This window comes from Centropristis striata, chromosome 12 (genome assembly GCF_030273125.1).
Source record: "Centropristis striata isolate RG_2023a ecotype Rhode Island chromosome 12, C.striata_1.0, whole genome shotgun sequence".
Lineage (NCBI taxonomy): Eukaryota > Metazoa > Chordata > Actinopteri > Perciformes > Serranidae > Centropristis > Centropristis striata.
The window spans coordinates 16,548,625-16,620,713 of NC_081528.1; the positions used below are offsets into that span (position 1 = coordinate 16,548,625).

At 40.7% G+C, this 72,089-nt stretch overlaps 2 protein-coding genes across 2 annotated transcripts; both read right to left on the reverse strand.

Moving 5' to 3' along the window:
* Window positions 1–22,092: 22,092 nt before the first annotated feature.
* On the reverse strand, window positions 22,093–23,986 carry LOC131981364 (coiled-coil domain-containing protein 106-like). Its single transcript, XM_059345641.1, has 5 exons — window positions 23,923–23,986; window positions 23,196–23,405; window positions 22,940–23,047; window positions 22,367–22,465; window positions 22,093–22,280 (listed from the first exon to the last, which is right to left on the reverse strand). Exons 1-5 carry the CDS (start codon window positions 23,984–23,986, stop codon window positions 22,093–22,095), a joined length of 669 nt encoding a protein of 222 aa, XP_059201624.1.
* A 2,776-nt stretch (window positions 23,987–26,762) lies between these two features.
* On the reverse strand, window positions 26,763–27,722 carry LOC131981824 (putative nuclease HARBI1). Its single transcript, XM_059346314.1, has 2 exons — window positions 27,173–27,722; window positions 26,763–27,106 (listed from the first exon to the last, which is right to left on the reverse strand). Exons 1-2 carry the CDS (start codon window positions 27,684–27,686, stop codon window positions 27,021–27,023), a joined length of 600 nt encoding a protein of 199 aa, XP_059202297.1. The 5' UTR covers window positions 27,687–27,722; the 3' UTR covers window positions 26,763–27,020.
* Window positions 27,723–72,089: the final 44,367 nt, after the last annotated feature.

Genomic DNA, 72,089 nt, shown 5'->3' on the forward strand with positions numbered 1-72,089 from the left:
CCAACAACCATGCCACGATCAAAGTCACTTAAATCACCTTTCTTCCCCATTCTGATGCTCAGTTTGAACTTAAGCAGCCCGTCTTCACCACGTCTACATACCTAAATGCATTGAGTTGCTGCCATGTAATGGGCTAATGGGCTAAGATATTTGCGTTAACAAGCAGTTGAACAGGTGTACATAATCAGTGACCAGTGAGTGTTATGCCAACCCTGATGAAATCACCAGGGTTAATGATTTGACTCTTTAGAAAGCTCCCCTTACAGCCATGTAGGACATTTTACTGTTTTCACAGGCTGAGTTGCACTCCTCGTGACATATAGATGGACTTGTACATGTGCAAAACAAGTGTCTCTTTAATTATGACTACTTTTGAGTGTCCTCACATGTTTTGCCCAAATATGAAAAGAACAATATAAACTTTGCTAATTATTTCAATTATTTTCAACCTTGCAATATTCTTGCATCACGTTAAGATTTGAATCAAAACTATAATGTAAACCATTATTTATACCCTTTATAAACCTTTGTTAATCTTTTTTTTATATAAATAGTGACAAACCAAAGCATGTTTATACCATTTATCATTAAAACATCATTAAATATAATTTAACCCTGCAACCATGACATTCTTAAGGCTACTAGCCTATGCTATTGAATGTTAAATTAAATGTCCTGCTCAGACACCTTTGGTCCTCTACCATCGTTTATAAAAGGAAGCATTTCCATATACGTTTTTATATTAATGTTCTAATATTAACATCTCTCCATTTCAAAAATAGCATATAGGTTATTAGCAGGCCCGCACGGAATCTGCGGCCGCGGTGCTCCGACGAAAACTCCGCGGAATTTTGAACACCTTGAACGCCTCTCGACCCTCCCCCTTTGTCTGTGTATTTACATTTTCCCGCCCCGCCCCCCGCCGCTGTCAATATTGTGTCAGGTGGAACAACAAAACAACGTAGTTTTAATCTACCGGTAGGCTAAATGATGTCGAAAATGCGATTTACAGCAGAAGAGCTGAGGCGTCGGCATTTATTGACACGGATCACCGCGGCAGACAGGGCATATGAATTTGCCAATGATTTTTATGCGGACGGGGGCGTATTTTTTTGTAAAGTGTGTCAGCACTCGGTGGATTACCTGAGGAAGCAGACCATCCTGGAGCATCTGAAGTCCCAAAGGCACAACAACAGAAAGAGGAGTGGATTGGGTAAGTACTTACTAGCTGGTTAACATGTTAAATTCATTTAAATGTGTTGTCACCGTGTTTAGACGACCGCCGGTTGTCACCACAGAGGGCTGTACTTGGAAGCGAGTTTAGTGGGTTAGCGAGCTATGTTGAGCCTAAAGCCGGGCTTAACTGTAATACGAAGGTGGCTCTCTTTTATCCGACTAGATCACCATCGTCCCGACCAGGTTCTATTCAGAGTTTCATCCTAAAATCGGCTATGAATGCGCCGCTGTTTCACTATTTAACTCATCTAGAGCTGCGTCACCTTTATTTTGAAAGTCCGGCGGAGCTGGATCAGAGCCAGCATTTGTACGGAGAGAGAGATCGAGTGGATCCGCTGCTGTTTACTTTCTCTCTGAGTGTCTCCGCTGACAGGTGTTCAGCTGAGGGAAAACGCTGCTCACCTGTTGAGCCGATCGTCAGGAGCTCATAAATTTATATTTTACTTTTATAAAGGCTAGTCTATGGAGACACTGAAAGAAGTTGTGCGCTCGCAGCAGGACAGATAATCAGATGGATAATCGGTAGAGTTAATAGTTTCACTTTGATGTGGCCATGAATAAACTATTTTAGTGTTAGTGTTTCGCCTGTTATCTGCCATATTACACGTTATATGCTGCCCAAATGCAAATATTAAATGTCTACTTTGTTTTCACAGTTAAAAAGGTCTTTGTTGTCTTTGTACAGAGAGAATAGCCTGAGATTTGTACTAATAAACCCCACTGTAGCATATTTTTACACGCACATCGAGCCTTGTTTTCTAGGAAAACACACTCGCATAATTGCGCTCAATAAAATATACGAAAACAATATAAAACATGATTTTAAAATATCAGTTGCTGTTGCTCTATTTTATTTTGTTTAAATGAATAAACCTTCATATTTAAAAGTAACACAATGCTGAGCTGTCAGAAATTAAAAGCAGCCTCCTCTCTTATTTGCAGCAACAGTGTTGCTTCAGGCTGTGATCTCTTCTTTTTTTTTGTATGGCTCATACTCTCTCCATTAAAACCAGCTGCTTTTATTTTACTTGTTGTTGTTTTTTTGTTTTTTTACTATGGACTAAAATTGGCATCTTTGCTTAATTCAGTATATTTACATTCAATCAGATATGTATTGCTCCTTAATATGCACAGTCCCGTCGAAATCAACAAAGTAAAAGTACAAGCCTATGTTTACTTTATTCTGTGTAATCATAATTCTTCTGCAACCTGTTGGCAGGCCACCTCTGGCAGCAGATATAGCGTTCATCGACAGAGTGAACTTCAACACGGTGTCCCAGGCAGTCATTTCTTGCCTCAACAGCTTCAGCATTAATTTTAGTGATGTGTGGGCTTTTGTCACCAACTCGGCAAGCTACATGAAGAAAGCCTTCAACACCATGCTTCATGGCCTGTTCCCCAACTCCATACATGTCACATGTCTGGCACATCTCCTCAACTTGGTGCTGCAGGTCTTCCCAGATACCTTTGAGGACCTCAACAGGGTGTGTGCACTTGTGAAAAGAGTGTTCTGCAAGGCACCTCAACGTCGCCAAGAGCTGCGGGCTTATATGCAGGCATTGGACTTGGCTCCTGTTATGCCAGTCTTTGCTGTGATGACCAGATGGGGTTCCTGGATTGAAGCTGTCCAGTACCTTGCAGATAACCTGGACATTTTATGCGACTTCATACCCACTTTGCCACTGTCCTCCAAGGCTGTTCGGGACCTGAGAGTGCTGCTGGAAGAGAAAGAAGCTACTCTAAAGGCCCATGCGATCTTCATCGTTGAGCACAGCACTGAGATCAAGACCACTATGACAAAACTGCAGGAGACTTCCAACCCCTCTGCTGCCACTATTCATGGTCAGCTCGAGAACCTCCTCATGCTTTTTGAATATGGCCGCACTGTAGGGGCTGAGGATTGGCATCCCAGGACCATAGAAAGGCTGAGGGAGCTGGATGAGGATGATCGTGCTGCCTGCACTGAGCTCTTCCAGAAGACCATGGCTGACTGCTCTACAAAGTTGCAGAATGTGATGGCGTCACACCCCAGCATGGAGCTCTTCAAAGCCCTCCCAGTGTTTGACCCAGCAAAGGTAGTTGGTGTGAGAAAAAACATCCAGGACTACGTCCAGGTGGCCCCTGCCCTTACGTGTGTGTCAGCTGAGGAATGGCACCGCTACATCCATATGGACAAGAGTGACGCTGACGAGGTTAGTCCTGTGGAATGGTGGGCCACCAGAGAGGACAGAATGCCCACTCTTGCCCCACTTGCAGCATTGTACCTCCATCTCCCCACTACCTCAGTGGATGTTGAGAGACTGTTCTCCCACTATACTATGCTGCTCACACAGTACAGACGGAGCCTTACCCAAAACAACATTAAAATGATGCTCATTGCAAAATTCAACAGTCGGCAGCAGGATTAAGCATTTAAAGGGATATATGGATATTCTGGTGTAAATTTAATCCATGGCCTAACACACCTTGACACCGAGTAAGACTCCCCCTTGAGAGGTCAAGTTAGCTGACCGCTAGCTTAGCTAGTTTTAGCAACCTCAGAAAAGACTGCACGATAACAATACACTGCAGCTTATGTCTCCAACTAGAAACCTCCATCAAAAAGCCACTCATAGCCACAATTAATGGCGAGAACAGCACCAAACTTCAGTAACAGTACATGTACAGTCCCAGCACACAGTACGAAGCATCAAACATCTGCTCGCTTTGCTGGATTTGTATTAAAAACACAGCACAACTCACCCTCTCCTCCAGCAGCCTGCCTGTGTGGGGAAGCCCTGACGAGTCGATTACGAGAACTGAGCATTCAATGGAGTAATAATCATACATTTTCATCCTTGAGCTGCAGAAATCTACTGCACTCGGTAATCGACTTGTCAGGGCTTCCCCACACAGGCAGGCTGCTGGAGGAGAGGGTGAGTTGTGTGGCTTTTTGATGGCGGTTTCTAGTTGGAGACATAAACTGCAGTGTGTTGTTATCGTGCAGTCTTTTCTGAGGTTGCTAAAACTAGCTAAGCTAGCGGTCAGCAAACTTGACCTCTCGAGGGGGAGTCTTACTCGGTGTCAAGGTGTTTGATTAAATTTACACCGGAATATCCTTTTAACTGACTGACTGTCTCTGTCTGACAGACTGACTACCTGACTTGCTCGTTAACTCTGTTTCTTTCTTTTTTATTGATTGTTAAAGTAAGTCTTTTTTAAATTAGTAGAATTGCAGGGGGGTTCATTGACTATTTAAAGTTATGTATGGTTCTCTATGGTTCAATTTAATTATATATTTAGGTTATTTAAAACCTTTTAAAGTTGTTTTTGTTTCAGATATCTATTGAATATGAATAAGAATTTGCACTACCTATTTATTTATTTATTTATGTCTTTAGAACATTATTTATGGAAATATCCTAATTTGTACAAATGCTCAGAGTGAATGCAATTATTCTTTTTTGTAGATTAATACTATCCATTCCCTGTACATCTCTGTACTTTTTTTTTTTTTACAAATTTATGTTGCCTAATTTGAATGAGTTCTATGAAATGTTCTTAAGAGAGTAAATTGTTTTCTATTGAATAAAAATGTCAAAATCTAATTTTTGACTTTATGGTGTCAATATGGTGACTATATTTTTGACTTTGTGGTACTTTTAGGTTTACTAGAGTCTCACATCCAGAGTTCAGGCTGCTACGTGGCACTCACGCCTATGTTGCCCTGCCAATCCGACCCCTATAGGCATATCAGAGGTACCCAGGGGACACATGCACATTTCTTCAGTGACACTTGCTAGGTCTCTCCTGTTCTCAGTGGCCCTTAAAGCTTTCTTTCTATCTGCAGGCGATTTGAGCAGTGATTGAATCTGAGGTCTCTGAGACTGCAGTTATTTTTATATTGTCAGCTAAAATGCTGTTGTCATTCCAGTGAGGTCACAGTGAGTCAGATACACTACATCCATATGGAATCTCACATATGGGTTCCATGACGTCAGCGTGGCAGCTCCTTATATGGATTTTATTTAAAGTAGCACTATGCACATCCGTTTAAGTGCTGGTGCAGGACAAAAAACTTTTCCAATGATTAAAAAGAGGGAAGTCTGCACAAACAGTTTTTATGCTCCACCGATTTATTTGTGCAAAAAAGGTCACAACGTTGGTAGAAACGTTGTGACCTTTTTTGCACAAATAAATCGGTGGATCTATTGCTTCCCTTTTGGCACTCAGCATCTAAGGGTTGGACTTGGGGGTTAGATTGATACCAGAGGGCAGCACCGCTGCTGCTTACCGCTCCCCCCCCGGGGATGAGTTAATTGCCGAGGACAAATTTCACACACTCAGGTGTGTGACAGTCAGTGGGACTTTAACTTTAACCTTTTTAATCATCGGAAGAGATCAACTTTTATTTATAAGGCACCAAATCAAAGCAAAAGTCATCTCAAGGCACTTTACAAGTAGAGCCGGTTTAAGACCAGACTCTCTATATTTAACAGAGACCCAACAATCCCACATGAGCAAGCTCTTGGCGAGGGTGGTAAGGAAAAACTCCCCTTTGACATTAGGCAATTTTAATACAGAATGGATTTTGTTTAAGTTGCTATTTTTGCTCTAAACACGGATTATTGTACTAGATAATTGTTTAAAACCTCAAAAGGAGAAGAAACTACTCCACAGAATCCCGCAGATTTTCCTCCTGAATCACCACAGAAAACCAGAAAAAAGTCAGCAGATTCCGTTTGGGTTTTGTTATTAGGCTATACATATAACGGATCTGTAAATTAAATAGTTTGACTGCAGCAGTGATTTCCTTTAACACTGCATTTTGTTTTCACCCCCTTTGATGAAACTTTTCAGATTGCAAAACAAAATGAGTAACAACAGTTATTCCATAATTCTCCAGAATTCATAGAACCCTTGTTACATACATAACTCTCATTCTATTTCATTCTTAGTGACTGCCAGAGGTAGTGCTCAAGCACTAGATGACTTAAACCAGAAAGGTCACAAGGACACTGACTAAGCGTTTTAAGCTTTCGACAGGATAGCTGTCGCCACAGGATGAGGAACAGCAACACTGACTCTGTAGAACCGAGCAAATGTGCATAATGAAGACCGGGTAGCAGCAGCACAGATGTCTTGAAGAGGAACCGCCTTCAATGCTCCTGGTAGAGTAAGAGCATGTAAGACCACATCCACAACGCAGTGGGAGAGTCTCTGTTTGGACAGTGCAGCCCCCTTCCTACAGCCTCCGTGACATATAAAGAGGTTTTTCTGTCCTGCGTAGGTTGGTGGTCTTTTCCACATATGTCCCAAGTGCCCGTATCGGGCACAACAGGTCTGAAGTTGTGTCTGCTTCACCTGGTGAGCCTAGGGGACTGGAAGCAGCCAGCGCTACTGATTGATTTACATGCTGGGGGTTAACCGCTTAGATAGGAAGGATGGTTTCAGCCAGAGAACGACTCCTGACCCACCAGTGCATAGACTTCTGGATCACTGACAAGGGATGGAGCTCCCCCATGCGCTTTGCTGACACGATGGTAAGGAGAAATGCCATCTTCTTAGACAGCCACTTCAAGTCCAACTCATTCAGTGGCTCGAATGGTGCTAAGCACAAGGACCTCAGAACTATTTGCAAGTCCCATGATGGTACCCTGTGGACTCATGGTGGTTGAAGCCTCTGGGCACCCTTCAGGAACATCTTGATCAAGTAGTGGAACCCTACAGTCTGTTTGTCCACCCTCACATGTGCAGCCGAGATAGCATCCACATAATCCCTCAGGGTATAAGCACTTCTTTTGCTGTCCAATATAGACTGCAAAAAGTGCAATATCACTGCCACCGAAGAAGTCTCAGGGACTTCGCAGCATGCCTCGTACCACTTTGAAAACAACTTCCAACTGTTTGCTTAGAGCAACCTAGTGGAGGGTGCCCTTGAACTTAAGATCTTGTGGACCTCTGACTGGTCACAGGATGTAAGGAGGAGGTCTTGGCTTTCAAGGGCCATACACACAGCCGCAGACGACCCGGGATCGGGTGCCATATGCGTCCTGCCACCTGCGACAGGAGGTCCGGCCTCTCCGGAAGGCACCATGGTACTCCATTGAGGAACCTGAGCAACGCTGGAAACCATGGCCTTCCCGGCCAATGTAGAGCCACTGGGATAAGGCTGTGGCCAGGTCGGACTCTCTCTAGCGTCGCCAGTAAAAGGGGAATCGGAGGAAAAGCATAAATCAGGCTTCTTGGCCAAGCATGAGCCAGAGTTTCCTGACCTAGGGGACCTAGCTTGTCCTCTCCATCAAGGAGAACCAAAGGCAACCGTGGGTTGTCACTTTGGAGGCAAAGAGATCCACCACTGCCCTGCCATACCTGTCTCAAATCATGCCTACCACCTCCGGATGTTGTCTCCACTCTCCTGGGGGCTGTCTCTGGGGAGACATGAGGTCTGCTGCATTGTTTGCACACCAGGAACATGCACTGCCCTAAGACTCAGAAAGTGTGGGAGTGCCCATGTGAGGAGCCTTTGTGTCAACCGCAGGCCTTGCCTCGATCTGGTGCCCCCCTCTGGGTTTATGCGGTAAACTCTAGAGGTGTTGTCCATCCGAATGAAAACGTGCTAGTCTCTCAACACTGGGAGAAAGTGCCTCAGTGCTAGGAACACTGAAAGGAGTTCCAGAAAATGTATATGCTCGAGTCTCTGCTAGGCATCCCACTGGCCCCTGACAGTTTTGTGCTGCCAAAGGGATGTGTCTGTTTCTGATGGGAGGCTTTCATGCCTTATGGCATCCCCGTGATCAGGTATGTCCTCTTTCTCCAGGGTCTGAGGGCAAGAAAACCCTGCCCAGACACCCTGACCACCTTCTGCATATGTCACTTGGGGTCCAAATGGAGACCATTTGCCCAGATTTGAAGGGGACGCAAGGAAAGCAACCCTAGTGGAACCACCATGGATGCTGAAGCCAGCATACCTATCAGTCGAAGGCTGTATTTCAGGAACGTGCCCTGTCGGAAATGCCCAAGAACATGCCGAATGGTAGCCACACGCATCAGGGAGAGGCAGGCTTGCATTGCCAAAGAGTTGAGTACCAGCCCCAGGTAAAACACAGCCTGGTCTGAAGTAAGGTTGCTCTTGGTGTAGTTGAACATGAGGCCAAGCCAGTTCCCTGGGCTGAGGAGAACAGCTGTGTCCCTGACTGCCTGCTCCTGAGTTGTGGAAACAATCAACTAGTCTTCTAAGTATTGCAGGATCTTAATTCTACTGGCCTGAAATGGTGACAGGGCTGCTGCCATACATGGTGTTAATATACGTGGGTCCAGGGACAGCCTGAATGGAAGAACCCTCAACTGGTACACCTTGCCCAGAAAAGCAAAGTGGAGGAATCGCCTGTGATGCTGGGCAATGGGGACATGAAAATATGCGCCTTTCAATCTATTGACACAAACCAGTGTGATGGGAGAGAGCCCTGGGGTCTGACCGGCAGGCTAGCCTCAGTGCATGAGGCATAAACCTGCAATTCATGCAGGGGTTATCTGACACCCCTTCCCTCAGGTGCTCAACCCCAAGACATGCCAGGCATTGGTCATGGCCATCCTCTGCTTGGTGGGGGGCAATACAGGAGACACAGTGATGGGGACTCAACATACTGTTAAACAAACGCAACAAGTCAAAACAACAGCAAGTACACTGTGTTTACAGGAGTTTTAACAATATTGTGCTCACCGCTGCCATACAACCAGCACTGCACAGCAAAAATATGACACCAAGCTATCTGCGAAAACACAAGACAGGGTTCAGAAATTAATAAATGCTCACGCAACCAGGCTAAAGCGAGGGCATTGAAGCCACGGTGTGAGAGAGAGCAACACACAGCGGGGAGAGTAGCGTTGGCATCCGCGATACCCGAAGGCTAGTTAGGGGCTACAATCGCACGTATTTACTGCACATGCACACACACAACTAGCGAAAACACCCATTGGCAGAGCAATGAACAAAACATGCAGTACTCACCACACCAAGCCAGTAACTGGACGCGAGCCAGCGGAATCACTGCTGGCTATGGTGTACAGATGTTGCTTCAAAACAGCAAGTCGCAGCCTCTGATGAAAGAATAACATCTGAAGCACCAACCCTTGGGTTACGAAGCTACCATCGACAAGCCGATTATAGAATTTTGACTATTGGTTTGCCCTGCAATTATTCAATCCGCAATCACAAGAAGATAGAAGGAACAGATCCTCTGGTGACACTGCAACTTATAGATGTCACAGATGACTTTGTTGGTATAACTACTCGACCCTTCGCATGCATGAGATGGAAATATCCAGTGCTTAAGCACTGCCTCTGGTTGTCAGTAAGAATGAATTAGAACCAGTTGATTCTGTTACTCCTCCAAAGAATCGCCACCTTATCGTGGTGGAGGGGTTTGTGTGCTCCAGTGATCCTGGGAGCTGTGTTGTCGGGAGCAATAGCTCCTGGTAGGGTTTCCCATGGCAAAGTGGTCCCAGGGGAGGGGCCAGACTAAGAGCGATTCAAAAGACCTCTATGAAGCGGATCCTCCTCCAAAGAATCGCCACCTTATCGTGGTGGAGGGGTTTGTGTGCTCCAGTGATCCTGGGAGCTGTGTTGTCGGGAGCAATAGCTCCTGGTAGGGTTTCCCATGGCAAAGTGGTCCCAGGAGAGGGGCCAGACTAAGAGCGATTCAAAAGACCTCTATGAAGCGGATCACGAAAAATCTGTGTACCTCGCCCGGCACGGGTAAACCGGGGCCCCCTCCTGGAGCCAGACCCGGGAGGGGAGCACGCAGGCGAGCGTCTGGTGGCCGGGCTTTTGTCCACGGGGCCCGGCCGGGCTCAGCCCGAAGAAGCGACGTGGATCCGCCGACCTGTGGGCCCACCCCCCGCAGAGTAGGGCATAGGGGTCGGGTGCAGTGTGAGTCGGGCGGCAGGCTAAGGCGGGTACCTGGGCGTGCTGACCCCCGGCTCCAGCGGCTAGCTCTGGGGATGTGGAACGTCACCTCGCTGGCGGGGAAGGAGCCCGAGCTTGTGCGGGAGGTGGAGCGTTACCAGCTAGAAATAGTTGGGCTCGCCTCCACACATAGCTTGGGCTCTGGAACCAAACTCCTGGAGAGAGGCTGGACTCTCTCCTTTTCCGGAGTTGCCCAGGGTGAGAGGCGCCGGGCGGGTGTGGGGATACTCACAAGCCCCCGGCTGAGCGCCGCTGTGTTGGAGTTCTCCCCGAGGAATGAGAGGGTCGTCTCCTTGCGGCTGCAAGTCGCGAGGAGAAGGTCTCTGACTGTTGTCTGTGCCTACGCACCGAACAGCAGTTCGGAGTACCTGGCCTTCTTGGAGTCTCTGGGTGGTGTCCTGGAAGGGGTACCGCCTGGAGACTCTGTAGTTCTTCTGGGAGACTTCAACGCTCACGTGGGCAACGATGACGGTACCTGGAGGGGGGTGATTGGGAGGAACGGCCTGCCCGATCTGAACCCGAGCGGTGTTTTGTTATTGGACTTCTGTGCTAGTCATGGATTGTCCATAACGAACACCATGTTCGAACATAGAGTGGCTCATAAGTGTACCTGGTACCAGAGCACTCTAGGCCAAAGATCGATGATCGATTTCATTATCGTATCGTCAGATCTGCGGCCGCATGTTCTGGACACTCGGGTGAAGAGAGGAGCAGAGCTGTCAACTGATCACCACCTGGTGGTGAGTTGGATCAGGTGGCGGGGGAGGATGCTGGACAGACCTGGCAAACCCAAACGGGTAGTGAGGGTGAACTGGGAACGTCTAGCGGAGGCCCCTGTCCGCAGGGTCTTCAACTCACACCTCTGGAAGAATTTCTCCAACATCCCGGGTGAGGTTGGGAACATGGAGTCCGAATGGGCCATGTTCAAAGCCTCAATTGTTGATGCGGCTGGTAGGAGCTGTGGCCTGAAGGCCGTCGGTGCCTGTCGTGGCGGCAACCCAAGAACCCGCTGGTGGACACCAGCGGTGAGGGAGGCCGTCAAGCTGAAGAAGGAGGCCTTTCGGTCTTGGCTGGCCGAGGGGTCTCTGGAATCAGCAGATAGGTACCGTTCGGCCAGAAGGGCTGCAGCTGCGGCAGTCGCGGAAGCAAAAACTCGGGTATGGGAGGAATTCGGGGAGGCCATGGAGGAGGACTTTCGGTCGGCCTCAAAGAGGTTCTGGAAAACCGTCGGGCGTCTCAGGAAGGGAAAGCAGGGCTTGGCCCAAGCTGTGTTCAGCGGGGGCGGAGACCTGCTGACCCGACCTGTGGATGTCGTCGGACGGTGGAAAGAACACTTTGAGGAACTCCTTAATCCAGCCAACACGTCCTCTGTAGAGGAGGCAGAGTCTGAAGACTCAGGGGAAGACTCACCAGTAACCCTGGCAGAGGTCGCCGAGGTAGTCAAAAAGCTACCCGGCGGCAAGGCGCCAGGGTTGGATGAGATTCGCCCTGAGATGCTGAAGGCTCTGGACACTGTTGGGCTGTCATGGTTGACACGCCTCTTCAGTGTCGCGTGGAGGTCTGGGACAGTGCCAGTGGAGTGGCAGACTGGGGTGGTGGTTCCCATTTTCAAAAAGGGGGACCGGAGGGTGTGTTCCAATTACCGTGGAATCACACTCCTCAGCCTCCCCGGAAAAGTCTACTCCAGGGTGCTGGAAAGGAGGCTCCGGCCGATTGTCGAACCTCGGATTCAGGAGGAACAATGCGGCTTCCGTCCTGGCCGTGGAACAACGGATCAGCTCTTTACCCTTGCGAGACTTCTGGAGGGGGCATGGGAGTTTGCCCATCCAGTCTACATGTGTTTTGTGGACTTGGAGAAGGCCTACGACCGTGTCCCTCGGGGAGTCTTGTGGGGGGTACTGCGGGAATATGGGGCACCGGGCTCGTTGCTACGAGCTATCCGGTCCCTATATAACCAAAGTGAGAGCTGTGTCCGCATACTCGGCACAACGTCAAACACGTTCCCAGTGGGTGTTGGCCTCCGCCAGGGTTGCCCCTTGTCTCCGATTCTGTTTGTGGTTTTCATGGACAGGATCTCAAGGCGCAGCCGGGGGGAGGAAGGGATTCGGTTTGGTGACCTAAGAATTGCATCTCTGCTTTTTGCAGATGATGTGGTTCTTTTGGCTTCATCAAGCCGGGACCTCCAGCACTCATTGGGGCGGTTTGCAGCCGAGTGCGAAGCGGTTGGGATGAGAGTTAGCACCTCCAAGTCTGAGGCCATGGTTCTCTGCCGGAAAACGGTGGACTGCCCCCTCTGGGTGGGGAGAGAGGTACTGCCTCAAGCGAAGGAGTTCAAGTATCTCGGGGTCTTGTTCACGAGTGAGGGTAGAACGGAGCGTTAGATGGACAGGCGGTTTGGTGCAGCGTCAGCAGTGATGCGGGCGTTGTACCGGACCGTCGTGGTGAAGAAGGAGCTGAGCTGGAAGGCAAAGCTCTCGATTTACCGGTCCATCTACGTTCCAACCCTCACCTATGGTCACGAACTTTGGGTAGTGACCGAAAGAGCAAGATCGCGGATACAAGCGGCTGAAATGAGCTTCCTCCGTAGGGTGGCTGGGCTCAGCCTTAGAGATAGGGTGAGGAGCTCAGACATCCGGAGGGAGCTCGGAGTAGAGTCGCTGCTCCTTCGCGTCGAAAGGAGTCAGCTGAGGTGGTTTGGGCATCTGGTAAGGATGCCTCCCGGGCGCCTCCCGTTAGAGGTGTTCCGGGCACGTCCAACTGGTAGGAGGCCCCGGGGAAGACCCAGAACACGGTGGAGGGATTATATCTCTCTCCTGGCCTGGGAACGCCTCGGGGTCCCCCAGGAAGAGCTGGACGTTGTGGCTGGGGAGAGGGACGTCTGGAATGCCCTGCTTAGCCTGCTGCCCCCGCGACCCGGCCCCGGATAAGCGGAAGAAAATGGATGGATGGATGGATGATTCTGTTGCACCTGGGATGTCAGCACTTAAGTTTCTCTTCATTTGTGCATTTAAAAAGGAAATAGAACTTTACTTTAAAACATTGTTTACCTCATGCAAACATAAAGCTGTGAAAACTTTAAACCTGATCTTTAAATATTCACTGAACATTCTGTGCCAATTTTGCTGAACCACCAATCTAAGTGTTATTTTTTTTATACAGCCAAGAATCACAAATCACAGATTTGCCTCAAAAGTTATTTTGTTTGTTCAAGCTACAACACCCTCTGTCCTTTGACTAGCAGTGGACAACATTTGTTAATGTGCACTTTTGAACATGTTGCATCTTTCAATGTTGTGAACTCTAGGAACAAGGCCTCATATTGGGGTTGGTATTTAAATGATGCTTGTTTTAGCCGCCACATTAATCAACGGCTGATCATTCTTATGATGTGATTGGAGAGATAAGAACATTTCATGAATAACACGTGAACCCTATCTTAAGATGATTTCTGCACTCTGATCTGTGCTGGTTTCTATGTTTGATTAAATGAGGGCCATTAACTTTTGCCTTTAAGAGCATGATATCTTCTCTTTTAAGAAGCATAGGGAAAATCCATCAACATGAAATCAGAACACGGGAGACTTCAGAATAATTACACACGGAACATTATGCATAAATTAGGGTAGCAGCATCCAGAGAGCTGGCTATATATGGAAAAGTACAGTATGTCTTTCTACCACAAACAGAATAATTGATATTGTCTTGGGAAGGAATGGTAGCTTCAATAAAAGTTAATCCCCATGCATATGGTGGTACATTATAACATGTGACTACAGAGAATTGACTCATTATCTGCTATTCAACTGCCAAGAACTGAAGGCTTACACTTAATTCTATAAATATTTCCACCTTCAGTACTGGGAATATGATCAAGGACATTTGTTTCAACAGTTTAACTCCAAATTAACTCTATACATATGGATGTCTTGGAAATACTTAAGAAACCGTATAATGAATAATTCCAAACCTACACTTTTTAAAAGTTTGCTGAGAATGTATGTAATGAGACTGTAATGATAATGTAATTAAGGCTTTAGGACATGGAGATACATTCCTTTAAACTATACATCTCTCTATAGAATTCCCAGATTACTGTGATCCACTGTAATTGGGGAATAGTATGTTAGAAAATACTATGGGGCCAAGTCATTAACATACTGGGGATGTAACACAGGATTTCTATGAACGTACAGCATTCCCAGACCCATTATTTTGGTTTTCAATTGGGCATTCACAGGGTTGAAAGTCTTCCATTCCTCTTATTCTCCAAAACGCATTGGAGTGACAGTGCAATCGTCTTCCCAAGATGGTGTGTGCCCTCCAATATAAAGGAATCTGATTTATTTTCCCTACACAATAGGAAATGTCACACAGAGAATTCCCAAGCTTGAAGACCTTTTGCTTCCTGCCAAATATACTCTCTGCCCATATTGGATAATTTCAGCAGGATGTCATGCCACTGAATTCCCAGACCCCCTCGCTGTTATAGGGTGTTTGAATGCTGGACGGATCGGAAGGAAACGCTCCGTCGAGTGTGACCCACTTAGCTGCTGGAGAGGCACCAAAGGACCACCATTGCAATTATTTAAGCCTCCGCTTTATTATTCATAATTAGCCGACGCTGTACAGACTGTGCGTGTATGTATGTGTGTGTCTGATAAAGCTCTTGCAATAATATGCCACCGCTATGCAGAAAAAATAATAGAGCAGAACAATGTGTGTGCAAATCTCTGTGTGCAAATGAGATGCGTGTGTGTTAGCCTGTGTGTATTTGTCTGTAAGGGTGCCAATTGTGACACTGTGTACGTGTGTGTGTGTGTGTGACACCGTGTAAAGGGAGTGTGAATGCACTTATGTGTGCGAGCATATATAGGTGTTTACATTTAGGTACATTTGTGTGCCTGTGTGTGCATTATGTGCACGGTTGTTCCTGTATTAAAATGTGTACATTACTGTGTATAAAGCATACGTCTGTGCATTTTGCTGCATGTTTGTGTGTGTGTGTGTGTGTGTGCGCATGCGTGTGTGTGTGTGTCTGTGTGTGTGTGTGTGTGTGTGTGTGTGATATGAATGTGTCTTTTGTGTGTTATCGTGCTTCCAGGTGTCTGTATGCATGCATGTCTGTGCCTCTGCAGGTAATGAGTTTTCATGTTTCATACATGTACACACATACAGGTGTGTAAGCTCACATACCACTGAGCATATTTGTGTGCAAGTATGCATGTTTGTGTGTGTGTGTAATGAGACTCTCTACACTAGCTGCCACTCTAATGCAGAGAGCAGCAGCAGAGTCTCAGTGGAGTTCACATCCAAGCTTCCTCTTATTATTGTTTCCTCTTTTGTCTCTCAGGCCTCAGTAATTAGTGGCTGCTTTAATGAGACTAATATCACAACTCCAACCCAAAGAACACCACTCTAAATGATAAGAGGCTGATAAGTGTGTGTGTGTGTGTGTGGTGTGTGTGTGTGTTTGTGGGGGGGGGGCATGATGATTAAGTAGTGCCGGGTGTACGTGTGAGAAGAACGAGTGTCAAGGCAATGAGAGGGTGTTATAGGCAAAGCCTGGATGATCAAGTGCTGCGTAATTGAGTACTGTGTGTGAGTGAGTGTGAAAAGGGAGAATGAATAAAGTGGGAATGTGTGAGAGTGTGGCACAGTATGTCGTGTGGTTTTAAGGGAAATAGCCTTATAATCTTCTTGCAATGCCATACACTGTATCACCATGATGGTGTAATGTACCTTACTGGATGATTTAGTCTCTAATCATAAAACCTTTTGAGAATGCCTGTCAGATGAGAGTTTTATGCTTGAGTTGTAAAAGCCATACAAATAACAATATGTTGAAGGGCAGTATGTAGAGAAAAAGCAAAAGGTTGTACAGCTAAGAAAGGGCCAGAGTTGTCCCCCATGCAAACCACAGCCTCTGCTCTGCATGTTTTATTTCCCATACAACAAAGTGCACTGCCACAAAAAAATTAGACATGTGGACTTCAAAGCTTAGTTTCTGGTTAAGTAAGTCATTCAATCCTCTGTCATCCCAATAATTTTTAAGTTTGGGATGCTGTGAAAGGGATGTCTGTGCAGTAAAAAAAACTCTCTGTATGTCATGTCATGAGTGGGAATGACAGACGAACTGTTTATATAACACGTCTTGGATCTCTGCTGAGAGGAAATCTGGGAAGAGAGATTCAACACCTAGATGCCCATAGGGACAAAGGAACTGGAGTGAACAGCCCAGTATCAGAGTCCTGTCAGTCTTTTCTGGTACCACTACCTTGTCCCATAAACTGCATTAGGGGACGAGCACAATGCAGCTAAAAATCTGTGATATATTATTTTGGCTGCTCTGTGCTGCCAGACCCTCAATAAACGGAAGGCTGGCCCAAAGGGGGGCTGACATGGAATGTGCCAAGCAGGTGATGAGGTCTGTGAACACAACAAAAACAAGCAGCAGCTGACATGTCATTGTATTTTGCCTTTCTCGTCTCACAAGTGGAGGCGGATGAGGGGGATAAAGATATACATGTGCAACATCATGCCAATTAATGTGCCTTTTTGTGTCCATATATTCGGTTTCTATGTTCGGTCCCTGCAGTGAGGGAAACATAGGCCTGTGGACCCTCCTCTCCAGAGTTTGATAAGCCTGTGTGTGTATTATTTCCTGATGAGGAATTAATATCTGGTTTCTTGGCAACCTGGGGAGCAGGTGGTGAATGTTGATCCACAGAAACATTGAAAGGGCAACCACAACGGTCAAAGTCCTGCTCTAACGACGTCATGCCCATTACATTGTGCTTAACTGGACACATTAATGGGATTGATGCTGTACACTCCTCACTCATTAAAGTGGCTGATAACAATTTCAAGTATGAATGGAAACAGCACTGTGATTTCACTACTTCCACCAGTGTGAGCACTGCCTCCTGTACTGGTGGTAGGGTGGGAGCAGAAGGTGTGTGTGTGTGTGTGTGTGTGTGTGTGTGTGTGCTTTGACACTGGGGAACAATAAAATGTCATATGGAACAGTTTGAGTTGAGTCCAGTAGAGGATTGATATGATAATCAATGACTTATTGATTGACTGATTTCAGCCCAATTGAATCTATGTACTTTAGGAAAAAGTCTCTTAGGCCACTGAAGTCTGTCATGATAGATACATTTTTGGGATTTTGACTCAGTCAACACCACCTTCTTGAAGTTGGCACTTTTCCAGCTGATTTGAAAGTCGAATCTATCAACACCAAATAATTTATACAGCATTGCGGGACTGAGATACACATAATATTATATATGAGCAAGATTAGTATGAATACAAAACTTGCATCTATCAATGCAATCTAAACTTTGCTCATCTTTGTGAACCCTGAAACCCTCTCAGTGCTGCTTGCAGGTTTCATTTTGTGAACTGAACTGCTTACATCAGCCAAGAAAGAGTCCAGTAAACATAAAAGGCAACACAAGTGAATGGCTGGTAAGCTTCCCAGTGAAACAGTAGTAGTGGTCAGGGCTGTGGAAGGTCATCACATGCACAGAAACACATGAGGGCAGGAAGGCAAGTGACCTAAAATGAGATACAAAATTAAAAAAGAAACATAAATTACTGATGCTACACACTAAGTATCGTGACCTTACTAAGATGTAACAAGCACAACATCGAAAGAAATTGGCCACAACTCATTAACGATTTGTCCAATCAGCATAAATCTTAGTAGATTCAGTCCACCTTGGGATTTGGAGCATAAGCTCTGGGAGCATGTATCAACCAATATCTGACGTGTTGTATTGATTTTTTACATGTGGGGCGTGGCCTATTCCTCATTATGTGTTATATTATGTTAAATTTGCTGTGAGTTAGAGACATGACACATGGTAATGTAACTGGAAATTATGTGCCAATTTCCCCCTGAAATATGATCAAATAGGCCTGATGATGGCATTGTAGTTATAATGCCACAATTCTTTTGAAAGACAAGGGCTTTGCAAGTCTTTTTTTCATGATAAATATTTACAGTGTTAATTTGAGCCGTAGAGTGCAAAACTGTGGACAGACCATCTGAATTTCCTTCTAAAGTAGTGATATTAGGTTATGATGGCCTCTTAGAGAGGCGTACATTGTTCACGTTATAATGTGATAACTCAATGTCACTGTCATGTTTGAATGGAGAACCGATACATTGAGGCATATGGCTAATTTCTTCCATAATGTGATTAAATTCTACTTCATGCCCTGTGAGAAAAAAACAAGTATTTTTTTTTATTTAATCCACTTAAACGATGTTCTGACGATGAAAAACAGATCAGTCAGGTAACAGGCAGAGGCTACCTGACGCAACAAACACTGGAAGACAATTTCCCAGAGACAGCGACAACATCAAAAAAAGGTTTGCATTTTTTAATAGGTTTCTACTTTGTTTGTTTGTTGTTGTTGTTTTTGACAAAATAACAAACAAATATTAAGGAACAGCTTGGATGCAAGCATTATTAGGGACCGAGCACTGAAGGTGCGAGGACCCTATTGTAATTGGTCCGTCTATTATTATTATTATTTCGACAAATGAATCGCCTTTTTTATGCCTTTATCATATTCAAAAACTCACCAAACTCACACCAAAATTCAATCGTGTCGAAAATTTAAGTATTTTATAGGTTTCAGAAATGGGCGTGGCAAAATGACCTACTAGCACCCCCTAGAATGCAGCCCCTCACACAAGTTTGTCGTAGTGACACGAAATTTGGTACACACATGTATCATGGGAAGACGCACCAAAAAGTCTCAAGAAGCCATACCCAAAAATGTACAGGAAGTAGGCCATCTTGGATTGAATATGGAGTTTTCGCCATTTCCACGCCGCATACTTTAACGAACTCCTCCTACAGATTTCACCCAATTGCCTTCAAACTTGGTCAGTAGCATTACAAGGCCTTTGGGATCAAAAGTTGTATAAATCTTTACTGACGGTCACACTATGTGGGCGTGGCATGGCGCCAAAATATGGCGTCTCACCATAAAACACGAGCGCGTTATAACTTTTCCATACTTTGTCCCATCTGCTCCAAAATTCTCATGCTTCATCAGAGTCCAGCCCTTAACACTTCCATGTTATAATATTTCATAAAGCCCTACTTTACATAACTCTTCCACCAGATTCAATCCCATTGACTTTAAACTTGGTCAGTACCATCACAAGGCCTTGGGGAACACAACTTATCAACACCTTTACTGACCTTCACAATATGTGGGCGTGGCATGGTGGCAAAAGATGGCGTCTCGCCATCTAACACCAGACTGGATAATTGACCATACATTGTCCAAGCGGTCCCAAATTTCACACACGTGATTAGGGTCCAGCCCGGAACACACCCACGTGTCAATGTTGACACACAGTCATAGCGCCCCCCGCTGACAACAGGAAGTAGCATCTTGTACACCTAGCCCCAGCAGTAGGTTTCACGTAGAGACGCGAAATTTGGTACACACATGATTCATGTGGAGACGCACCAAAAAGCCTCTTGGACCCATAGCCTAAAACGTACAGGAAGTCGGCCATCTAGGATCTAAAATGGCATTTCCTGTCCTTTTTACCCATTTCCAAGTGGCATACATTAACAAACTCCGCCTACAGATTTCACCCAATTTACTTCAAACTTGGTCAGTACCATCACAAGGCCTTTGGGATCAAAAGTTGTATAAATCTTTACCGACAATCATACTATGTGGGCGTGGCATGATGGCAAATTATGGCGTCTCGCCATAAAACACGAGATCGTTATAACTTCTCCATTCTTTGTCCCATCTGCTCCAAACTTCTCATGCTTCATCATAGTCCAGCCCTTAACACTTCTAAATCATAATATTTTATGAAGCCCCGCCCCTTATGCTATATCCACGCCCCCTTTCATTAAATGACCACATTTCATATTTTATTGAACTCCTCCTACAGATTTAACCTGATTGTTTTCAAAGTTGGTCAGTACCATCACAAGGCCTTTGGGATCAAAAGTTATTCAAATCTTTACGGACAGTCACACTATGTGGGCGTGGCATGGCGCCAAATTATGACATCTCGCCATAAAACACGAGATCGTTATAACTTCTCTATTCTTTGTCCAATCTGCTCCAAACTTCTCATGCTTCATCAGAGTCCAGCCCTTAACACTTCTAAATCATAATAATTCATAAAGCAAAATTATGTCGTCTCGCCACAACACACGAGACCGTGTAACTTGACCATACATTGTCCAATCTGTCCCAAATTTCTCATATGTGATGAGGGTCCAGCCCTGAACACACCCACATATCAATATTGACACTCAGTCAGAGCGCCCCCCGCTGGCAACAGGTAGTCACATGTTTTATACTTAGCCCTAGCAGTAGGCTTCACGTAGAGACACGAAATTTGGTACACACATGAATCATGTGGAGACGCACCAAAAAGCCTCTTGGACCCATACCTCAAACCCAACTGGAAGTCTGCCATCTTGGTTTGAATATCGCACATTTCATAGTTTTTTCCCATTTCCACCTCGCATACTTTAACGAACTCCTCCGACAGATTTCACCCCATGGACTTCAAACTTGGTCAGTATCACAAGCGCTTTGTACTTTGGGATCAAAAGTTATTGAAAGCTTTACCGACTGTCACACTATGTGGGCGTGGCATGGCGGAAAAATATGGCGTCTTGCCACAAAACTACACATCCTTATAACTTTTACATACTTTGTCCCATCTGGTCCAAACTTCTCATGCTTCATCAGAGTCCAGCCCTTAACACTTCGAAATAACAATATTTGGTAACACTTTCTATGAAGACTACATCTATAGTGCATTATGAGCGCATTCATAGTGAATTATAATTCTCATTATAATCAATCATAATGCATTATGACTGCATTCATAAACACATATAAAGCTTCATGGTGCACTATATCAACAGTTATAAATATAGCTTATAATGACTTATAAATCCAAGTGTCTTATGAGTGCTCTTGACTGGTTATAAACTACAGGCTGACTGATGAGGCTTATAATACATTACAACTCCTCATACCCCTCTATACACACACCTCAACAATCAATTGTTATAAGGACTCATAGGATGCCATAAGTATAAATAAATGATCAATGTATGCTTTAAGTAAATTGAGGTTCATATAGACGCATCTAAAATGCAGTATAGCTAATCATGATGTTTCATTGTTGGCGTTAAGTAAAGTGTAACACATTTTCATGCATTTAAAAGAAGCTATGCTGCATCATAAGTCATTTCGTCAGATACCAAATATAGAGAATTACACTAAGATTAGGAATGTAACGGTAAAGCTCAGTTTCAACCTGTAGGGGGCAATCCACTTGCATATTTTGTCCACAAAATGTATATTTTTAAGATTCACAGATTTGGAGCTCAATCAATCACCAACACTACTTAATACGTAGATATAAGGGTTTACATATGAAAACTTTGGTTTTGGGATTTAATTACAGTTTAAGGAATAAAACCAAAAAAAGAGAAAAAGACAGTACATTTTTCAAGCTTTATTTCAGCAATTAAAACAGTCTCAATCAACCATCTGGTGGTGAGGAAATATTTGAAGTTTGAATTTATTTCTCATCTTATTCTTTCTTTCTTTCTTAATTAACTACTGTAGCAAACATAGGCAAAGGGCATGCAAAGCCACCACTGATACAAATATAAAAAAAAATTCTACAAATATAAAAACATACTTTACTGTATACTGTAGCTTTCAACTTTGAACTAAGTGTCAACCTTTAGTACAACGATTCATATTTACACTTGGGTAGCAATAGGGAGGAGAGTGCCCTCTTCCTTCATCTGCAGAATTATCTCCTTGACCTCTGGGGTCATGGCACTGCGGCACCTGGAAATGAAGGTGGACAGTTTTTCTTTCCGTTAATCCCAGGCCCCCACATTTTTAAAAATGTCTGGAGCGGCAATGCTGAGCTCTGCTATCGGTGCCATCCTCGACACTGTGTTTCTGTCTGCACCGATGGTGTCGAACACTGCTTTCATCGAGCCCCCTTTGTTAAAGGCATAGAGGGCCATCTTGTACCTCGCCACAATGCTCCTCGTGTTCCTGGCTGTAAATGGTACATCAAACCAGATTGTGTTTAAAAACCTTACTGTCAAAATGTGCAAACTTGTTAAAACTGTAATGAGTAATTACCTCTTCCTCTTCTTCTCATCGGGTCATCGTTGCTTTTAACTTTGCGGGAAGTGGTGGAAGATGATGGAGATCTAATTTGGTAGCTGTTCATGGACGAATCTAGAACAGAAATCAGAGGAGGATCAAAACATGATGATAGGGTCAACTTTCAAAATATAAACAAATGCCATGGAATAAGCTGCTAGAGATTGTTTTTGGCAGTAGAGGCTCAGGTAATTTTAAAAAATATCATCATGATGACATGCATCTGAATGTGTCAATTAAAGGACATGGGTTTGAGGTGAGAGAGTGATAAACATGGTCTATTCCAACCAATCAAAACTTGTCGATAAAGCAGATACATTATGGGAAATATGACGTTATTGCCTGCAGAACTGCCAGTGAAGGCAGAGCCCTTCTGTAACCTCATGATTTCAGTGGACAGCCGATCACTACATAACAAGTAAAAGCTAAAACTAAGAGTGTGACCTACTACTAATTATTAATTAATATATCAGTGTAACCCTCGATACATCGCCCAGCCCTAAGAGGAAAAAATTTAGGATTTGATTCATCTGCATGTGCCTTTGTTACCTTCAGATGAATCCGAAAGAGCGGAACTGGAGTCTTCATCTTCCTTGTCAGAAGCAATGCTCATTAATTGCTTGGCTTTCTTCCCCTTCCCATGCTTGCGTTTGACGCCTGCAAATAACAAGACAAATTCTGTGGTTAGTGATCTAGTTGTGAGAAAGGAATAAATATGAAAACACATTTTGTCTGTGTACTGGAGAAAACCTGAGTGAAAAAATATATTCTTGTTCTATATGAATGTGAATGGATAATTACTCACCTGACTTGCCGGACATGATTGTGGAATTATCTTCATCCTTCTTGGAGAGTAGCTGCTGGATGAGCTCATCCTTTTTCTGAAGTTCTCCTTGCAGGTAAGTCTTATCATTCTTGAGGAGGGAGATGGTTTCATCACGAAATTGCCCCTTCTCTTTCTCTGCCTCCAGAAGTTCTTTAAGTTTTTGAACCTCCAGAACTGCATTTGGTGAGCCTGCTGAAATAATTAAAAATTAAGTAACCCTTACATAAGAATTTAGCTTACAATAATAACAGGAATAAATAATAATAACAGAGTAGGTATGTATAATTTCAACACATGAATTAAGAATCTCTGATTGTGTATCTACCGTGTGCCAACACAAAGGTCTCAAAGATTCTAAGATGTACTGTAACTATTGTAAAATTGTCACTGTACACTTTTTGTAATTGCTGTGCATGTAGAGTCTGTGTATCTGTATCACCTGCCTGCCCTATCAGTTTTTTTGTTTTGTTTGTCTCATATCACGTGTAATACAATTAAACTATTGCAGAGGTGAAATTCTCTTCACACAGCAGTAAGACACGGTGTACAGTATAAAACACTAGCTATACAGTATTGTAAAATAAAAAAATAAAAATAAAAAAAAATAGTGCCACACATCATTAAAAACAATGCTGTAGTTAATAGTCAATGACCTTCATCTGACAATTTGTTATAATACCAGGAAAGAAAAAGAATATTACCAGACCTTTTAGGCTGTTCAAGGGAGATGATTCAGCCTGGGGATTGGCTTTCACTTTGCGACGACTCATGGTTGAAGCGGGCTAGATAATAATAATTTTTAAAAAAAGCAAGGCACATGTTATAGTATTTGCATTATACTGAAGGGATGCATTTCAATGAAAATTCTTAATACGTGTATGCCAATCCTAATATAGGCCTACGGTAGAAACAATTTTTTAAAATGCCAATAAAAACAGTTGGCTATTTATGCCAGTTTTCTTTTGCTAGAAAATGTCCACTTTTTACAAACATGAGGCAGTGGGCGGGGGTCGACATATAGCTAGTCCTATATTTTTAACTTTTTTATTTTTTTTTTAATCCAATTATGGTCAACCTAGTTAACACCTACCCAATGCAATTTTGAGCTTTTCAGCTTTTTGAAAAACAACAACAGCTATAAAACGAAATATCCTACAACAAGCTCACGGAAAAATATGTGCAGTGTCAGTTAGCAATTTTCGTTGCTAGCAAGCAAACTCAACAACTTTAGCTCGGTCTGTAACGTTGTGTTCGCGTTTGTATTTGCATTTTATTTTTCGTTTATCTTGAGTCACACATTTAATTAGTTTTGCTACTGTTTTTTCCCCCATCTCTTAACAATACAACCAGTCAATGCACCCTTTTCAAGTTAAACACGTGGCAGGAGTTCAGGTTAGCTTAGCCATGAGGGGGAAAAAACGGTAGGTTAACTGTATTGCCTCCTTCCTAAAAGCCACGTCTTTTTAAAAAAAATAAATAATAGTAGAAAGTAATGTTTGTGGCGAACAAAAAGGTTTGACACTTACCGGTACACGTTTTCCAGCTCACAGGTTGTCAGTCACGGGTCTGCAGCCACACGACGCCAGAAGTGAAGAGAGAGATGGAGCGAGAGAAGGGGAGAGAAAAGTTCCGGATTGTGCGCAGTGCGCATGCGCGAGGACAATCTCCCGCAATTTTCTAACTGAGTGCGATTTGGGGGAAACGGAAAACGAGGGGGTGGTCTCAATACCTCCGTGGTCACATCATGGATTAATTAAAGCAATAATTAACTCAGTTATTGCGTGCAAGTGACACTTTGGGCAATCGAAGAAAGATTGTGTTGTGGATGCAGAGGAAGGGACTCTTGAAGCGCCAAATGATGTGTAAATCATGTGGAACTCCGATGACTGCTGTGCAGGTTTCAAGACAGGACGGCTTCCACTGGTAAGAAAAGCTAGCTAGCCACTTTCAACAAGACTAACGTTAATGTCAGTGTAAATGTTTTGCTCGTGTTCGTCTTGATTTTGGAAAAAAAAAGGCAATATCATATTAGTCTGACCTGTTTTACGTCAACCTCCACTGAGACTGCTAATGTTAAACTTGCTTTTTCCAAGCCCTCACCTGACTGCCATAAATATTAAAATGCCTCACAGATATCACTGCAGAATATTTCAAAGCATAACATTAGTATAAAACAAACTGAGGTCAGAATTTTTTTTACAGGATTTGCAGGCGACACAGAGGAAGAAGTGTTTCGGTTCGCCAAGGATCCATGTTTTACAAGTCCCGCAGATCCCTCCAGAACCACCTGGAATTCATTTACAGTTGGGTTTGTTTTGTCTGTTGCTGGTGGAACTCAGTTGAAATTGGACCAACGAGTAGGTTAAATAAAGCTATCTTGTCTTGTCTGCACAGTGTTAAGATATCACTTGAAGGTAAAGAGTACTGTACATGCAGCTTTATTCTGAAAGTAACAGGACATAAAAGTGGTAATTTGAAGACCGAGTAAACTAATTTCCAACCAGGATACCACCATATGTACTTTGCTATGGACTGATTCTGAATCAAAAAACTGTAGGCTATGTCAGCGCGTTAAGAAGAAGGAGACAGACAATTTGTACCATGGTAACTTACCCAGAGTTTACAACAATGCATTTATGTTACTGTGCAGCACTTTGGTCAACCTTGTTGTTTCAAAATGCGCTCTATTGATAGTTGGTGGTATATTGAAAAAGAGTTTCTCTCCTCTCATTTCTAAAAAGAAAAAAAAATGTGTTTTTATATTCAGTTTTTATCCATTGGGCTAGTGATCTATTCTTGTTTCCATGTCTTTGTGTAGGTTTTCCCAGGGACTACGCATGAGACAAGTTGACCTTATAGAGGACGGTGTTGCAGCAAGTAGCAGAACCTTAACAAAGATGGCTTCATCTTTGAGAAAAGTATATAACACCACATTTTTCCTTTAGTAAAATTATAAATATCATGGATAAACTGGCTTATAAATCACATCAAGATAATTAGAGATCCTTCATTGCTCAAAATACATTTTTCTCTTCTGTCAGAAACCTACCATGACCTTACAGTCAGTATTTAGCAATGTTGTGCTTTGTGTTTTCCTATGCAGGTCTGCATACATGCTATTCAGAAGTTGCGCAGTCAGGGTAAAATGAAAGTTGGCGGCCGACATTGCTTTGTTTTGCTGGATGAAAGTAAATTTTCACACAAAAGGAAGGTAAGATACTTGCTCAATATGTGGAACTTTACTTGATAGAACCAGTTTTCAAATGACAAAGTAAATTATCCATTTGAAATTGATAATTGATTATACTTGTGCTGTTTTTTTGTTGGTTATTGCTGTTACATTGAAATGAGAAAACAAATAATAGACCTTATGATTTATTCCTTGGCCAGCAAAATTAATATTCCATCTATGTACTATGAAGTTAGACTCAATGGGCCTCATTCATGAAACGTTAGTAGATTTGTGCGTAGATTTGCACATAAAAGCCTACGCTACTAAAAACCTACTCCAGATTCATGAACGCCGCGGGAAACTCAGATCTGATCGTAAACACGTGTGTATGATCATGAATGCCAATCCATCGTAAGGTGGCAGCGTGCTCCCGGTAATCAGCAATTAGCATGAACCCCGCCCATGAATTGCTAATGACCACCATATAAGGAGGTGTGTAGAGGCATCCTGTCGACCTGTCAGTCATGGCACAAAGAAAAAAAGAACGAGAAAGAAAAAAGAATTTTTCCGAAGCGGAGATTGAAATTATTTTGGGAGAAGTGGAGTCCAAAAAAAAATTTTATTTTCATCTGTTAGTAGTGGTGTGACAGCTCCTGTGGTGTCTGCGGGCTGGCCAGTGGGGTCATAAGCCACGGCGTCAGTGGGTAACCCCTATCCCCTATGGATATAGAAGGGTAAGTCCATATATAACACACACATGTGATTATGCAGGCTATATTCTTACCAATGAGCCAGCCGTCTCTCACAGCTCCATCCTCCAAACGCGTGCCAACTGCGCAATTACGCAGGATGAATGCGTCATGCGTCCCACCGGGCCACCGTGCCACAACGTTTATCAACACACACTTTGCGTCACAGATCAGTTGCACATTCACGGAATGAAAGTTTTTCCGGTTAATGTAAGCAAATGCATCACCGGATGGAGCCTTGATGCGTACGTGTGTGCAGTCTATGGCACCGATAACACCTGGCATGTTTGCAACTGCACTGAACCCCTGCATTACTTCTGTCTGCCGTTGTGCGCCATATGGAAATTGGATATACTCTGGCATTAATTTAATGATACCTCTGAGAACTGCAGGCAGGATGCGGCTCATGGATGGTTGCGAAATGCCGGACCTGTCACCTATCTCCCGCTGGAACGTCCCTGTGGCTAGGAAGCCAAGCACAGATAGCACTTGTAGGTGTGCAGGGATGGCATGGCTGCGTTTTGTTGGCCTCGTCAGATTAGGCTCCATAATGTTGCATAAATGCAACAGAATTGGTCTCGGTAGTCTGAAACGACTAAACAACCATTCATCATTCTCAGCCAACAGATCTGCCCGATCCCTGAAGTACCGCTCTCTCCAAATAGCGCCTTGCGCCAAATCATGTAGAAGTGCAAGTTCAGCCATGGTTACCATTAACTAGGACTGAGGGCCTTTTATACTGTGGGAGGTTTAATTAGAATTGATCCAGATATGGTAATGGTTTACATCCTTTTTGTGATTTTATTATTAGCCTATATTTTTATTATCATCATTTAACATGTAGAAAATAATGCGTAATCTATTGAGTCAATTTACATAGATAATTCACAATTATGAGTTTAATCTGAATCTTAATCCCGCCAATCGCCAACTAATTTAACTAAATATGTTATATTTTTAATCGTTTGTCATGTTTATATCACATGTTTCAAAGGCATCTGCGTATTGTGTACATAACAGAACGCATTATGAATTAAAATAGTAATTTCCAACAGTGACGAGCATTATTTATATGCGTTCTTAAATTTACACAAGCACTACGTGTGGTCAGCAGCATGTGTAGATTTTGTTAGTAGCTACGAAAAGATCGGAGCTACTAAAATATTGATGAATGCGGAGATGCACGTAAATTTCCGTCTGCGAACGGTTTACACACAAATTCGTTCTGCTCACGTTTCATGAATGAGGCCCAATGTCTTTTGAACACCCATGTAAATTGAATCTCTAAGTGCTTGTATTAATTTGATGTACATATCCCTGACAATGTTTGACAGTACAACCGTGGGAGGATGGGACCAGCATGGAGACGGAATAAAAAATGGGTTTTTGGCATCTTGGAAGTATCACATACCACCAGAAGACCCATTCTCAAGATTGTCAGGAAGCGTTCCACGGACCAGCTTCTGCCTATCATAAAGCGCCATGTTAAGAGAGGATCAAGTATTGTGACTGATGACTGGAGAGCTTACAAGAGAGCACTGTCAGAGAAAGGATACGATCATCATACTGTCTGCCACAAGAGACACTTTGTAGATCCTGCTTCCAGATGTCACACACAGAATTTAGAGAGAGCCTGGCAAACCTTTAAATGTGATGTTTGGCGTCATAGAGGAAATAGGACTACAGGGCTTTTGAAAGAACATTTACGAATAATTGAGTGGGAGTACTGGCTTGGACGAAGTCACAGATTTGGCATTCTTGGCCGGCTCATTCATGACATAAGAAAATTCAACATTCATGAATGTGAATAGAGACCTTTGAGTGGAAAGAAAAGCTGTCCAGTGTGGCCACAACATTCATTGTAAGGTGCCACAGTCGATGACCCCTCTGCTTCCACAGAAATATAAATGTGAATCGTTGTACTAAAGGTTGACACTTAGTTCAAAGTTGAAAGCTACAGTATACAGTATAGTATGTTTTTATATTTGTAGAATTTGTTTTTAAATTTGTAGCAGTGGTGACGTTCCATGCCCGTTGCCTATGTTTGCTACAGTAGTTAATTAAGAAAGAAATGAATAAGAATAAGATGAGAAAGAAATTCAAACTTCAAATATTTCCTCACCACCAGATGGTTGATTAAGACTGTTTTAATTGATTGACTATTGAAATAAAGCTTGAAAAATGTAGTCTTTTTCTCTCTTTTTTTTGTTTTATTCCTTAAACTGTAATTAAATCCCAAAACCAAAGTTTTCATTTGTTAACCCTTATATCTACGTATTAAGTAGTGTTGGTGATTGATTGAGCTCCAAATCTGTGAATCTTAAAAGTATACATTTTGTGGACAAAATGTGCACGTGGATTGCCCCCTACAGGTTGAAACTGAGCTTTACCGTTACATTCCTAATCTTAGTGTAATTCTCTATATTTGGTATATGACGAAATGACTTATGATGCAGCATAGCTTCTTTTAAATGCATGAAAATGTGTTACACTTTACTTAACGCCAACAATGAAACATCATGATTAGCTATACTGAATTTTAGATGCGTCTATATGAACCTCACTTTACTTAAAGCATACATTGATCATTTATTTATACTTATGGCATCCTATGAGTCCTTATAACAATTGATTGTTGAGGTGTGTGTATAGAGGGGTATGAGTAGTTGTAATGTATTATAAGCTTCATCAGTCAGCCTGTAGTTTATAACCAGTCAAGAGCACTCATAAGACACTTGGATTTATAAGTCATTATAAGCTATATTTATAACTGTTGATATAGTGCATCAAGAAGCTTTATATGTGTTTATGAGTGCAGTCATAATGCATTATGATTGATTATAATGAGCATTATAATTCACTATGAATGCGCTCATAATGCACTATAGATGTAGTCTTCATAGAAAGTGTTACCCAATATTTTATAAAGCCCCGCCCCATATGCTTTATCCACGCCCCCTTTCATAAAATGACCACGTTGCATACTTTACCAAACTCCGCCTACAAATTTAATCCCATTGACTTCTAAATTGGTCAATACCATTACAAGCCCTTTGGGAACATAACTTATCAACACCTTTACTGACCTTCGAATATGTGGGCGTGGCATGCCAGCAAAATATGGCACCTCGCCATAATACACCAGACTCTATAACTTGACCATACATTGTCCAATCTGTCCCAAATTTCCCACACCTGATGAGGGTCCAGCCCTGACCACACCCACATGTCATTATTGACACACAGTCATAGCGCCCCCCGCTGGCTACAGGAAGTAACATGTTTTACACTGACACGCCATTTGGGACGCATAGGGACTGAGCCCACATCGCCACGCCCGACGTGGCCTCCTCCAACGGCTCCACTCTGCTCGGTCCCGTTCAGTCCTGCTTGCAGGCCTAGTTTTCTTATTGCAATGCAGAGCTAACCAATTGTCATGCATATACATTGGATTGATTTTAATAACTTGACTGTACTTTAAGTATGCATTGTGCAGCTGTATTATCTAGGCAAATACAAGTATAGGATCAGGACTCATCAGATACTCAATATTAATCAGGATCAGGGCCAAAAAACTTGATCTGGACATCTCAAAACCTTTAATGATACTGATACTTTTAAAAAGGCATTTTTTAGTTGCACCTCTCTCTATCAGACATGGTTATTGTAGTCTGAAAATCACAAGGCATCTTATATGGAAACCAGCTAATTGTTAACAAGCTGCCAGACAAAGAAGAGGCTGATCATAATCTCACATATACCCGACTAGCCAGCAGCCTATATTGCTCTTTGTTTCATGTTAAATATATCACACTTTGCCTACATTTTAACTTAAAAGAATATTTTTTGGGATATGGCAACATGCCTTCAGTATTTATATCATGAATTCACTGACAGAGAATCAGACCAACCAATCACAGTGTCATGAAACATGACATCATCCATAGCAAGGGGGTCAACCTTTCTATGAGCTTTAGAGTTCTCTCAATTCCTTCGTAAAAGTTGGTCTCAGCAGCTTTATGAACAGGTTTAAGAGACTGCCCTCAAAAATGTCCATATAGGGCGTATGCACAGGCAGCAAAATACGACCCATATTTACGTTTTAGACAGCAGTGCAGAGTTTGAATGCGTTTAAATGGCGGAAGGGTCGAACAAATGGTGGACTTTCACCCAGGAAAATGGTGTTCATCTAAACGACTTTTACCTAACTTGTTTTTTTAACGTAACTTATGATGTTTACGTAACTTACATGGCCCACGTCACCCTCGTTATTGCTTTCCTTCAGGCGTTTCTATAAATGTATTTATTTACTGTTTAAACTGTATTTTTTTAATGACTTACCAGAAGGTTTTTCGCTCTAAACCTAGGTCAGTGGTTTTGTAGCCTACATTCATAGAAACTGCAGCCTTTTTACAACCGCAAACCTTATGTGTATGTTTAATAATGTATGTGCTATTTGTTTGAACGCTCCGCGACACCATGAGCTGCGAAACACTCAAATGGGTCATTTTGAGAAATGCTCATACGTATGTGTCTTTATGGGTGAACAGTCTATGCTGTCGTTTAGGTTGGAGATCTTGGAGAGTTTTAAGTGCAAACTTGGAACCTTTAGTGCTATTTAGGAGCCCTCCTAGTCAAGAGATTAAATGTTTGGTGAAAACAGACCCTGATCATCATCATTCCAACAGAAAGCCCACAAGTAAAAATAAAAAAAGTGCAGGGAGTAAATGAACACTATGTTCCAAATTTGAATGCAGTTTGAATCCTGTGTGCTTAAACCTTTCTAGTACCATAGCAGCTCATACATAATAAACAGGGTACACTTGAGTCAGAGGAACCGTGACTTAAACAGATGAATGATCTTGTAATTGCATAAAGATAGTTTGTGGAAACACTGATTCACATTTTATTTCCAAAGATAACAAGTAAACTTTTTATTGGAAACAAAACTAATGAAGAATTAAATAGCTCTACCTCCTCTTTAATTGATTGAAAGAAAACACCCGCTCTGTCTTTAGACTCATGTCATAAGTATTAAAATCCCTGAGACTGAAAAACATACACCATGGCATTGCCAACGCCTTCCTTTTAACAGTTTAACAAGTTGTATGGATGCCACAAATAGGACATGTAAAAGCCTGCATGTGTGCAAGAAAAAATGGGAAAGAATTCATTGGTGCCTGATTTAATATTTCTGAAAAGATAAAATGTGAGTACTAGATGGGCTGTCACTGCAACAGTCAGAATACACATGTTGGCAGCTCCTCATCGACACCCTGCTGTGAAAAGGTCAGCACCCTGCTGTTCCTGACTGCTGCAGCTGTGTCTGGAGGAAAATTTGTCCTCATCAAACATGCTTGATATTTGGGACACAACAGCTCTAAGCCTGCCTGCTGAGAGTAACCACAATGAAATAAGGAACAAATAAAGTTACATTGCAGTTTCTGTTCAAGTCATAGTTAAGCTTTTTAGCCTCCTGTCTATCATTACTCCCTTTATTCCACTTCCTTTTTTTTTTAGCTGAATGGTCTGCTTCTGAAGAAGGTCCACGAGACCTCTGAATGCAGTGCACGGTGGAATCTAGGGTTGTTCACTGCTCAGCACAGTAGCACAGGGAGGCCAGCAATGGCAGCAGAAAAGCAGGTAAAAACAGCAGTAGTGCCAGCATACTTACACATAATGCTCGGCCAATTTAGGATTTTTTTCGACCTATCTGTAGTTGATGATTGTTAGAACAGTGGAAAGACTAACCAATCAAAATGGGATTCCTGAGTTTTATTTGGTTTCTGTCTAGTTTGAGTGATGTGCAGAAACAAATAAGGGCAATTAAGCTATCGTATCACTCCGATGACAGAGAGAAACTTTTCTCTTGTTTAACCTCTTCAACTCTGACTATCCATCCGTCAGAAACTATAGCAGGCAAAAATTTTATGCCACACTGTAGATAATGATCTCATATGAAACGTGAAGATCTAAGTATAAGTCCCCAAGAATCTTTTTTAGCGAGGGAAAAACTAGCTTGGCCTCTTGATATCTAACCTCAGAATATCTAAATCAATTGTATAAGTTGGGACTTACTGGAAGGCTGACACTTTTGTAGATTCAATGAGCCTATGTTTATTTATGTGCGATGGTTAGCATTTCTTTATAGTGTACAGTGGCTGTACAGTCTGTAAAGCCCTTTGAGGCAAACCTGTTTTTCATTTACTGTTGTTATGTCATTTTTAACTCAACAAGTTATACAATGTACATCAGATTCACACCTAGAATTATTTGTTCATCAAGATCTAGTGTGTGATTGAAGGATTCTCTTAATTTTTTGAGCTGTGTATATGTGTGGAATTTGAATCTGAAAAGTGCAAGTGAAAAAATGAGCAGTATTCTCTGCTGTGGCTCATTTGGTAGACGGTCGCCCACTGATCGGAAGGTCGGTGGTTCGATTCCTGACCATGGCAGCCTACAAGTATCCTTGGGCAAGATACTGAACCCCAAGTGCTCCTAATGCTGCGTTCATCGATGTACGAATGAATTCCCAATGGTGGCAGGTGGCTCCATTTATGGTACAGACACCAGTATTTGAGTGGTCGCAAAATGACTAGAAAAGCGCTATATAGATGCAGATCTGCCATTTACCATTTGCTCTGAAATTCTGGGGGCGTGTCCACTGAAGGTGCTGATAACCAACTCAAAATGTTAATGCTAAACATTAAACGGAGTAAATATTGTGTCTGTGTTCAGGTGTTGTGTCTATGTGCGCCGCTATTGTCTTAGGCCTGGAGGTCCTCGCAACCACTGGCAGACAATAGTGGTTTGTTTTTATTTTCATAAAATGGTGCAGAATTAGCACGTTTGTAGGATATTACTTCAGACATTGTACAACCCCAATTCCAAATAAGTTGGGATGCTGTGTTAAATGTAAATAAAACAGAAGGCAGAATTGGGACAGGGCCATGTTTTTCAATGTGTAGCATCCCCTCTTCTTTAACAACTGCCAGTAAACTTCCGGGAAGTGAGGAGACCAGCTGCTGGAGTTTTGGGAGAGAATGTTGTCCCATTCTTGTCTGATGCAGGATTCTAGCTGCTCAACAGTCCTTGGCCTTCATTGCTGGAATTTTCATTTCATGATGTACCAAATGTTTTCTATTGGTGAAAAGTCTGGACTGCAGGCAGGCCAGTTCAGCACCTGGACTCTTCTACTGGGAAGCCATGCTGTTGTGATGGATGCAGTATGTGGTTTAGCATCCTTTAGCTGAAATATGTAAGGCCATCCATGAAAGAGACATTGTCTAATGTATTAATTAAACAACAAGTCATTCAATAATTAATGTAGTTTTATTACAGGGAAATTGACAGTCAGTGCTGAGCCTCTCAAATTTTCAGGTTCACCACTTCTGTGTGACATCTATTGCTGAGCTGCTATCGCCCCCTAAACAAAACAAAAAAAGTTAAAATTCATCCCAAGGGTTGAGGAATAAAAGAAATGTTTGTTGTTAACACTCCCCAAAAATCTCTGGTTAGTACTGGTACCTAATAGTATTTTAGGACCTTTCTGTTGGTATGTTCTCCTCCTGTCTCTCGGAGTTTCCTCTCACAATCCAAAGACAATACAATGCATCTATCTGTTTAAAAATGTGTTTGCCTTGTGGGGACCTGAGCACATTCTAGCCTCTTCTCCACTGTTGGATCTGGCAATAAGCTGCAGGCCCCTGTGACCATTCAGACGACAGGCAGGTCCTGTATCTGTCCTGCTCCCTGCATGTAGAGGCAGGCCCTCGGTGAAAAAGCATTTGTTGTTTCCTAAAAGGTTGTACAAAAGATTCATAAAAAGACTTAAAACAAAACAAATGAAGGTTGTTTGTTGAAAAAAGAAACTTTAAAGGAGCTCTCCATGGATTTTAAACATAAAGGTCAATGTACTTGAGTGAGAAACACTGCTCAGGCTGTGAAATCATAATGCTTTCTGCGGCTCTGGAGACAGCTCCCTGAAGGCTGGGTAAAATAAACCCTGATGACATCATCAGGAACATGTCTGCAACACAAAATTCCCGGTTTGGTATGTTCCTCGGTTTCCTGGTCGAGGTTTGTTATTTTGTTATGGCAGAGAAAAACGAAGAAAATCATTTTCAACATTTTTTTATTCATTTTGAAACATATAATGATTCAACAGTGGCTTATTAGCCATAAATCTCTCTGTAACAACTGAGGCACTCAAATACTGGCATATTGTCAATGCAAAAAGGAAGATTGGTCGTGTTTCCAACAACAAATTTCTATGCGCATTTTGAAAATGTGCATTAGAAAAGCTTGATGGAAACACTAAAATTCAATAAAATTTGAAAATGCTTTTTTTGTCTTTTTCGAAAAATTTTTTATTGCGCTTAATGAAAGAATGAGTTCTGCTTTAGCGAACATTTAACTCACATGACTGATCAGCTGTTCCATGTTTTTATTGCTTTTATAGCTTGACTACAGGATCCCTGCCTCTGCTGCTTTGATTTTATCCATTCCTTTTCTGAATCCGTCTGGAACTGTAACACTAAGCTGCTGCAGTACCCCTTTAGTAGCCAACAATAAAATAAATGAAAACAGTAAACTCCACACTCATTCAGGCCTAAATGATGGTGGCTGTCATAGTGAAGGAGTTTAGCCTTTTTTTTGTTCTAGCTTTCTCAAGTCCAAAAAATGCTTACACACTGCAACACTAGAAAATTCTATATTTTACTGCACTTTTGATTCACTGCAGCTTTTGCATGTAGAAAGCATGACATCAGCTGATTTTACCAAACCACCTTATATCTAGTGCACTCGTAATGCTTGAAAAAGTAATAAAACACACAAATATGAGATCAGCTTAAAAGTATGGAAGTTGTCTGATTTGGGTAAATGGGGTCATGTACGGGGGGGGGGGGGGGGGGGGGGGGGGTGCTCTTTTCTTCTATGGCCTAGTTTGTGATTAAGGCCAAAAGAGTGCTCTTTTTTTGTTTTTGCAGAAAAACCTTGCCTAGTGCAACTTTTAAAGCATAATGTCTCTGCCAGTTTTCCTCTCTTCTACCCCCATCCCTCTCAGCACCACTGGGCTCATCTGACTGCTCTCAAAACAAATGCCCCTCTAACTCTCCCAAAGTTACGCAGAATAAATTGGAAAAATACTTTTTGACATGTTGAGTAATGCATCAAATTGTATTCTCTTTCCCCCAGCAGCTTGACTATTCTATTTCATCTGCAAGCCTTCTTCAGGCAAATGGATTGCTTCCATAATGCTCTCTTTATCAGGCTGACTGAGTAAGTGCTGCTGTTCCCTGTAAGCAGGGAAGTCCAACATGCACACCCACACATCCTCTCATTCTCTGTCACTCACACTCACAGAGACAAATGTGCAGGCTCAGTTTGTTACACACACACACACACACAAACACACACACACACACACACACACACACACACACACACACACTATAGACCAAAGTATGTATATGTTTGCATGTGTGTGAACAGTCAGACCCACTTACACTGTTTCAAATCACTTTGTTCCATTGACACACACTGCTGGCTCCGGTGGCTCAGAACACTTAATATTAAAGTCACACTGAGCCAGAGGTCTGCTTTGAAGTCAGACCCAGCACACACACACACACACACACACACACACACACACACACACACACCCACACACATCAAGTCTAAGCTTCAAAACCAGCAGCTAAGCATGCTCACGCTGACTCAGACAAGGACAACATGTCGATCTTCACTCACACACACCACATGTGCTGTTATCCACACACATGCAAGTACAGTAAATATACACACACTTCCCACATGGACACACACCAGCTCCCCTCCTTCACACACCCTATGCACATTTAAATGGGCTTAAAGGCTTTATGTGTCATGTTATCCTCCAGCCCTGTGATCTAGTTCTAACAGCTGAGCCTGCTCACCAAGGACATATGGAGACAGTAAAGATGCAGCTTGTGCTAACAGTACTTGTGTCTCTGTGTGTTTGATTGTGTGTATGTGTTAAAAGCACTGTGCGACATATTATTCAGCAGCTTAGCTCTTGAGTACAGCAGCCTGTTCTCCAAGGACATATAAGACAAATACTGTAATATGCAGTGGTGTGGGATGGATGTGCATGTGTGTAGGTGTCTCTGTGTGTCTCTGTGTGTGCCTGTACATCTTTGAAACACAAGGCACTACTTGGAGATAACTACTGCATCTTACTGCAGGGATGAGAATGGGTCACAGCAAGGTAGAGTGTGCATTTATAATGTGAAGCCTTTGAAAAAAAAAAAAAAGCCTTTCAAACAACACTGATTTTAATAAATGATTTGCAAGGATAGATGCCTCTAATTATTGTTACTGTCATTACTAAAGTTTTACATTTAGGTTTACTTATATAGCTTGCCCCTCTGAGGTTTACACTACAAACTTTTTCATGGCTTTTCAACTGCATTCGAAGAAGAAAAATACATATTTGATCAATTCTCAAGGGGAAATTCCATTTTTTCACTGTGTTGTTTTTACACATAACACACAAAGGCCCAAAACACATACAAACATGCACAAATAGGACTCAACACACGCAATTAATTGTATACATATAATATGTCATAACATCACAGAAATCATTGACTTGATTCATACTGTTGAACAGTGTATTTTGATTTACTGCTCCTAGCCTACCAGCCTCATCATTTGTGCGCATTTTTTGTCAAAACAACCTTGCAATTTGAGACAGAGGGACCAATTTTTTTATATATATGTATATCTTGCCTTTTTAGCACCCCCTTTGCTGTTGTCCATTTTGCTCAGGTTCAACTACTCAGTGTCACATCCTCTGTCAAGCCCCCCCTCACTGCACTGTCATCTGTCAATCACTGCGCTGTCAGTCGCATTCAAAACGTAATTACGTCACCAACCAGGCAGCCTAGAGCTGTGAGTACAGGCAGCCCAGGGCTAGCCTGCATGACCTATTTCATCAATATTATATCATCGGACTATTTCCTATTTCAACCCAGTGCCATGCTTGTAGACCAGCATTGCTGCGCCATAACCAGCCTGGCCCACTCTGGGCCTGGCTATGATGCGTGGCCTGTCCAATTACAGATAAGATAAGATAAGATAAGATAAGGTCAGACTTTATTTATCCTGCAGTGAGGAAATGTAGTTGTCACAGCAGCTCAAGATACAGACACATAGATATAGAAGAAAGTAAAATAAGAATAAGAAAATAAAAAATAAGACAAACACATACATTCTATGCATACATTTCTACTATTCTTGCTATTTATTATTAATATACTATTTTTTCTCTTTGTTTTCCTGAGAGTACTTTGCATTTTACACATTGGAGAAAATATATTTTTGCATGTTAAATAAGGTGTTGCATGTAGTAGTATGAACATCAATGAATAAATATATTTAAATATATGCAGAGATATACACTGCGTAGTATAAGTGGTATATAACATATATAATATCGGAAAAAATACAGAAGTCCTAATATAGGCCTAATGTGGTCAGATGTTAACAGAGATAGTGCAAATAAATCAGTAAAGTGAGCTGGTGGAAAAAACGGTGCTGTGTTGTGTGGAGCTGCTGTTGAACAGTCTGATTGCAGTAGGAATGAATGACCTGCGGAAGCGTTCTGTCCTACACAGTGGCTGCCACAGTCTGCTGCTGAAGAGCTCCACAGTGTTGTGGAGGGGGAGAGAGGTGTTGTCCATGAAGCCTGATGCCTGCACAGCCCCAGCAGGCTGCTGAAGATGGTCGATACTACCACAGTGTAATAAAAAGTCCTGAGCAGAGTCTCCTCAGCAGGTGGAGTCCACATTGGTCCTTCTTGTACAGGGTGGCTGTGTTGTGACTAGTTTGTTGTTTAGGTGAACACCCATGTATGTTCACCAGTGTTATCTGAGGCGCCTCCCTTCTTGTTCATATTAGTATTTGTACAGTATAGTATTTTCTGGCATGTTAAATAGTATAGTAGTGTCAGTATTGTAATGTGGACAGTTTAACTGGTTATCATGAGGACTTAGCAGCAGGTGGCAATATGGGCTACCTTTATTGAGGATGTTAGCACTGATTGATCAAGGCTGTGATGTAATGTGTACTTCTTTGCTGCCCCAGTCATGCGAGATGTAATGATTGGGCAAATATCAAATGATTGAGATGACACACTGAATGTGGAGTAGATGGAGACCAGAGAAAGCTGCTCATCGGAGGAGAACAGGTCAGTGTGAATATGAATACTGGCTTAACGAGGCCAGAGGTCATATTCATAAAATAATTACAATTTCTTAAACCTGCTAAAAAAAAGGTGCTTCTAAATTGCAATTCCTGTGACCATGCATGTGATAAATTAAAGAAGCGATAGCTTCATCTACCTACAAAGGTAAATGGCTGCTGGTTCTCTGCCATGATGGAGCATGCCTGGTTTTTGAGCAGCTGAAGGGGAATGGATTTGAAGCCCTGATGGCCTACAACACGGAGGCACGCAGCAACATGGAGGACTGGGGACGAAGTGACACGTCAAGTAAGGTAGAGGCTGAACATTCCCAGGAACTTAGGCCTGGAGGGTTTGGCTGGAATTGGCCTGATACTTCGTAGTGATCAGGCTGTTACCTGCATGCAGTGTTCAGGGAGCAGTTGAGGCTACCTGAGCAGGAAAGAGAGAGCAAAGAAAAGTGTGAGTACTCTGAGAAAATACAAGCTTGTGACATGTATTATTGGGACATCAGAGAGAGAAGAAAAGAGGGGCCCAGTGTATCATGTCCCCCAACACATTGGGCCTATAGCATTAGTGGAGAAGCCCATGGCATAACTAGGGGCTGGTCTAAGGCAGGCCTCAGCCAGCCCTAACTATAGGCTTTGTCAAAGAGGAAAGTTGAACATCTCTATATTAATTAATTCATTCATTTGTACATATCTATATTTCTATTTCTATATGTAATAACAGGGTGTGATTTGGTGCTAGCTCTTGATTATTGAATAGATCTGGTGACTGGAGCTCGCTCTAAAGATATTAATATTAATATAATAAAGTCGTATACATTGTGTGGGAGAGGGAGAGAGGCGACAAAGAGAAGGATAGACTGAGGTGCAGATGTGATTCAGAAACTTTCTGTGGTCATGAAGCCCAGTGTTACTGTAGATTCCTATGAGTGAAGTAGGTCCTCTGCATACTGAAGTCTCTACTGACCGTGACTCATCTGATCGGCTCCAGTGTGGATTGAATACAGTTACAGTCATCTAATAGAACACTTTGTTCATGATGTTTTATGATTATGCAGTTGTTGTTTGTTTTTTAAGTAATAATATAGCATAGCATTTTCCGTGCTGAATATTTTTAGATCCCTTTAGATTTCTTAATGTGGTTCCTGTGTTCACAGTCTCTGACTCAGTTTGCATTGTGTTAAATAAATCGACTTAAGCTCTCCTGAACAAACTGATTGGAAATGGGTTTATTTTGTATGCAAAGATCCAACAGTGAACTGTCTCTTTGAAAGTGTATGCCTATAGAGAACTATCATTCAGAAGATTAATAATTCATCTCACAAGCTTCCCTGCATGTTTTATGATGAAAGAGCATGTTTCAGTTCATTTAAATCATTTATACAAATAACACAATCAACTATAAATTAGTTTTTCTTGTGACTACAAGATAATGATTTAGCGGGCAGAAAAGACACCTTTATAGTCCGGGGAGGGGATAATACTAATACCATGCGCTAAACTTCATCAGCTCAAACTGTATCATGTAATTTAACTTCCAAAGTTTTGTCCCTGTTTATCCAGACTGAACTAATCCTGATCTCTAATCCACTCTTACCTTTAACTGACCTTCCTAACAAGTCTGTTCCCCCAGTACAGAGTTTTATAGTGAGTTTAAGGTCATTGCTTAGATGTAAGCTGCAACTTTACTTTTCTGGTTCACTCTCATCACTCTTGCTGCCTGCTATTTACTCTAATAGTTTTTTCTCATTTTTAAACTGTTATCACCACTTAAGTTTTTATCAGTCCATATGTTATTATGAATTGTAGTTCAATTAATTCAAAACACATAACTAAAAAATTTGTTTTATTGACATATCACCGCTTGAAGCAGCACAATAAAAAGCAAATTCATTTTGCTAGATACATTTGCAATTGTAGTCCATGTTATGAGTAATTTTTTGCATGATAACATTACGTATGTGCTATAAAAATATGTATTATGCATCAAATTCAACAAGGCACAAGACAAGGGTGTCCTCTTTCTCAGCTCTAATCTGCCATTGAACCTGTAGCACTAGCCCAGAGACAACCATCGGAGATTCAGAGCACAAGGTTTATTGCTATGCTGACGACATGTTATTATTTATGTCCAACCGCCTTTCAAGTTTACCTGAATTACTGACTTTATTGACCAAATTTGGAAGAATATCAGTATACAAAGTCAATCTTCAGAAAAGTTAATTTATGCCCTTATCACACCTGTGGATGGTAATTATTTCGGTTAATTTCCCCTGAAGATGAGCTCTAAGAAATTCAGATATTTAGGTGTATAGCTTACATGTAACCATAAAGATAACTAACTATCAACCTCTGTTATCTAATCTTAAAGACGACGGAATGTCGGAACCTCCTGACCCTCTCTTTGGGTGGTAGAATGTGTTACCTGAATTTCTTAATCTATTTCAGTGTCTTTCTTCTTTTCTTAACATAATATTTTCTCTCTCATTTGAATAGTCAGATATCAAGCTTTATATGGAACAAAAAAACAACCAAGGTTAAGTAGAAAGGAGGAGGTATTGTATGTATGATTGTCAATATTAGAGCCTTGCTGTACTGGTTTAGGAATGATTGCACTAGTCCTGGATGGACGGTGTTAGAGAGGGCATCCATTAGATCTACCTTCTTGGATGAGTTATTGTGTTCTAAATTGCCATTCAAACAGCCAATTTCAACCTTCACCTCTAATCCATTTGCTACTATTCAATTAAAATCTGGATCCAGTGTAGGCAATCCTTTAATCTCCTAGATCTCTCACATGCAGCTCCAGTGACAAAATATCATATGTTTCCACCTTTGGTCCTGGATGATGATTTTGATTACTGGTCAAGAAATGGGATAAGCTCACTATCATGTCTCTCCATTGGAAATGTCTTTGCCTCCTTTGACCAGTTAGCACAGAAATGTAAGATTATAGATCATAGATCCATAAAAAAATAAAATTAATGTTTATAAAATGATCAAAATATTGAAAAGATCAAAGCTGAATAAAGCATGCTGAAAAGCTTATGATTTAAATATTCCCTTATTAGTTCTACAAAGGGTGAATTCAACCTCTGTATTCAACTCATCCTTTACACAACGTGAACACACCATGCTAGGAGCAGTGGGCAGCACATGACTGCACCTGGGGGCACCTCCACCCCCTTGGCCCGTCAGTCTTGGGATTCGAATCAGTTATACTCTGGTTACAAGCTTGATTGTCTAACCTGTAAGCCACAGACAGCCCACAGGTGATCTGATATGTCACATCTCTTGTGCCCCCTGAAGCACTCTCCTCAAGTGTTCTTGTGCAAATCATTCCAAGTTTTGAAGGGGCAGTGCAATAGTACAACCCTGATTAAAAAGAAAGTTGGGATGCTGTGAAAAACATAATAAAAAAATTCAAAATGTTCTAAATCTATCTATTTATCCATCCATCCATCCATCTATCTAATAATGGTGGAATAGTACACAGAAGTCCTGGTTCGGTTCAGACATCACTGTTCGGTACAATGGAGGGAAAAGCAAAACAAAAATGCATCAGACAATTTTTTATATATTGTGCATTACATTTTTTGCCATAAATGCCCATGCCACTATTCCATCATATACACTGAGCTTAATCATTGGTCTTATAATAACAAGTTTGTAAACATGTAGGGAATTGTTGTCATCATATTTTGACAGCTTTCTTGTAAATTCTGTGGTGGACAGACAGATAGACAAGTTTTTCTATCATGCTGGCATTGTTTTGAAGTGAAGAGGGGTGTAAAATGAATCCCAACTTGTTAATCAAAACTATTTTATTAGACTTTAAAATAATATAAAATCATATGTCATATGTCATCATGTCAAAATTATAGTTACCGGCTGCATGGCCGACAGCCGGAGCTTATGGGAAAATCTGAATAATATGCGACCCACCGCAACTGCCCAAACAGCGAAACTACTCATGTTCCCTCTGTAATGGGAATGAGCATGCACAAAGTACTAATATAAGAAAATAAAAATGAATTTAACATTTCGTATTGTTGTATACTGCATTAATAGTGTGTGGTTGTTACGAAACCTCACAGCCCACCTGGACTCACGGCACACCATTTGGGAACCACTGCTTGAACTATTGCGGGTCTCCACCACTTGCCAAACTTCTCCATTATCTGACTGACTAACAAAAAAACTGTACTTCATCATGAGAGTCAGACTGAGCCAGAAATCTATTTGTTTATTAACCTTATTTTTCATTGATTGCTCATGCATTTTCAGAAATGACCCCTGGGGAGCTGAGAGGGGCGTCCTGCCTCTGAATCACAAAATAAAGGAGTCTGAGTCTACCTCATATTTGTCCTCATAAAGGTGCTTCATTTACCACCAGCTCTCTGAAGACTAATCAATTCACTGTGTGTGGCTAGCGCTGGTGTTTGTAATTTGGACTTTAGAAAGGGTCCTATTTAACTTTACCTTGTTTAAATACATGCAAATAGAACCGGAGCACCGAGACACAATTAGCTTGCTAGCACAGTTAGCGGTGCAGTTTACCTTCTGCAGGTGCTTTGAGAATTACAATTTGTTTTCTGTCTTATTTGCGCATGTTTAGTGGCAGCGAAAGGCTCGCAGTCCTTTAGTGAATTCACCTCTCTGTCTTAATCTGTGCTCATTTTCATTTCTGCCATTGGAATCAGCAGACTCAGATCCCCCTGTGACACAGAAATGGAAACTATGTTGTCAGCAAACTGTCTTGCTTCTAAAGTGAATTTTTTGAACAGATACTGATAATGGTGTACTCACTCATCCCAACGAACAATACATAGGAAGCAAGATGTGAGTCGCACTGTCTCAAAAACCTGCTGTACACACCCAGTGAAACTAATCCAGGCAGCAATAACATTTCTTTCAAATGCTCAGGTGGTCATGAGCTTGCAGTATTGTGTGCGTGTGCGTGTGTGTGTGTGTGTGTGTGTGTGTCAGAGACTAATAATGTCTTCTCTGATGCTTTGCTTTCTCTCTCTTCATTTGTGCAACAAACAACAAGCTAAATGCCAGGAACATTCATCTCCTAATAAGCCGACACTAACGCAGGGATTTTCATGAGGGGGAAAATAATTGCCTGTTCAAGTGCTTTTTCATAAGTTCCACGTCTAATTTGGCAACTCATGAAGTGTGTCATAAAGGAAAAGAGAGGAGAGAGGATCACAGCTTTCGCCTCCAGTCGACACTTCACCCAGAAAAGCCTTCTCCTTCTTCTGTTTCCTACTTTTTTCTGCTTTGCTTTTTCTTTTCTGTCCTGAATCGCGTATTTCAAAACTCACCTTCAATCAGATGATTTTACCTCAGAGGCCTCTCCCCCCTCCGCTCACACCCACACTCCTATTTCCTACACTGACATTCCTTTCAACAGCAACACAAGTCTTTCTTCTTTGACTTTTGAGTGAGCCAGCAGTGTTAGTGTCTCCTTTTTATGCTTAGTCGACAACGTAACAAGCTCTGTATCATCAGCAGCTGGCGCCAATGAGCGCCAGCGTGCCGTCTAAACTGTTGCGGATAAAGTATTATACAGCCGCGGTGGGTGGAAAAATTAAAAAAAAGCTGCAAAGCACATCATCTTCACTTGATCATCCCTCCAAATCCCCCTGGCGCAGTGGCAGCAGGCAAGCATACAGGGGGATTTTGAGAGGTCAGGACATGAAAAAGCCAAAGAAAAGAGAAGTGTCAAACGATGAGGCAGAGAGGAGAGGAACTAAAACCAAGAAAGAGGGAGAGAGAGGGAGAGGACTGGGATATGAAAGAGACAAGAGCAGTGGTAGAGCTGGAATAACAACGTCAGGGGGAAAGTGATGCAGAGGGTAACAATCCGGTTTATTTGTGCTTTGTCGTCTGTGATAGACATCCAGAAAGCAGCGATCTGAAATCACTGTGAAGGCAGGAGCTGCATAAACACGACAGCAGGGGGTTGAATACATTACCAGTGAGGGAAGCTTCATATACATGATGAAAAGAAATGCTTGGAGAAGCCTTTGGCAGCTGGCTGCCACACATATGAGCCCACATCAGCACTGACTGCAATGTTTAAGCACTGATGGATTTATCACATAACGTGTGCTAGAGGTGTAATGATGCCAGGACCATGCCTGAATGTGTTATTGGTAGTAGACAGCATTCACATAAATAAGTGCATTGTGTAGTGGAGTCTGACATGGATGCACAGAGAGAAAGGTGATGCAAAGGGATCAACACACAATTGGGCTGCTTACAGAAGCTTTATATTATATATTCTAGATTATATATTTGTAAGCTTAGGATTTCTGAAACTTGCTGATTCAATGAAACAGTTCCTAGTGAGAACAAATGAGCTGCTGTGTCAGGATGGGAAAGGGCACCAAAAGACTGGAAGCATCATTGAGGGACTGTACTCACCCTGGCTGATCCAAACCAATGTCACTTTTTCACCATAGAGCAGACCTGGGCTCTAGACGGCACGGGGCTACATCTGGCCCGTTGGCTGTCCCTGTCCGGCCCATGTGAGGTTAGAAATCAATACAACCATAGTGCTTTTATTTTGAAGGCGATATACTCATGTGCATGCGTACACACCTGCACAGAAATGGTTCCACAGAAAGTTGGCTTGTTGTTACAGATCTTGAAAGCTTTTTGTGTAACATAGTTAATGAGGTCATTAGTAATGTGATTCCACTTGCCATCTCTGAATAACCATGGGTATTGAACGCAGCACCCCTGGGGTTTAGTGTCGTGCACCCCGGGGGCAGCTGCATTCGGACCTTGTGGCTTAATGGTAAGGTTATGGGCTATGAGCTCCGTCTTTTTTTTTATATTAATTAATTTAATTTCACTTTATTTTAGTAGAAAGTTGACAGTGTCTTTTAATTTTATATTTTTCAGAGGGATGCACCTAAAGTTACTGTCTCTTACCAGGTATGATTTTTGTATTTTGTGTTGATTGTAATCAGCAATTGCGGCATTCGGACCTTGTGGCTTAATGAGGGATGCACCTAATGTTACTGTCTCTTACCAGAATAAATGGCTGGATGCCGATCAAATGTCCTCGTTTCAGCCGTAAATGACACAATGCACGAGAGAGAGAGAGTGCTAAGCCACTACATTTGCATAAAGTTAATAAATTGTTGGTTTACTCCTAGGGTTTCCACTTCTAGGGAATGGAACACTGTCAGGACATCAAACATTCAAAATGTCATAACAGCACTCTGTTAGCATCACTCCAGTTTCGTCAGCCTCCACTTGTTCCTTGTTTCCAGGTTCATGTAATTAAAGTGTTACATAAGAACGTGTTAGACCCACCTTCAAAATAAAAGACATGTAGCTTTCAAAATTCTAGCTCATGGATGCGTTAGCAGAGTCGGACACTTTTTCTCCTTTACAACAATTCATTAAATATGCAATAATTAAAATGGAATAGTGCCATTAGAATGTGCAAGAGGCACCAAATTTAGGCTTTTAGGGCAAAAAAAATTCTCCAGGGGAGCATGCAACAGGACCCCTAGACTTTGTTTGGGTCCCCCATCATAGTCTCAGAAAATCTTGTGGGAAACACTGGTTCTAAAGCTTCTTTCGCAGTCGAGTGTCATTTTTTATACTTTATAAATTGCTGATTGATATTTACACACACACACACACACACACACACACACACACACACACACACACACGCACACACACACACCATCTAGGGGACAAATAACCCTTTAACCCTGCTGCTGAAAAAAATCCTAGAGGAAACACTGGATTAACTGCATAACATACACACTCTATGTTGTTTTTGTGGTTTGAATGTATGTTTAAAATAAATGGAAAAGTGAAATGATTGGAGCTTTTACTATTTTTACTGCTATATTTGACTTATATACTTATAACATGTATTCTTACCAGTATCAGCTCAAAACTAGATCATTTACTGCATTTTATCAAGATGTGAAATTAATATTGAGCAGAATTAAGTTCAGAGTATTGGTCCGGCCCCCCGTAACCTTTACAGTATCTCATGTGGCCCCTTGGGAGAATGAACTGCCCACCCCGACCATAGAGATTGAACTTTTGTAGCACAAATAATTTGTCTGACTCATTGCAATTGCTACTAAAATATGGAGCCTCCTATGGAGATTGGGCTTTGATTGGAGCCTCTGTATACCTCAGACTTCAGTATAATGTCAAACGATTCTGAAGTGATTTTGTACAGGAGATTTGTTTGAACAAACTCTTGTTGACAAAAAACAAAACAAAAACTAAAGCACAGACACAGTGCAGAATAAACACTATGTTGGAGGTTTAGAAGTTCCACAGCAGTAGAACCTGTGCCCTTACCTTGTATAGTCCGTGTCTCCCTATGTCTTGTGTCAGTTCATCAGAGAACCAGTAATTTGTCCATGTCATTGTCAGGTCTTGTTGCTTTGATTTATCTAGAGTGATTTTATGTTTGTGTTCTTAGTCTTAGTTTAGCCTCTGTAAAGAGTGATTTTCCATTTGTTTATTTGTTTTTTTTCACAGTCGAGCCTTAGTATTGTAAGTTTTAGTTTCTGAGGTTAGTGTAGTGTTTTTCCTCTGTAAAGAGTGATTTTTATTTTGTTTCATAAAACTTTATTTTGAAACTTTGGTCTGAACAGTTGTGCATTTGGGGCCGGGTCCATAGTTCGGTCATGACAAATACACATTATGAACTACTCCACTACAGGTAATTGTTCTGCATTCAAAACTTCATTCATTCATTATCCTTAACTTCTTAGCCCCACTCGGGTCGTGGGGGGCTGGAGCCGATCCCAGCTGACATCAGGCGAGAGGCGGGTCCACCCTGGACAGGTCGACAGACTATCACAGGGCTGACACATAGAGACAGACAATCACGCTCTCATTCACTCCTACGGGTAATTTAGAGTTACCAATTAAACCAAAGTGCATGTTTTTGGACTGTGGGAGGAAGCCGGAGTACCCGGTGAGAACCCATGCTGACACGGGTAGAACATGCAAACTCCACACAGAAGAGCTGCAGGCCGGAGTCAAACCAGCGGCTTTGAGGCAAGAGTGCTAACCACTACACCACCATGTAGCCTGCATTCAAAACTTACTTAGGTAAAAGCACAAAAGTATCAGCATCAAAAAGTAAAGTATCAAAAGATACTGGTCTCTTATCTGGGGGAAAAAGTTGCTGCTTGACACCTCAACTAGTGATCCATAAACTGGCTTGCATTATCACTATATTCATAAAAGAGACCACGTGCTTAGAAGCATTTGTTCTGATTGGTTTATAGATAGAAGATTTAATCTTTGCACTTTATTTCAGCGTACACTAAGAAGACATAACAAAGCTGTACTTTGTATCAAATAATACAAAAAAAGCTTTCCAATAACCAATTCCCAAACGAGTTGGAAAGCTGTGTGCACATTAAATCTGAATGCATTAAATTCAGAATTCAGTGTGTAAATTCACAAAAAAATTAGTTTGAACATACTTTTACAGTTTTCAATTGAGTATATGTCAAAAAGAATTAGTACGTTTGAAAGTTTTTGACACTGGGGTAGTAGACAGCAAAAAAAAAAAAAAGGCCCAACCCAGTTATACCCAAATTAGACAACATGCACCTAAATTATGCTATATCAGAAATTGTATAGTGCCTTATTTGGGCCAAAGTATCGTGCACTATTATACCAAATTATATTGCTATTTGAAACCAAATAGGAGTTTTTGCAATATTATGCACAATTTTACCCCCACCCCCTACTCGCTATGATCTGGATATGCAAATTATTTGCTGTTTCTGTGCTCTTTCTCTTCCAGTTGTCTTTGATCTGGCATGATTAAGGCTGCAGTCACACATACTTGAATGCGTGTGAGTGACCATCCCCTGCTGAAGTGAAATGTGGGCATTGCGGGATGTTACACACATGGATACCAGTGTGCTGGTGCCTGAAAGTGTCTGCTCTACAGAGGCAGTAGATAATGGGAAGCTCATCACCAAACAGTGTAAAGTCGATACATGCTCCCACACTGAAAAGTTTCATTCTTTTCTCAATTCCCGTCCCTTCTCCTGTGTCTCTCTCTCTCCAGACTGTCAAGCCAAGTAGCGTTAGCATAGAGTTCCCCAAGTCCGCCCCTCATTCCAGACTTCTTCTTCTTTCTCTTTCTTCTCTTTGTGTTTTATCTGCAGTTGGTAACCAGCAATAGGTGAGCTCCCTCTCGCCCTCTCCAAGCAACATTCTCTGTCAGTGTTTCAGTTCATGTACTGAAGTATTGGTACAGTGAACGAGAGTCCTGATTCGCTCTCTGTCTCACCCAGTGAGATGTTCAAAGAACGTACTGCCTCCATCATTCAGTTCACTGAAGTACTGGTACAGTGAACTTGAGCCCTCTGATAGTCGCCTGTTTTGATAACAGACGCTTTTATTTTGAAAGGACGAAAATATACTTCCTGTCGACCGTAAAACCAAATTAAACTGTAAAGATAACATCAAGGAGTTCAGTGTTTTATGTTTTAGCCCCTGAAGACGCATAATGTTAGTTTTCACAGTAATCTTGCATATTTAGGTATTTGTTTATGTTTAAATAATATTTTGGATGCATGCTAGCAAGGTTTGATACAGTAATCTAGTTTGCAAACTGTAGCTTTATCCTACTTAATTCTCAGTTCATTGGCTTTTTCATGTATTGCCGTTAGCAAGCAGAACGGAGCGCTCAGCGTGTTTCAGTTCAGTGAGTACTGAGACAAAGTCATAGCTCCGGTTAAGTACTGCATGATTTGGTGTATGAATCTTTTGTACTTATCTTTTTAAAGAACAGATTCTAAAGATTCAGTACACTGAAAAGAACTGCCGTTCCCACCAATAGTGCACTGCTAGTATTACATGTCTACATAATATACTACATAGTGTCTCATAACTCTGCACGTCTCTCAATCAGAAGTACCTCGTCTTAATTCAAACATGTCCAGTCTGTCGGCACAATATCAAATTACAATCTACCCTTCCACCATGATACTTCAACTAAGTTAACATCATGATCATCATTCTGAGCCACATCTGAGTCGAGACTATCAGCTGTGCAGCAGGCTCATCCTTACTGCAATGGTTGACATAGCACAACTCTTATGGTGAGGGTGACATCATTATGGATGCTGGTCATGCTCCTCCGGGCAGGTCTTCCATGCTGGGTGTTTTCCTGAGGTGGTGTGGACAGACATCCCAGGAAAAGCCTGATTAATACATTATAGACAAATCTGTGCTGTTTGACGGCTCTGATGTACTTTCTGCCTCATATTAAACCAGCCACCATCCCTTCAGCAAAAAGCAATAATAACAAACCCCACAGAGGTCCCTCAAACATGCAAATGACTCCATGATGCCTACTGTCTGGTGAAGCATACGTTACACAGTAGACAGGTCTGGAGCAGAAGCACACAGATTGTTGGCAAGAAGCTCACAGTATCTGGGCCACTGGGTGATGGTTGCAGGCCTGCCTGTTGAATCCAGTCTAGTCTGAGTTTTTGGGACAGACATTGAAGTAAACAGCCAAGGTTCTCTGCTTTTGATTCTTGGACCTGTGTGGTAGTCTTGGCCTCTGCTGTACACTTGGGGTGTTTAGTGGCCCTAATAATTTGACTTTTAAAGCATATCTCTCTTTATTCAGATGCATCTGGAAAGAACAAATTAACATATAACTGAAGTTCAATGTTTCTTAAATGTTTGTGTTAAAAGCTGAAACTGGGGCACCCTGTAGCTCATCTGGTAGAGTGTGCCATGTGCAAAAGACTGAGTCCGTGCAGCAGCGGACGCAGTTTTCAACCTGTGGCCCTTTGCTGCATGTCGTTCACTTGCCAATATTTAATGTATACGCTTCAGCAGTACTTTTACATTTCAAAACAATAAAATGTGTATGATGATTCAAACACGTTGCTTTCATTACACTGAACAGCCTTCATAAATATTTTAGTTGCTTAAGGTTCAAGATTACATCACTATTAATATGATATTAGCGCCTGTGTATAATTTCCAAAGAGCAAACAAACAGCTAATGGGGGGAAATTAAATGTCAAATGAACATGAAAAACTGCTCATGTGAAAAGGTCAGTGTATTAATTAACATATATTTACCCCATAAACAGTTTAATATAGGTAAGGTTTTGTCCACTTACACTGCAAAAAAAGAAAAGTTGGGTGAACTCAAAATTTCAAGGCAACAAACTTCGATAAAATTTTAAGTTGGACAATTAAACTAAATATTTTAAGTTTTGTTTTTGAGTTTGCTCAACTCTGAATTTCTCTGGCACGATTGTAACGCCGCTATGAAATTTCAGCTAATGTTGTGACCACAATTTTGAGTTAGCATTGATACGCTAATGGCTACTCTTGTAGCTGTAACAAGCAGTGCCGCTAGCATCAGTTAGCCGCTAGCTTTCGCCAATGATTGAATTTCACAACAAAGAAATAAGAGTTAACAGAACTATTGTACCTTGTTGTGAACCCCAACTTAAAGATATAAGTAACAACAACTCACAAACTTATTTTTGAGCATACAACTGGCTTGCTTTGTTGTGCTAACTTATATTATTGCCCTAAATGTCAGTAATTTATATTTCCAAGTTTTACCAACTTAAATCACTGTTTTAGGCCAAAAAATACAAGTTGGCTTTTTTGCAGTGTAGCCTATGCTCGCTTCTATCTTATCACTACTACTATCATCATCATCATCATGGATTGTAGTTGGGTCTGGACCCTTGCTGTGCATGCTGTGGTCCTGCAAGGTTTACCAAATTAAATCACTGTTTTAGGCCAAAAAATACAAGTTGGCTTTTTTGCAGTGTACCAATATGTAGTGAGGCCCATTGACCAATTGTATAAAAACAAGCCATAGCAGAACTCACTTTAACTTTAGCATTCACCCCATTTAGCCCAAATGTGTCAGTGGGATCAAAAGATGGGAGGTTGCAGCTCCCAGAAAGAGAGCAGCAACCTGGCCACCCTGCTGTGATTAGTAACATTGTCAGATATGACAAACCCCTCCTTGTCCAGTTTTCGTCACATAATGCAGTATCCATGCTGGCTGGGCCTGGATACTGGGCTGCGGTTCTCACATCTGTAGTTTTGTCCACCACCACCCTAGCGAAAAGACGCTTTATTGATTCCCCTATTTATCTCCTCTCCCATCACTTTAAATACAGCACTAACCAGGTCATTTTTTTTGTTTTTCCTGAAGTCCAAGTGAAGACTAAAGTTGGAAATGCAAGTCGTTTCAGCCAGAGAGGAAAGATTCTCAACCTAGTTGCCCCTATTCTGAACTCCTTGCTTTCATAAATGAGAGTTATTGTTTACCCAGAAAGTCTTTTCAGTATTTCACTTTTTTTTTTCTTTTGTTGTTTTAGAGCTCAATTTCCCATCACATTTGTTTGTTTTTTGTTAAACCAGGTGTACCGTTTGTAGTTGCTTAATTCATTGTGCTGCACAAAGTAGTTCCCTTCCTCACAATAGCCATCCCGTACTTCTCGAAAATGGCTTTGCCAGTAAATCTTCCACCAAATCTGTTATTTATTTTCCTCCTTCAGCAATTGTGCTTTAAAAAACAACAGAGCTAAGTAAAACTCTGAACAAAAATCCCAAAATTGAAACATTACATAAGGTACCTTTCTGTAATTTATTTTTGTCCTCCAGGCAGCACAGCAGGAACTACAGCAAGTGCAATCAAATTCAAAACAGCAATGTTTTCATTACTTGTTGCCTTTTTTCAACACCAAAGAGCTAAAGTACCCCATGAAGCCAGTTTCTAGCAGCTTTTTTCAGCATTTATTGAGAGTGTGATAGGTTATTCATCTTTTCTGCCCACCATTAAGCATGGGAAGTGGCTTCCCAAAGTCAAATTTCCACAGGCTAGATCAGGTTAATTTTTGAGATGGGCATTAAAATTGAGGGCTCCAACTGAATACATTTATCCAGAAATCTTGCTTTAAAGTAGAAATCAGATTAAACCTTATCAGCTCTGATTAAGGTAATCCCAAGAGCCTGTGTCATGCTCCTTCTAAATGCTTTTCTTTTTCTTTTCCTTTTTTCCAACCTGATTATTTTTGTCATTTTTTTTCTTCGAATCAAGTAAGATTCCAACATCTGATGGTAACATTTCACTTTTTTTTCCCTCTCAAAATTGATATTTCCTATTTTATTTATTAGTAATTTGCATAACTTGCTGTATCAGCTGTCAACAGACATTGACATTTATGTGATTACATTTTTTCAGTAGTAGTAGTCTAAGTTAATACAACATAAAAGTTAGTTATTACATTATAGTTACTGTTGGGATCTTGCCAACAGTGGACTTCAGTTTATTTGTGGATTTGAACTAATGTCAATGAAAATGCAGTAGCATTTCTCATTCAGCTCTCAATATGGCATCTGAGGCCCCTTTTGAGTCGAGAACAAAATGTTGGGAATCAAGTCCCAAATGTCCCAAAATAAATGTAGGGATACCTTGCAACGGGGTACCATTTTTGTTGTAAATTATGTTACCATAAATGCTATCCTTCTCATAGGGAAATCAAATACGTAAGGGTTTATATACCTTAAACCTGAGCAACACTTGTGTTGGTCTCATGGTTCAAAAGTGTGGTTAGCTGGCTATCAGAAATAATTATGAATTATAATAAATTATATGACTTGATTTACCTGAAGTTGGGGCACCACTCTGTAAAACAGAGAAAAGATAGCCAATTCAACTAAATCAGCATCATGATGTTACTAAACTATCAATTTGAAACACTGATTATTAATTAACCTAATCATTAAAATCAAATTACCATATTCATATTTAGTAGTGGTTGAAGGAATTTGGAAATCTTTTCATAGAAGAGGCTGGCATAATTCATAGTATACAACAATAAATGGGCATCCCTTTGGACTGAGGGCCCTCGTCTGTGTGGTGATGACTGGGTCTTTAACAGGACAATGCTGCAGTTCACAACACCCACCTGACAAAAGACTTCTTCCAGGAGAATAACGTTGTTCTTTTGGATGGCAAGGGAAGTTTACAAAAACACAAATCAGTTCCAGATCGAAGCCATCTTCACCAGATTGAGCAACGTTCCCACCAGCCTCCTGGAAACACTCACATCATGATGCCTAACGATTTTTTGAAGTAATCAACAAGAACAGTAGGGCTACTCACTACTGAGTCCTTTTTTGACACTTTTAGTTCTGTTTTGGGGGTTTTCTGGGCTATGGTCTTAAACTTTTGATCAACTGATGAACAGCCTGTTTGAGTTTAAATGCAGTTTTCAATAAATTGCCTGCTCTTTTTTTTGTCTCTTGCTGCTGTTTATTCTTTTTGCATTTTGAAGCTCTACTTACAACCTGGTTATGTTTTACCAAGGCGAAATGTGAATACTTGTAATTTCCCCCCAGTCTTAAGATTTTGATCAGGAGTGTATTTTCATCAATTATAGACCATCTGGTGTGCTTTATTTGTGGGCAAGTTTCTTTCACCAGGTATAAAAAGGATTTTAAATGCAGAGCTTAAAGTCATGTTGTTGGAAATTGGCTGACTTTTACCCAGGAGAATGGGGTGCGTGTCCCATGTGAAAACAAAAGTAAATGACTTTTTAAGTGACTTCCATTGCTTACGTCATCCTCATAACTACTTCACTTTCGGCATTTACGTACATTTATTTACTGTTTAAACTGTCTTTTATAACACCTTACCAGGAAGTTTTTTGCCCTAAATCTAAGTCAGTGGTTTTGTAACCTAAATTCACAGAAACTGCAGCCTTTTTTACAACTGTGAACCATACGCGTATGTATAATGATGTGTGTGCTATTTTTAGAGCGATCCATTGTACCGTGAGCCACTTTTGACAAACACCCATTTGTGTCACTATGGGTGGTACTGACAAACGGTCTATTCTGTTGTCTAGGTTTGAGATCTTGTTGTTTTGCATTGTTGCTAACAGCATATGGAATTTAGGTTCAATATTACCTGCATCCAATAAAACACTGTGTGTTCTGCATGGACTCCACTACAACCAATACACCTGTTACGACCCTAGCAATAACTATTGCAACGAGGAATAGGCTATGATTAATTGATTACAGTTGCCATTTGAGTGATTATTAGGTGTTAGATTTTGGACTACTGCGACAAAAGGCTACCCAAGAAATGAGGAAAACATCCACCTGACAAAAGCAAGTCAACTTGCATATGGTAGGTTTATGTTTTTTATGTTTTTAATGGGAAAAGCCAGGTTATGTTTATTTGTTTCAAATATTTCAACAATACAAGTCATAAGACATAAAAGACAACAGATCAAGTAAACACAAGATATAATTTAAAAAGAGTAAAAAATAAAGTAAACAGCAAAATAACAGTAAAATACAAATGGCAGTGGTAGACAGAATAGAGTGATATGCCACGTGACTATAGAACAACAATTTAGAATAGTTTCAAAGTACCAAAACACTTATCAACTGTTTTCCAATGAGACTTCACATCTCACCGGGCTGGTTATGTAGCCTGTGTCATTACATATTTGACAAAAGCATTTCTACCACCATTTATTATATCAATACTCCATCAACCTAAACCTTTTCTACCTTAAATGAGCATCGAAACTACTTTGTAATATTGAGCAAAAGTCATTGACTTTCATTTAGTTCACATTTCTTTTCAAATTTGACTTCACATTCTTCTTCATTCTTCTTCAAATTGTGATTAAAACGCTCAAATAGATGGCCTGCTACAGAGAGCAAGAGAGGCAGACAGAAAGAGACCAGGGTGGTGTAAGGACACTGGATAATGCTGCTTCTGTACACTCACAAACACGTGAGCAAACACACACACACACACACACACACACACACACACACACACACGCACACACACACACACACACACACACACACACACACACACACAGTGGATGACACAGCTATCTATTTGGACCAGAACAAGGTCATGTACTGACCGCTGGCCCTATTCCATCTAACTTATTTTTTCACCCCCTGTTCCTCTGTGTTCCTTAAAGACATACACCAAGCTTTTGGCAAAGACACTGTTTGATCTAGTGCTGGATGACAAGACACCAGTTTGGCACAATATCAGACATCCACAGTAATGTCATTCATGTTTGAATTTCGCCATAGCCTCTAGTCATCCATTTGTAACTACAAAGTCTAACTCCTGACCTGCTAATATTGCCTGCTGTAGCTGTACTCTTTGAATAGATATGGGGTTCATGCTGCAAAGTGTGGCATGTAATGTGTTGTTAATAGGCATTTCTCTGCAGCACTGAGCTTACAGTTCAGCTGGCTGTGTGATGTGATTATGTAAAGGTACACACGCATCAGCGTCACTGAACATTACTTTCTCCTTCACATTACACGTCTGTGCACTTCTTGTGTGGATATTTTTCCTGTACAAAGGTAACGAAAGGCATGATATCATATTTGTTTCCACACAATGGTTGATGCTTGATTCAGAACTGTTTCAGATGTAAATGTGAGTTTTGGAAAGCTCTTCTAAATGTAAGTACATCAAAGTTCCTAATAAGGTCTGCAGGTGTTACCCAGTGGTTGGCCCGACGTTTGAATAGCACAATCAAAGAATGATTTCCTGTAAATTTGTAATATCTGGCAGCACATTTGTCACCTTTGACATATTTTTCACAAAACAAACATAAAAGGGCAATGGAGGAGAGCCAAATAAGATTTGGGCACACTGACTGAACAAAATGAAACAAATATAATAAAAGAGGTTTTACAATATAAAGTTAAAGTTCAATTAAATGACAAGATTAAAGATGGATGAATGTACACTTTAATAAAGACGTTCTTATTCTGATAGCACTCGAACTGTGTATTATAAAATGTATGGGCTCCACTGGTGTCTCCAGCCCCAAGCTTGCTAAGAGTTTTGCAACTGTCCATACTGAGGTCCATGAAAACACATATATACTGTATTTTTTTTTTCTTGCTTTCATTTTTATTTAACTTTCTATTTTCAGAATTGACTGTATTTAAAAAATTGTGTTGTTTTGTGTAATTTGAATTACTTTAGTTTATTTAGATTTACATTAGATTAGATTCAACTTTATTGCCACTACACATATCACACAAAGCAACCAAATGCAGATTGTATCTAACCAGAGGAGCTTTAGTAGTAATGATACAGTAATATACAGAGGCAAGGTATGACATTTTATATAAATATATGTCTACATTAATGTCTATTGCTACAGGTCTGTACAGGCTATGAACAGACTATCACTATGGTAACACAGTATAATTAACTATACAGTATGTACAGTGGTGCAAATTGTGCTAATTGGAGGGATTATAAAGTACAGTAGTGTAAAGATAATGATTGACAGTATATACAGAATGTACAGTAGTGCAATGATATGCTCAGATAAAAGGTGCAGATAATAGTGCAGTGGTCTCAATAATGTTGTGGATATATATATAGTTTATGTTAATGCAGATGCTAATGGAGTAATTTCTGTTTCATTAATAACAGTAAGACTATAATAGGGTTGGGGCTCTGTTGGAGCTGTAAAGGTTTATTGCATCTATCCAGCTGTATCTGCACTTGTATTTTATTGCATTTAAATACCAATAAAAAAGATCTGGAGCAAAACAAACAAACAAACAAACAAAAACCACCTGTTTGGAACATTCGACAGGTTGACTGGTCATATGTCATAGTATCATGATTGGGAATGAAAGAAGCATCCTCGACAGGCTAAGTTGCTCACAAGCAAGGATGGAGTGGCAATAACCACTTTGTGAAAAACTGTGAGCCATTTGCAATTAAGGAGCATGGCTGAAAACCAACATTGGATGGCTGTGACCTTTGACCCCTCAGACAGCATTGCATTGAAGCCAACATGAATGTATTAACGCTCTGGGCAGGTTGAGCGCATTTCTCATTCTTCATTTTTTGATCATTTTGTCTGTGTTCATGCATTTGGCATGAATTTTGGCAAGACTGTGTTTTTATTTGATTTTCACAGCTGATCGCAGCCAGGTCTATAAAAATGGTGGCATCATGACACAAACCTGACATATAAAGGGTTAAAATATTCAAAAATCAATAAGTGTTTGATATCAATTATTAGGTATTTATACACATTTCGGATAAGAAATGAGTGTATTGGTATCCATAAATAAGGTGATTATAACTTATGGAGAAGGGGTGAGAACTAATAAGTTTGTACTTTTCGAACATGTAAACAAAAGTTAACAATTCATTTTGATTTATGCTCCTCATTTTCTGTAAATATTACTTGTTTGTGTGATAATTTCTCTTTTTTATGTCGGTTGTTTGTTTGTTCGTTTGGAAATTTATTTCAGACATTATCCTGTTCAAATGTGTTGCAGGTATCAAACTTTATTGTTTATTGTAATTATACAATTCATTCTCAATATGAATCTAAATGTTGCAGTTTGAACATGAAACATATTGTCTTTGTATAGAAAGGGTTCTACTTCTGTCGACTGCAGTTCTTCTACAGTACTACATTTAACACCTGCGGTCTGAGTCCTCCATGCATTTCTGTTTCTGTTTGCATTTAGTACTCCATGCTACAGCCATGGTCATAATGACACTACGCGTCATTCACAGTATTTTCTGTTTAGTCGTCTGACCATAATTTCTGTTTGGTTATCGGACCTTCTTTTCTGTTTATCATTTTATTTAAGTTCTTACAACCTTAATTTATGTGGGTTTTACATTAGTGAGTGACCCTTCACATCATTCACAGGATTAGAAATGATGGTCTGACCACTAAAAAGTTTTTCTGTTGGCTTGCTTGAACTTCTCTGTTTACCACCTTATTTAAGTTGCTCTATGAACTTCAGGCCAGTCTTCTGACCTCATTTCTTCTTGGTCTTCTGTGACTTTAACCCATAAGAACCCAGACCCAGTAATCCTTAAAAAGGAAATATACCACAGACCAAGTGGACCTTATGATATTTCTTATTTTTAAATAAATAAACTAGACACCTATTCTGCTTACAGAAACACAAATTTGCCTTTTTCTTTGCATCTCCACAACATATATCAAAATTGTGACATTAATAGTGCTGTTTAACAATAAATTATTTTTTTAGATTTGGTTTTAACTAACAAAATAATATGAAATCAATAATAAATAAAAACAAATAACCATCTGCCTTTTTGTTTTCATCTCCATAACATATATCACAACTGTGACTTTAATAGTGCTGTTAGACAACAAATTCCATTTCAGATTTGTTTTTAAGTAACAAAAAAATAATAAATCGATAATAAATAAATATAAATAACACTGCCTTATTTGACGGCTTCTCAACAAGCTACTGTAGCTGTAGGACACTGAAAAACACACGTATGTACGTGAGAAAACATACATGAACATTACTAAAACATTTAAAATGTTTGTGACACCCGTGCCACCGTGGGTTCTTATGGGTTAAGTTCTCGATGATCACCTAATATAACCTGTTTTTTGTCATTACTCATCCAGTTGCTCATCTCATTTTGTCCTAAAACTCATTTTCATACCATGATGTATTTCTGCCTTTCATGGCACCATCGTTAACATAACCTCTTTATATATGCATTTCTCTGTCTAACTTTCCCATTTCAAATTTTACTAGAGATCTGTTGCCGACTTCTAATTACTCTGTGAACATGGCAATAAATATTCTTTCTATGTCTGTCCTTAATCATATAGGAATGATGGAAAAGCATCATGAACCATCAAACAGAACTCAGCAAGTTTTTATACAGACAAAAGGAAAGCAACTTTGCTTATCAAAATATTCTCCAGATGCCCAATTAGTTAGGATGTTAATTTGAAGTATATTGCTGCTTTAAACTCTTTAAGTGAACTCAGAGTAATTAATCAATGTCATAAAGGGTCAAATAGTAAAAAAAAAAAAAAAAGACGTCCTTTATCGTTGTCCTTGACCTCAATGAAAAACATCATGAGGTCAAGGAAAGATGGACGAGAGGCAGGGTATGACCTGGACAGGTCTCCAGACTATCACAGGGCTGACACATAGAGACAAGCATACTCTCATTCACTCCTACGGGCCATTTTGGGGTCACCAATTAAACCTAAGTGCATGTTTGTGGACCGTGGGAGGAATCCGGAGTACCCGGAGAGAACTAACGCTGACACGGGGAGAACATTCAGCTGGATTCGGGCCAGCGACGCTCTTGCTGTGAGGCAGGAGTGCTAACTGTACATGATGTTGCATAAATGCACTGAGCATAATTTGTGAGTTCATAATTTCATGTAATAAATAGATAAATAATTAATTTGATATAAGGTAAAACAAAAAAGGGTGAAAATGTGATTAATAAGTTAAAATACGAGAATGTGCTGATGTCTTATAAATCAGCCATAAGTGAATTATTTTGTTGTTTACATTTTATTTTGTATTGTGGTGAAACTAAGTTACCTGCTTCTGTTTTGTGTTGTGAGGTAAATGTGCAAGCATGAGCTAACTCACATTCTAACAAGTTGAGAATGGACAGCTAACATGTGGAGCTGATGGTTAAATGACCTTCAAAAGACTGTGAAGACTTTAAGGAACTCTTCTTCATAACGCGCAACCAACGTTCAAGTTTAATGCCCCTCTTGTTGTTGTCATTAAGCTTCATTTCCATATGACACAATGTATGCGCCTTTGCACCTGATTTCAATGCAGTTCTTTCGTACTCTTTGGTATTCTTACTTATGAGCAGTGCCCCGACAGCATTATCTCCCTCCGTTCAGCAGCTCTTTTCATGGCTGCCAATCAGATACTTCCGGGTCATTTCACTCACTAAGTACCTTCCTAAGATAAAAGGAGTATTTGACCACAGCCTTGATGTCTGGAGGTTGGCCAACATGCTGATCAATATGTTTATCCATTGTGACAATGATCATTGACTTGGCTGAATTTTTTAAAACAAATCTCCTGGGGGTGGATGAGTGATGACCATGAACCCTGCAGTGTGGCTGATGTCACAAAAGGCTTTTTTATAAAATGCAACAACTTCACTGATATTCAAACCACTTCAAACTAAACTGAAAACTTTCCAGACCTGCAGGCCACTCATACCAGCTGCAAATAGGATCATGTTTCTGTGCTGTCTGTTGCTTACAGACTGGCTCAGTATAGGAACAGTGTCCTACACTAACACTGGAACTGACAGGCCTCCTCCTCCTCGTCTTCTGGACAGGCAACACTGATCACGTGTTAACAACAACTCTTTCTGTCAAACTACCAAGCTGCTGTGAAGAACAAGGCAAGGCACATTTCATACACAGGGCAACTCAATGTACTTTACATAAAACAGAATTTAAAACATACAATTACAAATAAACCCAATTAATAAAAATGCACACATGACTGACTGATTGATGACTTACATAATGTTTTAGCCCAATCAAGCAATGTGACAATTTTTCAACAACACGGATGAATACTGGCTTTTGTTTAATAACTGAATCACTGAATTTTCACCACCTCACCTGTGTTTATTAATGGTGCAGCTGTGTTCAGGTGGAGGCTGTCCAATAGTTGATATGGATGGGAGAATGAGAGGGTAATTGCTCTGGATAAAAGAGCTATATAAATGCAGTCATTTAGCATTAATGTACTCACTGCAATGGTAGCTAACATATTCACCAACCGTGTGTGTGTGTGTGTGTGTGTGTGTGTGTGTGTGTGTGTGCAGCTTACAAGAAACTCCAGTTCATTAATCTGTTTTACACAGGCATGTAATGCTTTTCTTGCCTCTGTAAATTCTTGAATTAACACTGCTCCTAAACATAGCTATAGAATGATGGCTCACTGTGGATCCATATTCTAGCTGTCAGACAGGTAGTCAGGGAGACCTGATCTATGGCTCCCAACCTGTCACACAGAGTTTTTCTCTGCAGCCGAGTTTAGACAGCACCAGGCTCTCAGAAAGAGCATTCTGGTAGAGAGCCACTGGTGATTCTCAGAGTACTCAGCACACACAGCACTCTACACTCACTTTTTCACTTTCCTATTGTTTTCTATCCAACATATTTCTCACATGTTCCTTATCACTAACCTTGAAACCAGAACTACAGAGCTCTTTTGTGTTTGCTCTGGCAGATGAGTGTGGTCACTCTACCATTCAGACTGATTTCCACCAAAGAGGACCTTAGTAGGCCAATCACAACAGTTTATTTCATATCCGGCAGGTTTGATAGGATGACTGACATCCAGTGTAACTCAGGAAACTCAGTTCAAACTGTCAAACTCTGCAGCACTGATCAAATATAAATCAAGATTCTGTTACTGTGATGTCTATTTCTGTCTTCAAATGTTTTATTGTCTGTTACCTGTGATTTTATGAAGTTTGTTACCCGCTGTAATGTTTGCCCTTCTCCAAAACAGAACAAGCTCCTCCCAAACCTGCAGCTGTCACTCAATGCTTACATGTTACTTGTTTCTGATTGGTTGTAGGTCTATTCAGAGGCATTTCTGTCTGTGTCTGTTGATAATGCCTTTTGGAAATCAGAAATTACCTAAAAAGTTCCTATTTTACTGGTGATGCCAGGCTTTCTCTTCCTCTTCAGGTAGGCCATTCACTTTGTGTCTCCCCATTTTCTTTTGTCTACAGGGTTATAACAGCCTGTTGACCCTTTCCTATCCAAATCCCTCAGTCTGTCTCAATCTATCTACCCCCTCTCTCTTCAACACTCTCACTTTTTCTATCTGACCTGGTTCTGTTGGATCCTGCTGGAGGCCCTGATAATGTTCATGCACACACACACACACACACACACACACACACACACACACACACACACACACACACACAGAACAACCACAATCCACAAAGCTCATTCACAATGCTTTTCAGGTGGGCATGTACACACAAAAATCTAAAAACACACATTTACTCAGCACACATGCAAACATGTGCATCCACGCAGTCAGGAGCTTATGGGATTACACTTGCTCTGTTTGCCTTTATTTTGAATGTTATTTTGAGTGTTTTGTTAAAAGTAAAACATATATTTGCTGTCATTTAAGCTAGATTGTAACCCAAGGAAGAGTGCTGGGCTGTGAAGCAGAACACAATCATTACAGCCATTTATTTTGTAATTCTTATATTTCTCACAATTCAAGCAATTAAGTGAAATATCTTGAAACACTGATTTTGTATTCTCACTATTTTTTTTTTTTTTTTTTTTTTTTTTTTAGCAATTTCTTTCATTCATGTACACAGCTTTATTAGATTAATTTAAATTAAGTTAGTTGGAGTTTGTAAATACAGCATTCAAAGTTGGCCCCTCCTCCCTTAGGGCAGTGGTCGAGCGAGTTCAAGAGTAAATGAAGAGAGAGAGCATTGTAAAGGAGTGAATTAGAGGAATACTACATTATGTTTCGATTGTTTCATGCTGGTATCATCCTGTCACCGCATGTGTGTGTCAGCCAAACAGACACCAAGAGAGGTATTCAACCTTTTGATCTAAGGAGCCTGATTCTGCAAATCTCACTGTCCAATCATCACAGTGGTGGAAAATGAAACAAAGGATAATTCCATTCAGGCTATAGCTCATTTTGTCCCTTACATGTTTTAATAGTTTCGCTGTGGCGCTATACAACAGAATGAAAACCTACCAGAAAGCACCTGTGCAGAGTGACGCACTAAATGCTAAATGGGTGCTATCTATAGTAAATGCTTTCCCTCCTTCCGTTTTTAGCTAACCATTGTCAACAAAAGTTAACATTTAAAAGGCATAAATGGCATAAATTGAATATCATAACTTCAAATGAGAGAATGTTTCACGTCATATTTAATGGTCTTACTTAAGTTGTGGCAGTATATATTATGGATGTCTGAAAACAGCCTGGACCATTGTAACAAGAGAGAATATGTCATGGCACATTGTGCATCCGTGGCTGAGGATGCACAGTATAACATGTGAAGTGGTTTGGCTGAGCATTTCTGCACAAAACTGCACAATGCACCTGCCCCAGTGCACTAGTAATGAAAACAACAACAACAACAACAAAAATCCCATCATGATTAATTTATCCAGTTTTCAAGGTATTTGGGCTTATATGGGTTATCCCATATACGAGAACTAAGCTGCTGTAATTTTCCGTTTTTTGTAATTCAAATCCATTTGTACAGAATTGTAATAATAAAAACTGCAACAAAGCATCCTTCCACACATGCTTTCAGTCTCCAGCTAAAACTATTAATAAGCTGCCTCTCTGACCCAGATCTGTAGCCCCGTTTTAACCTGCTTAAGCCTCTGTGTCCCATCTCTCTCTCACTTCATTTGGAATGCCCCATTTAACAAATAATACTCCAGTAATTAACGTTAATTTCATTTCTGTCCAAATCTCCCAACAAGGTCACAGAGTGTATCGTGTATTTTCATAAAGAGACTGTATGTGTGGGTGTCATTGTGTTTATTTCAAAGTAGAGAAAGAGAAATTATGTATGCACAAATAATTTATGATGGGTTACCAAGGGTTAATTAAGTATTTAATATAACACAGTGTGGCAAAATTAGATTATTGGTGTCACTTAAAATGCTTTGTGTGTGTGTGTGTGTGTGTGTGTGTGTGTGCTGAAGTCCCTCTTGACATGGTAACCCAACTAAATGAAAGCCATTTTAAATTGATATTTATTCCTGAGAGAATGTGTTGTCATGAAGAAATCTGTTGCTCCATTTTACTGCTCTGTGTGTGTGTGTGTGTGTGTGTGTGTGTGTTCCCTATAGTAATAACACATTATAAATTATTATACTGATAATCCCCTTACATTACTACTATATGTATTATCAGTTAAGTAACTTTTAGAATGAACTAAGGTACTTTTGATAGTTTGCTTAAATACACTTGTAATGAGTAAGTGATATTTGGGTGATAAACACTTTAATAAAGAGAACTACATGTCTTTTTTTTAATCATAATTTTCATTAATGCAATAAATTACCATAATACCAATTATTTGGATTATTTTTTTTAAATACACTTAGAATACCCAATAAAGTACTGAAATAACACTAGAAGTATTGCAGAATAGGAATATTTATTTTAGTAAATTAAAGTAAAAGTCATCTATTTTAAAGTATATGTAACCCTGGTTAGTTTTATAGTTCTGTCGTTTACAGATGCCTTTAAATCATAGACTGTATACAAATAATGGACGTAGTCACCGTGACGTCACCCATTGGTTTGTGGACTGCCCGTTGGAAGCCTCGAGTTCAGCGTTACACTCGTCGCCATCTTGCGTCGCCATCATGTTTCCGATATGCGGAGCAGACCATAATTGGACTGTGGCGGAGCGCGAGGGATCTGATGACACTGACTACACGCATCTCTACACCGGCAACCCGACTGAGAGAAGCCGCTGCTAATTCATGTTAGCATTAACTGGAGCATTAACTGGGATGTTAGTTTTGGCTAGCAAAAAAACAAAAACAAATGTATCTTTCTTACCTCAGAAAACTGAGCAGCGACTCCTTGGAGTGTCTGTTAGTCCAACCAAACGCTGAACAAGACATTTTACTGAACAAAACATTCAAATAAACTGTCATTAAGTGAAAATATAGTGTGAAAGGGTCAAAGTTATGAGACCAAACCGCTAAACGTCCTCTTTTATATCTATACAACGTTATATATAACTTTATTGACACGTTGCCGTGGATACGCTCTGCTTCTCTCCTGGTGACGGCTCGCCTTGTCAGTGACCTGTCAATCAAAGCTAGAAACGCCTCAAATCATACGATTCTTTATCTTCTATTTTCTTCTAAATGGGGCCATTATTAGAACTATTGACATCAAATTGTCTTGAAGAAGATTTTTTACTAGCGATTGAGACCATAATGTTGTCCCTGAAAATTTTTTCTGAGGTAATAAATCAAGTGAGAAGTTTTCAAATTTAGCACTGAAATGAATGGGCAGATTTCTTTTGCAGCCAAACTTAGCATTCCCTACTGGAATTTTCGGTGAATTGCAGACTTTATGCACTTCCTGGTGGTTTCCATGCTCAGGCACGGAGATTGCCGCCTGCTTTAAATGCATCGTAGTTGGTTCTCGTCAGTTAATCGTATTTCGGAGCTCACCTGAATGCATCACCTGCAGCTCTGTGTGTGTGTGACGGGAGCGACAGGGAATGACAGAGAGAAAAACCCCACGTTGCTCCAGAGCATAGTGTCCTGTTCAGCAATAAAAGTTACTAAATTTGTGATTTCTATGATTTAACTTGTAGAAAGCGAACGTGAGGAGATACTTAGAAGTATAGAAGTGAAATTGGTCACACGAGCGACTCCGAGTGTTTTCCTCAAACTCTCGAAACTATTCTGGTGAGTTAGCTCAATTAACAGTATCGTCCCGATTCAGTGCATTGGAAAAAAAGCCAGTCAGAATAGTCATGATATGTTTAATGATGTTTGGACATGTTTTTGGTGATATTGTGATGATGCGTTGCGTTGTTATCGTGTGTGACTGTGACCAGCGGTTTGCAGTTTTCAGAGCAGTTAGCTTAGCCACAGCCTGGTAAAGAGGCCGAGTGCAGCTCAATAGCTATGCTGTAGCTCAAGTAGCAGATGATGTAGGATATTAAAATGTTAATATGTTCATATTCCATGTGTAAGGGCTGTGTTGTTTACATCCCATGTAAATTGCATTGTTTAATGTAGCCTACACTGAAAATCTTAAACAGACAGCCGTTTGAACTGCTAAATAATTGCGCTGCATGTTGTGCAGGCTGGTTCTTTGAGGGGATGAATTCTTCGTTTCAACCGTGACCTGTACCACCCGCCATTGCTGCATGGAGACTCTTGGTTCATTGGACACGCAGTTTGGACATCGGTGTGGGAGGGCAAGGCTCGTTCCTGAGGAGTGACACGTCTTAGTTGCACTTTGTTTTTTTCCCTGAGATCTCAGTATTTGATTTATTTTTATTTTTTCCCTTTTTGAAAAAAAAACGATCAGCGGAACCTAAAGGACTGTGTTTTCTCTGGAGGACCCTGAAAGACAATAAATAAACTGGAAAGCACAACGAAACACAGGGATAAATAAGGACAATTGATACCGACTATTAAAGGGTTAAAAATAACATTTATTTTTATTTTATACTGATACTTACCTGGTTCAGCAAATTTCATTTCATATTGTTAATTTAAATTGTGTGGGAACTGCATTATTATTTTAAATGGTGTAAGGCTGAACATTTTGTGTTGAGAAATAACAGAATATACATATATACCACATTCTGTGTAGTGTGTGTTATGTGGGCTGGAGGTCTATTGCTCTTATGTTTCAGTGCTACTGCCAGTCTCCTTTTCTGAACCTAGTTGATCCAGGAAGGTTGAGTAAGGGTTACATATACTTTTAAAAAGATATCATTAACTTAAAATAGTACATGTTAAATATAAAGTAATCAATAATCAAAGAAATTCATTTTCTTTTGATTGAATAATCATTTCAATTTCTAATCCCTGCCCCTATACTTTTCATAATAATTGCATTACATTTTAAGGGAACAATGCTGAACATATTTCCAGCTTCTTAATTATGAGATTTATTTGTCTTAAGTGATAGTATATTGACTAGGTTGGGTTTTTGGAATATTGATCAAAGAAGACATGCAATCTGAAGAAAGTGGGTGTTAAGAAATTTTAATGACCATTTTAATTTCTTAACAATTTATAGACCAAACAAGCAATTGATTAAAAGGAGAAAATAATCTGCAGAATACTGAATAACAAAAACATTAGTTCCAGCTTTGATCTCACAACCAGTGCCATTAAAATGAAGAATGAAAACAAATGTAACAAGCTGATTTATTTCTAAAGCAATAATTATTAGGAACCCTGATTCCTTAGCAGTTCTGTAATCTAGTGAACAGCGAAGCCAGAGTTAGAGTGCAACAAACTTTCCCCCACTGTATTTTATTTTTAAAGTGACCATGCATAATTTCATTCCTTATCTGCATTCATATAATGATATGCTTTACATGAGCAAATAAAATAAAATAAATAACTGATGAAATAAAAAATGAATATATTTTTTAAAAAGTTAGCTTTTATGGAATCAAAAGAAAATAAAGATTTCCAATTTAACATAAGCAGTCTGGCAAATTCTATGTTTTGCATATCTGTAAACTTGTCATAAATATACTGAGCATACAGTTCATGTCAGAAGTTTTTTTCAGGAATTTGAAACATATTAACAGACAAATAACACCCTAAAGCTAACCCTAACCCTAACCAGCCACCTTCAGTTAATGCATAATGTTGAAGAACTTCTCTAGGTCCAGAAGAACATATGTGGATGTACCGTTTATGCATATGTGCATTCAAACTTCTTTCAACGGGTTATTTTTCAGATTCACTACGCACATTGTCAGTGGTTTGCTATCAAAACACATCAGTATCTTCTGAATAAAGGTGAATGTGTGCACATGTTTCTTTGGATAATCCAAATGTAATGTATATGTGAGCCAAACCACAGTAGAAGTGCATCAGCCGACCTGAGGAGAGTTTCACAGTAGCTTCATCTGCACTTACAACAGAAATGCACTCACTGGTTGAAGTGGACCGAACCAGTAGAGAGCCATCAACAGCTGGCTCATCTGCCCACTGCAAAATACAAACAATCCATGTATGAGGACAATTCAAGGATCAATGTTGCAAGTCATGCTAGACAACATGTTTTTAATAGCACAGGTGTATATTTTAGTCAAATGTGGGCTTTTCCAGTGCAGGCACACCTGGGCTGCATCTTAAAAGGTTCCATGTTATTTCAACAAATCTTTAACAATACATTACAGTTCATAGGCCACAGTTCAATAACAGGGGTGTACAGTTTCTTCTTCCTCTTCACAGTAGTCAGAAACAAAGCCTCTGATTGGTTGACAGACTCGACCCAAGGCTATTAACTATTAAAACAAAAGTGGAAATTACTGGTTTTAACTCAAAAACATAAATAATTATCACAGTAGACATTTATTGTTAAATTTATCATTATGGATTGATTTAACAAAATCTCCAGAGAGGCCAGATAACAAAGCTTCTGACTGGAATATGAGCGATTGTTGAACTAGAAGGATTTCTTGCTGAATTCTATTAAGACTTCTGTGAAATATTATTAGCACTATTTTAAAGAGTAACTACTGAACTCAAAGCTTCCTCCCCCACACGCATGCACATGGATACCAATGTGATGAGACTTCTATTAAAACTCAATGAAGACCCAGCCCACCCTTCCAGTTGCTATCCTCGGCCCTTAATCAACACTGAGTTAAAAACTTTTACCAAAGCACTACCAGAATAGAGACTATGCTATTCACCCTGATCAGACAGGCTTCAACAAAAGTTCCATTTCGTTTGAACTTGTTTAGGTAAATTTTTTCAATTAATATCAATGTTGGCCCGGGACTTTGTCCAACTTTTAAATTTTGGCCCACTGTGTATTTGAGTTTGACACCCCTGCTTTAACAGGACTGGACAGCTAGACTCCTTCACCCAAAGTGTGTAAAGGAGCGCTATGGCAGGTCCTTCCTTCCTGCAGCAGTCACACTCTACAATCAGCATTGCTCCCAGTAGAAGACAACTGACAACAACTGACAATAACTGCACTATAATGAACACCAACTGTTTAATATCAGTACCTTCCAGTGCTTCCATCAGGTGTGTTATCATTCCGCTGTGCAATATTCATACTTTTATCTGTGTAATGGTGCAATTTCAACTGTTGAATCTGTCTATTCTGTGTATATTGTTCCTAATTTTTATATTTCTTCTTGTTTCAATTATCAATATTTTTATATTTCTTATTAATAAAGCTTGTTAGCTATTTAATGTTATTTTATTGACTACTACTATTTTTGCTATACACTTTTGCTGCTGTAACAGTGAAGATTTCCCAATTGTGGGACTAATAAAGGAATATATTATTGTATCTCATCTTATAAAGTGCACCTTTATATAGCTTGGAGAAAAGTGCACAGGTGAAAATATCCATAGGTACAGTAAAAGAAGAAACATTTCTGGCACACTGTCCTTTACTTGCAATACATTTCTTTAGGCAGGTAGGCAGAAGGGTTTATTAGGTCCTTAGACCATCACATAAAGCTAATTCAACTGCTTATTCAACAGCTAACTAGTTCAAAATGGGATATATGAATCACCTCCTCAGGTAAGGCCAATAAGTGGCCATAAGCTGCCAGGCAGTCAGTCCCACAGTCTGTCCCCCATTAGGCTACATGATACCTTCCATATTGAGACTATGAGCTGTCAGATAACAATCTCCAACTGTGTAAATGAGGGTCTTCTCTCCTGGAAACATATCATTCATCCTGATTTTCACTGTTCCCAGAGATTCCTGTCTGCAGAGGAGTACATGCACACTGAATTCATTTCAGATAATCACCAAGAAGAAGTTTAGTTACATTCTTCTGTCCATTTGCAAGCTGTTGCTCTTTTGATCAACCAACGCTCCTTACCTCTTAGCCTGAGATTCTGTGATTCTGTCCTCTCCAGTCTTAATTTGGCGTATTTGCATTCCTCCACCAGACTAAAGATTGGCAGTGTCCTTTTCCCCAATTGAACCGTCCCTACTTTGGTCAGTCATGGTGGAAACTGTGCAAATAAACCAAGCTGTGGTTAGCTCTCAGTCCGGGGTGAGTACCGCAATCTCTTGCCTCCATCTGAGAGGTTGAGGCCACCCCCCGTCTCACTGTTTCTGTTTGTGTTGTTTGTACAGTCTGTGTTGTCCCCCTTCTTGGTTGTATGTCCCCTCTCTATCTACAACTGACTGTAGGGCTTGAGTTGGGGGTCAGCTGCACCATTTCCTCCACAAAGATCAGCTGAGAGGGACTGGTCTCAGCTCTTGATCTCTACAGGTTGCCACCGTTGCTTCCTTATGATCCAGAACCTCCACGGCAGGTTCTCACATCCCCACTTCGTGGACATCCCGAATGTGGTTTTCCAATTGTTGTCCAGGTCCTTGAACAGCTCTGACAACAAAAAATTTGTGAAGTCTGAACCACGTCTCTCTCCCTGAACCCATTAAAATACTAACATTTGTTTACAAAACATGCTGGTCGATTTCTTCCAGGAAGTTCCGCCTTCTTGATCCGCTGATTCGCCAGTCTTAATCAATACAACACGGCACGTCATGCCACCTGGGCATACGATCTTGCTGCCCCGGACGAGGCCATCCTGACCTGGCCTCTTCTCCAGAACATTCAACAAAAACCTCCTGCCTTGTTATGTCTTACAAAGATAGTATGTCTTACAGAGCCAAAGGATTTTCACTGTCTCACATAGATTCTAAAAGTCTAAAAAATATGAAACAGACAATGAAATATATGTTATAACATTAACACACAAACATAATCATTGTATCAAAATCATATTGCCTGATTTAATATAAATGCATAGAGAGAGATATTACACCCAAGGTTTGACCTTTGATAGTGACCTGCGTCACGCAAAGAGACAGACAACTGGGACAGACACCAGGGAGTCAAACAACAGAGAAGCAGAAATCAAGCATAAATTAATTTACCAATATAGAAAATAATCAATTATTTTAACAGTCCCATATATCTGGATGCATAGGGCGAGCGAGAACAAACAAACCTGCCCCCCAGTACGAAAGGCAGGAGGTGCAGAGTCCATCCCCCTCCCTCTCCCACTCTCTCGCTTCCAAGGAGCG

Excerpts from the sequence above, each read along its gene's own strand:
- LOC131981824 (XM_059346314.1), bottom strand. The coding sequence starts at position 27,686 with ATGGAGCCTAATCTGACGAGGCCAACAAAACGCAGCCATGCCATCCCT. Across the intron at positions 27,107-27,172 it reads GAGAGACGGCTGGCTCATTG|GGGATAGGGGTTACCCACTG; the intron begins GTAAGAATATAG and ends CTATATCCATAG.
- LOC131981364 (XM_059345641.1), bottom strand. The coding sequence starts at position 23,986 with ATGAGTCGTCGCAAAGTGAAAGCCAATCCCCAGGCTGAATCATCTCCC. Across the intron at positions 23,048-23,195 it reads AATCATGTCCGGCAAGTCAG|GCGTCAAACGCAAGCATGGG; the intron begins GTGAGTAATTAT and ends TGTTATTTGCAG. Across the intron at positions 22,466-22,939 it reads TCTTTCGGATTCATCTGAAG|ATTCGTCCATGAACAGCTAC; the intron begins GTAACAAAGGCA and ends TTTCTGTTCTAG.